Raw genomic sequence first — 72,089 nt, 5'->3', positions numbered from 1 at the left:
ACTAAGATAGCCCTCGAGAAGAGCAACCCCAAGACACATAATTGCCAGATTCTCCAAAGTTAAATTGAAGTAAAAAATATTCAGAGCAGCCAGAGAGAAAGGTTAGGCTATCTAAAAAGAGAAGCTCATCAGAATAACAGTAGATCTCTCTGTAGAAACCCTACAAGTCAGAAGAGAATGGGGCCAATATTCAACATTCTTAAAAAAAAAAGTATTTTCAACCCAGAGTTTTGTATCCAGCCAAACTAAGCTCAGTAAACAAACGAGAAATAAAATCCTTTCCTGACAGGAAAATGCTGAGGGATTTTGTCACCCCCAGTCCTGCCTTACAAGAGCTCCTGAAGGAAGCACTAAATATGGAAACAAAAAACCAGTACCAGCCACTACAAAAACACACCAAAATACAAAGACCGATGACACTATGAAGAAACTGAATCAACTAATGTGCAAAATAACCAGCTAGCATCATAAGGACAGGATCAAATTCACACATAACAATATTAACCTTAAATGTAAATGGACTAAATGCCCCAATTAAAAGACAAGGATGGGCAAATTAGATAAAGGGTCCAGACCTGTAGGTGTGCTGTATTCAGGAGACCCATCTCACGTGCAAAGGCACTTGGGCTCAAAATAAAGGGATGGAGCAATATTTACCAAGCAAATGGAAAGCAAAGAAAAAACAAAAACAAAAAAACAAAAACAAAACAAAAGAAAACAGTGGTTGCAATCCTACTCTTAATAAAACAGGCTATAAACCAACACAGAAAAAAAAGCAAAGGAGGGCATTACATAGTGCTAAAGGGATCAATGCAACAAGAAGAGCTAACTATCCTAAATATATATGCACCCAATACAGGAGCACACATATTCATAAAACAAGTTCTTACAGACCTACAAAGAGACTTAGACTCCAACATAATAATAGCAGGAGACTTTTACACCCCACTGTCAGATAGATCAACAAGACAGAAAATTAACAAGGATATTCAGGATTTGAACTCAGCTCTGGACCAAGTGAACCTAATAGACATCAAAAGAACTCTCCACTCCAAATCATAGAATACACATTCTTCTCAGTGCCACGTAGCACTTATTCTAAAATTGACCACATAATTGGAAGTAAAACACTTCTCAGCAAACTCTAAATATTGGAAATTATAAGAAACAATCTCTCTGACCACAGTGCATTGAAATTAGAACTCAGGATTAAGAAACTCCCTCAAAACCGCACAACTATATGGAAATTGACCAAGCTGCTCCTGAATGACTGCTGGGTAAATAAAAAAATGAAGGAAAAAATAAAGAAGTTCTTTGAAACCAATGAGAACAAAAAGACAACATACCAGAATCTCTGGGACACAGATAAAGCAACGTACCAGAATCTCTGGGACACAGCTAATAAAGAAGTTCTTTGAAACCAATAAGAACAAAGAGACAATGTACCAGAATCTCTGGGACACAGCTAAAGCAGTGTTAAGAGGGAAATTAATAGCACCAAATTTCCACATCAGAAAGCTGAAAAGGCTTGAAATCAACACCCTAACATCACAATTAAAGAAACTACAGAAGCAAAAGCAAGCAAATTCAAAAGCTAGCAGAAGACAAGAAATAACTAAGATCAGAGCAGAACTGAAGGAGCTAGAGACACCAAAAACCCTTCAAAAAAATCAATGAATCTAGGAGCTAGTCATGGCCATACTGTTTTTTTGAAAACATTAACAAGATAGATAGACAACTAGCTAGACTAGTAAAGAAAAACAGAGAGAAGAATCAAATAGACACAATAAAATGATAGAGGGCATATCACCACTGATCCCACAGAAATACAAACTACCATCACAGAATACTATAAACACCTCAAAGCAAATAAACTAGAAAATCTAGAAGAAATGGAAACATTCTTGGACACATACACCCTCCCAAGACTAAACCAGGAAGAAGTTGAATCCCTGAATAGACCAATAACAAGTTTGGAAATTGAGGCAGTAATTAATAGCATATCAATGACCAAAAGCCCAAGACCAGATAGATTGACAGACAAATTCTACCAGAGGTACAAAAGGAGCTGGTACTCTTCCTTCTGAAACTATTCCAAACAATAGAAAATGAGGGACTCCTCCTTAATTCGTTTTATAAGGCCAGCCTCATCCTGATACCAAAACCTGGTAGAGACACAACAAAAAAAGAAAATTGCAGGCCAATATCCTTGAGGAACATCAGTGCAAAAATCCTCAATAAAATAATGGCAAACCGAATCCAGAAGCACGTCAAAAAGCTTATCCATCATGACCAAGTCGGCTTCATCCCTGTGATGCAAGACTGGTTCAACATACACAAATCAACAAGTGTACTCCATCACATAAACAGAACCGATAACAAACACCACGTGATTATCTCAATAGATGCAGAAAAGGCCTTTGATAAAATTCAACATACCTTCATGTTAAAAACTCTCAATCAACTAGGTATTGATGGAATATATCTCAAATTAATAAGAAGCATTTATGACAAACACATAGCCAATATGATACTGAATGGGCAAAAACTGGAAGCACTTCCTTTAAAAACTGGAAAAAAGACAAAAATGCCCTGTCTCACTGCTCATATTCAACATAGCATTGGAAGTTCTGGCCAGGGAAATCAGGCAAGAGAAACAAATGAAGCGTATTCCAATAGGAAGAGAGGAAGTCAAATTTTCTCTGTTTGCAGATGACATGATTCTATATTTAGAAAACCCCATTGTCTCAGCCCCAAACTCCTTAAGCTGATAAGCAACTTCAGCAGTCTCAGGATACAAAATCAATGTGTAAAAATTACAAGAATTTGTATACACCAATAATAGACAAGCAGAGAGCCAAGTCATGAGTAAACTGCCACTCACAATTGCTACAAAGAGAATAAAAGGCCTAGGAATACAATGTACAAGGGATGTGAATGACCTCTTCAAGGAGAACCACAAACCACTGCTCAAGGAAATAAGAAAGGACACAAACAAATGGAAAAAAATTCCATTCTCATGGATACGAAGAATCAGTATCGTGAAAATGGCCATACTACCCAAAGTAATTTATAGTTTCAGGCTATTCCCATCAAGCTACTCTTGACTTTCTACACAGAATTAGAAAAAACTACTTTAAATTTCATTTAAAACCACAAAAGAGCCCATATAGCCAAGACAATCCTAAGCAAAAGGAACAAAGCTGGAGGCATCATGCTACCTGACTTCAAACTATATCACAAGGCTACAGTAACCAAAACAGCATGGTACTGTTACCAAAACAGATATATAGAGCAGTGGAACAGAACAGAGACCTCAGAAATAACACCACACATCTACAACCATCTGATCTTCGACAAACCTGACAAAAATAAGCAATGGTGAAAGGATTCCCTATTTAATAAGTGGTGCTGGGATAACTGGCTAGCTATATCCAGAAAACAGAAACTAGATGCCTTCCTTACACCATATACAAAAATTAACTGAAGATGGATTAAACACTTAAATGTAAAGGCCAAAACCATAAAAACCCTAGAAGAAAATCTAGGCAATACCATTCAGGACATAGGCATGGGCAATGACTTCATGATGAAAACACCAAGAGGAACTGCAACAAAAGCCAAAAATGACAAATGGGATCTAATTAACCTAAAGAGCTTCTGCACAGCAAAAGAAACTATCATTGGAGTGAACAGGCAACCTACAGAATGGTAGAAAATTTTTGCAATGTCATCATTTGACAAAGGTCTAATATCCAGAATTTACAAGGAAGTTAGACGCATTTAAAAGAGGAAAACAATCAACCCCATCAAAAAGTGGGTGAAGGATATGAACAGACACTTCTCAAAAGAAGACATTTATGCAGCCAACAAATGTATGAAAACAAGCTCATCATCACTGGTCATTAGAGAAATGCAAATCAAAACCACAATGAGACACCATCTCATGTCAGTCAGAATGGTAATTTAAATTAGGAAACAACAGATGCTGGTGAGGCTGTGGAGAAATAGGAACGCTTTCACACTGTTGGTAGGGGTGTAAATTAGTTCAACCATTGTGGAAGACAGTGAGGAGATTTCTTTTTTTTTCTTTTTTTATTAATTTTTTTTGCACACAAAACAATAAACATTTTCTAAAGATACATACAAACAAAAAGATGCATATCAAACATATTAGGAAGGTTGCACATGGGAAGACGGGGAATAGAAATGGGGGGTGGGAATTAAAGAAAATAAATGAGAGAGGGACTTTGTATGGATCAATGATAATAACTCAATCCTCTATTTGACAAAGAAGAAGGAGAAGGAAGAGGAAGAAAAAGAAAGTGGGATAAAGGATCAGAAAGGGAGGAAAATAGAAAAAATTAGAGTATGACTCCAGGGTAGACCTGTTTTGTTGTCACTGGGTTGGTTGGTTGGTTTGTCTGTTGTATTTTTCATATGTTTCGCCATGTTGGCCAGGCTGGTGTCGAACTCCTAGCCTCAAGTGATCAACCTGCCTCGGCCTCCCATAGTGCTGGGACCACAGGCGTGAGCCACCACGTCCAGCCCCCACATTGTGTCTGGCCTCCGTGATAGACCTCCCAGACAGGGCGGCCAGGCAGAGGCGCTCCCCACATCCCAGATGGGGTGGCCGGGCAGAGGCGCTCCTCACTTCCCAGACAGGGCGGCCAGGCAGAGGGGCTCCTCACTTCCTGGACGGGGCAGCTGGGCAGAGGTGCTCCTCACTTCCCAGACGATGGGTGGCTGGGCAGAGGCGCCCCCCACTTCCCAGATGGGGTGGCCGGGCAGATGCACCCCCCACTTCCCAGATGGGGTGGCCAGGCAGATGCGCCCCCCACTTCCCAGACAGAGCGACCAGGCAGAGACGCTCCTCACTTCCTAGACGGGGTGGCAGCCGGGCAGAGGCGCTCCTCACTTCCCAGGCGGGGCGGCTGGGCAGAGGTGCGCCTCACTTCCCAGATGGGGAGGCTGGGTAGAGACGCTCCGACAGTGAGGAGATTTCTCAAGGATGTAGAACCAGAAATACCACTTGACCCAGCAATCCCATTACTGGGTATATATCCAAAGGATTATAAATCATTCTAGTATATAGACACATGCATACGTATGTTTATTGCAGCACTATTTATAATAGTGAGTTAGGTTGGAACCAACCCAAATGCCCATCAATGATAGACTGGATAAAGAAAATGTAGTACATATACACTATGGAATACTATGCAGTCATAAAAAAGAATGAGTTCACGTCCTTAGCAGGGACATGGATGAAGCTAGAGGCCATCATTCTCAGCAAACTAACACAGGAATAGAAAACCAAACAACACATGTTCTCAATCATAATTGGGAGTAGAAAAATGAGAACCGTTGAACACAGGGAGGGGAACATTACACACAGGGGCCTGTCAGGAGGTGGGCAGGAAGGGGAGGGACAGTATTATGACAAATACCTAATGCACGTGGGGATTAAAACCTAGGTGATGTGTTGATAGGTGCAGCAAACCACCATGGCAGATGTATATCTATATTACAAACCTGCAGATTATATACATGTATCCCAGAACTTAAAGTAAAATAAAAAAGTCTGTACACATATGTGTATAGCTGCTTTATTTATAAATGCCGCGTTAGAAAAAACAGCAATGTCTTTCCACTTGTAAATAGTGAAACAAAGCATAGTACATCCATACAATGGAACGCTACTCAGAAGTATAAAAAAAAGTCAGCAATAAGCTTTGGATACCTGCAAAAAGTTGGGTGGATCCTGAGGACATTATGCTGAATGAAAAAAGCCAAAGTCAAAAGATTAGATACTATATGATTCCATTTATGTAACACTTTTGAAATGATGAAATTATAGAGATGAAGAATAGATCAGTCATTAGAGGAATTTGGGAAGAAACATACTGTGGGTGTGACAGTAGGAGGAGCCCAGGGGAAATCTTTGTGGTAAAGAAACACTTTTATATTTAATGCGATTGTGGTTATGAATCTACACCTGTGACAAAATGTTATGGAATGAAACATAGAGGAATATCTCACTCTCAAAACGAGTGCATGCTAACAGTGGTAAAATTTGGTAAGATGGTACTATAGATATTTGGTGAAATTTGATAAGGTTTGTAGTGTAGATAATTAGATGGTATCAATGTCAATTTCCTGGTTTTGATAATACATTTATTTACCATGTAAATATTGCTGTAGATTGGGTGATGGGCATACAGGAACTCTTTGTACTGTTTTCGTAACTTCTTCATAGTCTACAATTAATTCACAATGAAAACTTAAAAAACAAAGACCTGTTCGTTCTATGGAATTACCTCCACGGATATTGAAGTCACCAAGAATGAGGACATGGGGTATGCTGGAAGGAAGTTTGTAAACCAGGCACATAGGCTAGAAGATAATATAGTGAGCACTAACAGACACCTTCCACAAAATTAAGCACATATTAATTTTTTATCATATTTGTTTCCAATAACTCTTAAAATGAATACATACACTTTTACAGATACAACTTTTGTCTGAGTCATGCATCTCTACTCTCAGCAATAATTGTACATGTCTTTGATAAGAAGGCAAGTGTGCCTGCACACCTGGAATGGGAATAACAATTTTCTTCAACTTCAGAATGTCTGAAGTTGATATGTATTATTCTCTCACATGTGTACCAGGATGTTAAAACAGGAGTATTAAACTCAATGTCAAGTCACTATAGATATTACATTACAAAGAGGTGCTAGGTGACACAGAATTTGAATAGAAATTTTTGGGCATCCGTATCAAGGCTATGCAGAGTTTAGGTTTGAATTTTTATGTGACAATTACAATGTTGAATTTCCAGAGAAGGGGCTGTGTTCCGTTGCTTTTCTCTTCTCCCTTAAACCCCACACTTTTTCTTGTTTTTTCTTAATCGATGCCTTCTGACCCTGGAGGGCTAGACATATCACTGTGAGGAGGGTAAGGAGAGCAGGGCATTGACTTTGTGATTTGTCCTGTTGGGCTGCCCTGCCTGGCCCTCTCTGGACTTTACATTATTATAGAGCTCACCCCTATGAATATCACAAAACGAACACCAACCCCTATCACTTCAAGGCCACAAAAGTTAATGCTCATTATTCTGAGTACTCCAGTCTTGTGACTCTGTTTAAGATGGATCTTGCCACCATGACCAAATACATGGGGTGACACAAGGAATAAAACACATGTATGAATTATTCACCATTCCCCAAAAAACTCTATGCTTTTATTAACAGTGCCACTGTAAATTATCTCTCATCCGATTTTCATCTGTCCAGATTCTATTTATCTCTCCTTGCCCAATACAAAAATTTAGGTGGCTGGCAAAATTTACTAGGGTATAATTATAATAATAATGCTGGGTTAATTGTAGTCATCAGTTAAAATTCTACCTATTGCACAAAGCCTTCCATGATCCACTCACTTCTACATACACACTCAGGAATGAGATCTGCTCTGTCTCTGCTCTCCTTTCTTGTGTTTGCATCCTGCAAGGTTTCAGAACAATTGGACCAACATGATGGGCATGAGCATTGAGATTTCTTTTTCTATACTCTGCTGTAACTACTAGATAAGAGCAAACAAATGCCATCTATATCTATAGTGAGCATTGGTACATTGACAATAATAGTGCCCAACTGATACCACACCATCATACAGAACAAGCATCAGATCAGTCTCTTTGGATTCTAGGTCGCTTCCACATAGGTGAGAAGAACATATGCTTACTGTGATTATAGTCACTGTGTAGAGACGTAAATTTCTCAGGTGGTCTGGATCACAACACTAGTTATCTTCAGTCCATGGTTATGGTAAAGTCACACTTTACCCACATATTCTGAAAAGAGATACCTGGGCACAAATGCACAAATGGCACAGTTTCAGACTGGGGCAATCCCATAACCTCACTATCTGCTCGACTTGCCTAGAATGAGCATGTGATCCATGTTGACCATGCAGTCAGCTTGAGAATCCCAAATCCCTTAAACTAGGTGAGTGTTCTTCCCATTCTAGCACTTGCACATCTTGCTTCCCTACGTATCCTAGGATTTCCAGATGGTGAATTGGGTTTGCCTGGAGGCAAGGGCTTCTTCTGCTGGAACACAGGTAATGGTAGTAGGTAGTTCTGCAATGCCTATTGCCTAAGCAACTGCAAGGCTTCTTGAAAATCTTTTCAGGAATTGTGCATTGGTATGCTGTTAGATTATAGACCGAGGGCTGCTGTAAGATTCAGCCTATTAGTTTTGTGATGTCATTAATTACAAAACTGTTGCAGAGATTGTTGTCGCGCATGAGCAGTCACCTGGTGAATATTCTCTAATTTATTCAAATCATGTTGTCTTGCTTCAGCTGGGTGCTTGGGAGTGACATTCCTCTTCAGGATGGCAGCAAGATAACTTGGGATTTATAGATACCCTCTCTTCTGAGCACCCTTGAGCCACAGACACAATGCTTAGATAGCATGTGTCACATTGGGAGGCAGTCTTTCCTGCACTAGTGTCCTTCCTTCACAGGCTGCGAGCTCTGGAAATGTGGGTATGTTTACTTTGACTCCCAAGCATCTAGCATGCAAGCCAGAGAGTAGAAGATGCTCAGTATGTATTTAAACAATAACTAGTGGAATAAGTGGAGATACTGCTATGAAAAGCCCAGTCATAATATAATCAGGAATGGAAGTGGATAGGTTAATTGGAAATGTCTGTTAATCAGTATTTATAAAAAAAGATACATTTGTAACATGAATATTTCATTTTTACCTATAATTTGTTCAGTATAATAGAAATAGACTAAAGAACATTCCTTTGTGTAGGTTTCAGCAAATAGAATTCTATTCTGTCTTGCTGAAAGCATATCTATCAATCATTCTCTGTGATTTGCAGTTTGGATTAGTTTAAGTGTAGAATTTAGCATCAGATGCATAGCATTCTATCTAAAAATGTTGTTCAATATTTTTCATTTTTGTTTAATCTTGTAGAGTTGAAAGACTCACAGCTACTAAACTAACAATAATTTTGGAACCTGCTTTTATTTTCCATTTAAGCATTCACATTAGTTTTATGGAAACCGCAATTCTTCTTTCATACTCTTGTTTCATTAACTTGTGCTGTATTTTGATAAATTAGGAAATTATTGACAAGCCTAATTGGCAAAAGCAGGACAAGAAACAGATCCAACTGGTTCTTCTGAGGCTGATGACTCGGCGTCCTTGACCCCAGGTGTACGAGAGCATCAGTGAATTGCCATGAAGGCTCAGCATTTGCTCAGAATCAATCAGTATATTTTCTTCATGAAGGTGAAAGGTTTGGTTATAGACATAGAATGTATTAGTGAGAGGCTTATTTGAAAGATGTTTGCTTTTATGTAGAATTAGCACAGTGCCTGATGAATTAGGTTTGAATGTTTGTTGAATTCATGCCTAAAAAATAGTCATGAATGGCAGCTCCCAAAAGGTGCCGTGAGAGATTTTCATATCATTTCTCACTTCCTGGAGAACACTCCTGGATGTCCTGCATGCTCTTTCTTGACATGTACCTGAGAGGAAATGATATCATTGACCTTGGAAAGAAGGCAGCTCATGAGCAGACTCCCACATCCCCTCCATTCTTCTTCCCAGAGGCAGTGAGCAGACCTGCAATAAAAGAGAATAGCTGTTCTCAGAACGACCAACTGCAGAGGACACTCTATTAAGTGGGAGGTGCCTGTAGGAGTTCCAGTGAGACTTGGTGACTGAGCCAGCCTTTGCCAGATGCTGGACAACCCTGTGACTCCCAGGTGTGAGCTGCTTGAGAAAAATAGTTACTGAGCTTCTTCTAAATTCCACACCTAGTCTGTTGCACTAGAAATTCAAAGACATGTTCTCTGCTCTTAAAGAACTGAGGGTGTGGTAGAAGAGAAAGAGGTGAGGACAAATAATTCAATACACTGTTATAAGTGCTGTAGTAGAGCAACGTGTGAGGTCAGGTGAATTCAGAATGGGCTTCAACGATATAATCTAAGCCTTCTCGAAGTTGAAGTTTTCTTCCGTCAAAAGAAAAGAAATGTCACTGACATCAAGATAAGCAGTTTCCCAGGTGAAGACAAACATTATTTGATTCAATTGCCAGGTGAAAATTTTCTACAGAACTCCTCATGATAGAAAACATCTTTAGCCAAAACAGTACAATTGATATCACAGACTCCCAGAGTGGACTCTCCCGATAACCCTCAGTCTGAACTAAAGACGTCACATCAAAGCTCCTTGCCTGGAGCATTGGCTGCAAACACTGGCTTCCTGCTTCCTCCAACCTGTAGGAAACCCTCACCTACAGCCATGTCCTACTACAGCATTTGGAAATTGAGGGTGGACAGATGGGATTCCGCATCAGCAGAGTGCTGGGCCTGGAAGAGCAGTGGATCTGGACTCAGGGGACCTGAATTCAACATTGTGAACAGTGTTATAAGTGCCACCAATAAATTTGGTTGGACAAATTGAAAACTATATACCTCTTTATTGCTTTCATAGCTACTTTGTACAGTCTCCTGCATACTAAAATTGCAATTGTCAGCTCCCCTCAGTGAGAGTTAATTGCTGTGCTGTCACATTTTCTCTTGATAATCTCTTCTGCCTGCTTGAGTTATCTGTGGAAGGTATAACCACTGATGGAGAATAGTCCTGAATTTTTACTGATCCCATTTCTATAATTAACTGTTTTTAATTGTGGTAAAATTTACATAACATACATTTTACAACTTTAACCATTTTAAGTGTACAATCAGCGTCAGTAAGTACATTCAAAATAAGTTGTAACTGTTACTACTGTCCCTTTTAAGAACTTTTCATTATTCCACACAGAAATTCTGTGCTCATTTGATAATGGCTACATATTCTCCCCATCATCTAGCACCAGGATCCTCCTAATTTAATTTCTGTGTTCACGAATTTCCTAGTTTGGATACCCGGTAGAATTTGAACTTACTGTTCTTTGGTATCTGGCTTATTTTCCTTAGCACAATGTTTCCGGGTTCATCTATGTCAAGCATGTATCGGAATTCTATACCAACTGTAAGTTATTATCAAGATACCATAACTGACATTAGCATGGAAAGGTCAGATGTTATCAGTCTTGCCTCTCATGTTAATGGCCATTTAACTAACTGAAAGTTACAGCCAGAACAATTTGTACAAAACCTTGAAGTATGAAGAATTCTTCTACAACTGAAAGAGTCTGTAAGCAAATAATAAATGGTTTTCAAGATAATTTCCACTTTGAAACCAATATTGAGGTTTCCAATGGCCAAAATGGAACTGGGGCACATTTATGGGCTCCTCACTGGTCCATTAGTCCAGGAAGAGCTAAATAAGCACTTAAAAGTTCTCAAGGGGAAGGGGCCATAGTTGTCTTTACTAGAAACCAAGGCCAATATATCACCATGCTGTGGACAAATGACAGGAGAGGACTTTTCATAAAACCAATTGGTGAGAGTGTTTTTATGAAGACAGAGTCTGTCTCTAAGGACATTATTTTGCTCTGTATCTGAGAATTCAATGGAATGTAGAGATAGCCGAACTCACTTATTAAGAATTGAGCTTCTAACTGCAGTAATGCCTCCAGTCATAGAAGGGAACATGATTTTCAGGGCAACATAGTCTGAGAGATTAATAAGGAATCTTCCTTTTTGATACTATCAGGTAGGAAACAAGTATAAAGAGTGTTTTAGGGTTTTGGACAGGAACTCCTTTTATTACAAAGAAAACTGCAGAAAAAGTGTTCAGTAGGAAAGATTCAGTGTAAGATAACAGGGAAAATGTGTTGGTAATATCAAGAAGAATCTAAACACTGTACTGTCAGACTAATGCTTTCTATGGGTGAAAACCACAACTGTCAGGTTAGATAAACATCTATTCGAAGACCTTGAGGAACCACTGAGACATTTCTGAGGCAGAAGGCTAAGAAAAACGCATATAATTGTCAAGGGTGGCAGGGCAGCGTTGCTCTCAAAGTCCTGTCTGACAGGGCAGAGGCTCTTCCTCACGGCCCCAATCTGCTTACTGACAGCTCCAGGGTTTCCTCAGGCAGCCGCCCTCCACCTTCATCCACCTCAGACGTGTCCTGCAGAGCCCTCTGGAGAACCAGCTTCAGGTTCTGCCTATTTTGACGCTGCCTAAAGGAGCCCACGAAGAAGTAAATGATGGGGTTTGCACTGCAGTTAAAAGCGGACAGGAAAATAGAAACTAGACGAACATGACAAAATACTTCCCCGTCCACGTGGATCCATAAAAATAGGAAAAACTGAATGCCGAAGGGCAGGCCGCAGAGGAGGAAGACCAGCACTGTGAGCAGGATGGTCACGTACAGCCTGGTCAGCGGCATCTTCCGGGATCCACAGAGAATCCTGATCAGCAGGACCAGGCTGGACCCACAGAGAACCACACATAAAAAGATCAGCCACGCGACTGTGATGAAATCTGATGTTTGACACCAAGCAGAATCAGCACCACTAAACAGGAGGCCACAGATCACCCACTCCAGGATGCTCCGCAGCAGGGACAGGGCCCAGAGCAGGACACACACCATCGCTGACAGGTGTCTGGGGCGGTGGCAGCGGTACCAGATGGGCCACAGGACGGACAGGCAGCGCTCGGTGCTGATGGCGCTCAGAAAGCTCAGGCCTGCAAAGTAGGAAAACATCGTCACAGGATAGAGGATTTTAGAGATGATATGGGTGATACCGATGAAGCTTAACAGGGAATATATAATGCGGCCGCTGAGGAAGAGGAAGTCTGCTGCGGCCAAGTTGAGGATGTAGATGGAGAAGGGGTTCCTGCGCATGCGGAAGCCCAGGAGCCAGAGCACAACCGCATTTCCTGTCAGCCCGACAAGGGAAATGATGCACGTCAGCACCGTGAGGCTCAAGGTCTGCTTGTAGCAAAGAGTCTGCTCAGTTCCGTTGATTGGTGTCAGTTCTGTATCCAAGGTTGGGATGGTTGGATCCATGCTCAGAAACCCTAGTCTGGTAACCCTGGAAACAGAAACCAGTTGTGATCACCAGCTGTATGATCTCTGATTCTCCCCACCACCCTGCCATGTGGGATTTACTTCCTCATTTAAAGAGGAGAGATCAGAGACTCACAGAGAATAAGTTACCTATCAAAAGGTGGGGGTCCTCAAATCCAGTTTGAAATCCAGTTCTTGTTGACTCTGATGCCTGACCTCTCTCTACTGCCACACAAGTTCTGTGCTAACATGGGAATAACATTAGGATCAAAACACTCCCACTCAAGTGGCCAGGGCTGTGGACCTGATGATTACTCTATCCTGGGCCTGAAATTTTCTCTCAGGGGGAGGAATTCAGATATGTAAAGAGGTGGTTGTGACACCCTCATGACCAGGACTGATCATCCATGGACAGGAAAGGCGACCATGCATTATGAAGCAGAGGAAAATGTGAACTTTGTTAGGATAAGTGTGAAAATGGCTGGGCCTGGTGGGTGAGAAATAACGCAGTGTGTCAGTCATTGCAGAGAGGACCACATTTTACATTTTATAATCCTAGTGCCTATTTGCCTGAGCAGCACACTGTGTTCTTCATAAACATTCATTCAATGAAAGAATGCATGCATGAGAAACCTAATGGTAATGGTAGATTTTGGTGAAATGGAAAATAAAAATGAAAGCACAATGTAAGTTATTAGAACACACATGTTTAATTAGCTATAGAAAATTTCATTCATCAGAATTCTATTTGTGGACAGCTTGATATGTGTAAAAAAGAATTATTGATGTGTGCCCAAAACCTGAAATGGACCACGGATGTGCCTTTAAAATAAGGACTCAGTATGGCTTTGCTGAACACCTAGAAGCATTTTTGTACACAGTGTTTGGGTAGGGTGTGGGTCTGAGCTGAATTGCTCAGTAATAGAGCAGAGGAAAAAGTAAGTGAGGGTGAGCCTGAGTGCCACTGAAGCAGATAATTGAAGTGTGGGAATATGTACGGGGGACTACTAAGTGTTCTGCTGAGTATACACAATGTAAACCTGTTTCATTCTCTCTTTCAGTAGATCTTTGGTTCGTTTCTTTGTTGATGCAAACATTTGTATGTGAGGAGTCCATGAGGGGAAATAGGAGATATGTAGGGCTTGGAGTATAAAGAGAGAGATTCATGCAGATTTCAGCTGGAGAATGAGGACTGGGTCTAATCTGTGAGAATAAGAGCAGCTGATGGAGAGTTTATTAGGTATTGTCTCTTTTAATTAACTGAAGAGCCTAGGAGGTAAGAATGAGTATTATTTTCATATGGCAGATAATGCATTGGAGCACAAAAAGAGTGAATTATTCATTCTGGGACTTATATAGTATGAATTTGAGCCCAGCAGGGCTGACTCATGATCCAGTCTTTGAGCAGCCCTTTACACCCAGCACCACTCTGTGTGAATTGTACATGTTAGAGTGGGTAAAGGAGAGGGGGGATTCTCAAGATTAAATCCAAGTTGGCAGGAAAATTGTGGGTTGAAAAAGAAAAAACTAACCTAAACCAACTCCAGATAGAGAAAGAGAAACAGGTCAAATAGGGAAAAAAATAGAGAAGAGTGAAAGGCCATTTAGTGATAAATTCAGGAGTTCCTTTTTGCCTATCAGAGACCACCTTTGCTCTGGAATCCTGAGAATGCACAGCGGCAGGAGGTCTCCAGGTGGAAAGAAGACGCACCCTCCTCTGGGAGTACAGAGGAGCATCAGGGGTGAGTGCGTCCATCATGAGCTCTCTTAGAGAGACAAGCTGCCACAGCCTTGCTTGGCCCAAAAAGGAAATAGGAGGAAAAGGAGAACCTCTGTTATCCACACTCAGGGCACTAAACACATTGTCCCTCTATATTTAGGGTAATGGTGTGTTTGTCTTCCTCATGAAACCTGAAGCTTCATAACGACTAGTCATGCTTGTCTTTTTGACTGTGGTATCACCAACATTTAGCATGTGTTCCTTAAAGATCATCTATGGTATTATCTTAATATAAGATGAAGCCGAGGCCTAGAGAATTGAAGTGTTCTCGTGAGTTCACAACACGAAGAGCAGTCCCAATGCCAGCCCTTGGTCCCTGGAGCCCTGCATGAAACTTCTGTATGGTTCTCTGCCCCATGATTCATTATTTCAGAGGAGTTCCTGAAAAATCTTGATGTGAGCACAGAATCAGAGACAGTCAGAGGCAGAGGAGACTGCTAGGTTGCCCCAGTGTTCATTTTCCTGTTTGGTCACAAAAAAATTCTGAGAGTTTAAAAGCAGCACAAGGACCCACATTCCAGTTTTCCTTGATGCTGGGTGCCATTTTATGACCAGCTGCTGTTCAGTGAAAGATGCACAAAAGTGATGTAAGCAAGTCCTGGCTCACAGGACCAATAGCAGGAGCAATGCATCTCCTTTCCTTAGTTTTTTTCCATCATGCTGGAATGCTGATGTGGCTGGGAACCGTGTAGGATCACAAGGATGAGGGCAACTGTCTAGGGACTGGGGAGTAGCAGTTTTTTGAATTCTGATGTACAATGCCTTGGAGCTTCCAGCACTGATCTCAGAGAGTGTCATTTCTGGGTATTCATAGGGGCTTTCGCATATGGCAGATGTGCGTGCTGCAACCCCAGCACACACCAAAATCTGCAGATGCTCAATTTCCTTATATAAAATGATGTGATAGTTGTACAAAACCTATGCACTTTCTCCCAGATATATTAAATCACTTCTAAGTTACTTAGAATAACTGACAAAATGCAAATGCCATGTAAGTTCTTGTTTTACTGTGTTATTTCGGAAGTAATGACAAGGAAAAACAAGTTTGTACTTGTTCAGTACATGCACACCTCTGCCATACCCTTATTTTTGGAATAGTTTTCACCTGTGGTTTGTTGAATCTGCAGATTCAGGACCTAGTGACCCAGAGGCACCACTGTACATTCTTATTTAAGAAATTTCTACTTCGTGTCTTTATAAGAGGGGTCAAACTTATATTCTAAACAAAAGAAATATGTTCTCTTTTTAAAATTACGTTTTATTTTCTATGCATTTTTGATGAATGCAAACATTTCTGCATAGAAGTGACAGTAGAGAAAGACATGCCGAACATTAAAGTAGTCTGAAAGAGCTGAAATGGGACAGGAATCAGTCACCTGTAGACAGAGACTGTCCCAGAAATTAGGAGGATATAAGAAGGAGAGAGGGATAGTCTCATTTGCTATGATGATTTGCTTTCCATTCTTCTCTATCCTGTTTGACATCCCAAGAGAGTGGCTTCTATGCAACACATCAGTGGGATTCTTTTTAATTCCAGTTTCTGGTGGAATTGAGACACTGGGAGACACCTGGATGAGACTGGAAGGCAGCAGGAGAGCCACTTGGGATTTCCACCTCCTGGCTCTCTGCCTGTGTATTAGTTCATTCTTGAATTGCTATAAAGAAATACCTGAGACTGGGAAATTTATGAAGAAAACAGGTTTAATTGGCTCATGGTTCTGCGGGCTATACAGGAAGCATAGCAGCTTCTGCTTCTAAGGAGGCCTCAGGAGGCTTCCATTCATGGTGAAAGGCAAATGGGGAGCAAGTCATCTCACATGGTGAGAGCAGGAGAAAGAGAGACAGGGAAGAGGTGCTACATGCTTTTAAACAACTAGATTTCATGAGAACTCACTATCACTAAGGCAATACCAAAGGGGGATGGTGTTAAGCCATTCATGAGAAACCATCCCCATGATCTAATCACCTCCCACCAGGCCCTCCCTCCAACACTGGGAATTACAATCAACATGAGATTTGGGTGCGGACACAGATCCAAAGCATATCAGCCTGTGTGGCTGTGTGTTGGCTGTGCAAGGCTTCTCCACCTGCTTGTGGTGCTCTCCCACCCCTATGGCTACAGCTATGGCTATGGCGACAATGGTAACTGCTCCTTCTCTGTCCCTTTCAGCCTAAGGGAGGACTTAGTCCTCCCCTATGTATTGCTGCTTAGGGTGCTGACCCATGCATTGTCTCTTTCCCTTAACCTTGCACATCTTTGTAAATACTTCCCTCATGAAACACTCCTCAGTCATTTCAGTTTGGACCATCTATTTCTTCCTTGAACCTTTCCAGACAGGCAAGGATTAATAATTTAGAAAAGTAAGTAAAACAACAAAACCTGCTTCTACAGCAGTTCAACTCTGTGAAGCAATGCTTGCATGTCCTCTAGCTCCTTAAATGAATGTGAGAGGCAGCATTCTCTCCATGAGGGGCAGATTCAGTGATTGGAATAAGGGAGGTGATATGGACAGATAAATCAAACGGGGGGACTCCAGTTGAAACTCACACAGTCTGGGTTGGCAGCACTGAGTTTCCAGAAGGAAACTTCATGTCCCCTGTCTTTTCCTGAAACAAGCTCATGACCCCCTGCCTGTAGCACCTAGGTGGAAACAGAAACGATCTTATAGCAAAAACCATAACTGACTGTAGAAGAGGACAGTTCTTGGTACTTACCCTTCTCTTTTTCTCTTTTGTCCGGAGGTGAAGCCTTCCCTTGTGCTGAAGGTGGAGGGCCTTTCTGGGATTCAGTGACTTCAGAGGACCCTTCTGTGTTGCTTAATTCAGGAGATGCATGCAGGAGCTGGAGTCAAAGCTGGTGAGCAATCCAGACTTATGAAGATGCTGGACAGACTTGTTATTTCCTGTATGAGGACTATGGACAAATCAGTGGCCAGAGGTATTTGAGACACAAACCCTACCTGAGATGATTCTTGGCCTGTGTCCCATATCCAGTACAGATAAGCCTCTCCCATCACATTCCATCTTGTTCCACTTGCTTGATAAAAACACTGGCGCAGTTTGAGAGAATGGACTCCCATTTTAAAAGAAGTTCTACTATGTATAAAATGCTATGCAAATAGCATTGCATGCTACATTAAAATCTTTCATAAAAGGATGAGTCAGTTGATGTGGCGGACTTCACTGTTGTCTTGTGTTAAGATATTGGCACAGCCTGTCTTACCTTCAGCAGCCACTTCAGCAGCCATCAGTATCAAGCAAGACCCTCCAGCAGCAAAACGTTTGGCTTGATAAAGGTTCTGATGGTGGTTACCATTTCCCAGTGAAAAGTATTTTTTTAAGTAATGCATGCACATTGCTTTAGACATAATGCCATTGAGACTCAATAGACTACAGTATAGTGTAAGCATAACTTTTACATGTACTGGGACACCAAAAATTCATGTGATTCACTTTATTGTAATATTTGCTTTATTGCAGTAGTGGAAGTGGACTTCTACTATCTTCAATGTGTGCCTATTATGATAAAGGTTGTATATCAAAATAGTGTGTAAAACAGGCACAATTGAATGAATGGGATTGGGACAACTGAGTTTCTGTGTGAAATAAATAAAGGTAGAAATATACTTTACATATGATTTGAGGATAAATCCAAATACACTACTTAAAATTTTATAATGAAAATACAATTACCTGGAGAAGCCATAGCCAAATAGTTTTTAAATCAAAGTGGAAAAAGACTTTCAATAATAGATACAATTCAGAAGATATTAAAGAAAATATTTATAAAGACAAAAAGAAGGCTAGCTGTGATGGCCCACTCCTGTAATCCCAGCACTTTGGGAGGCCGAGGTGAGTGGATCGCTTGAGCTCACAAGTTTGAGACCATCCTGGGCAACATAGTGAAACCCCGTCTCTAAAAAAATGTAAAAACTAGCCAGGTGTGGTGGTGCATGTCTGTAGTCTCAGCTACTCGGGACGTTGTGGTGGGAGGATGGCTTGAGCCCAGGCCGCGGAGCTTACAGTGAGCCGACATCACACCACTGCACTCCCCTGGCTGATAGAGCCAGACTTTGTCTCAAAAAAAAAAAAAAAAAAAACAAAAAACCAATTTTTTTTTAGCATAACATTAACCATCATAATCAAGATATAAATAAACTGTGGCCAGGCATGGTGGCTCACCCCTGTAATCCCAGCACTTTGGGAGGCCAAGGCGGGCAGATCACCTGAGGTCAGGAGTATGAGACCAGCCTGGCCACCATGGTGAAACCTGGTCTCTACTAAAAATACAAAAATTAATTGGTTGTGGTGGGACACGCTTGTAATCCCAGCTGCTCGAGAGGCTGAGCCAGAGAATGGATTGAACCTAGTAGACGAAAGTTGCAGTGAGCCAAGATTGTGCCTCTGCACTCCAGTTTTGGTGACAGAACGAGACTCCATCTCAAAAAATAAATTAGTAAGTTAATAAAATTAAATAAATAAATAAACTGGGAGATGTTTGGTAATGTATGTTATAGCCAAAGTATAAATTTTCTCTATTGATACAAATTTTTCTAAATGATGTTAATAATTCAAAATTGAAAAAGGTAATAAGAAAATAAATTTAAGTCATGATTCACAATTTCTAAAAAATAAAAATGGCTCCTAAACATATGGAAAGAGGAGAAATTCAACTCATAATGAAAGACATGCCAATTGAAATTACAGTTCTATTTTATTTACCAAAATATAAAAAACCATTAAGTTTTATAGCATACAGTGTGGGGATGGAGTGGGATCAGGTACCCTCACTCATTTCTGCTGAGGATGCAGATGGATACAACTTCCAGTGAAGGCTATTTTCAACATATGTAAGCATGTATAAAGTATCATCCTTTTCTCTCTGTAATTCCTCATCTAGGAATTTATCTTAGAGATATATTTGTGCGTGTTCAAAAGATCTATGTACTAAGTTAATAAATACAGTGTTATTTACAGTCAAAAACTGGTAACAGCCAAAATGGCCATCAATACTGTATAAATTACTGTCTATCTATGCAATAGAATACTCTGTAGCTACCCAGAAAGAGCAACATACCTAATACAAAAGGCCCTCCAGAATTTGTTAGATTTTTTAAAAAGAATGCAGACCAATGTATATATTGTATGACAAAAAATATATATTGTTTTATTATTAAATATTTGTGAATTAATATACACTTATTAGTATAATAGGATATGTCTTTGTTAACAAGGCAAGGATGCCTGAGGACCTAAAATGGGAATGACAGTTTTCAGTGCATGCATTTAAAGATTATTTTTGAAAGCTTTGACTTTATTACGATGTCACAAATAAATTTTCAAACAAAAAACATAAATTTAATGATCTAGCTAAGAGAGGGAGTTAGAGATATGAGAAGATACGAGGAAGGGTGAGGAAATGAAGATAATGAGTACAGAAAACTCTTTGGAAGATATTTTTTTCTAAAAGAAAGAAGATAAATCAGGCTGTGGATAGAGAAAAATGGTTGCTTAGACGGTGTTTTATGCCACAAATAGGATGGGGTGTTTCAACGCAGTGGAAGGATCCATTAGAGAAGGAAACATTGAAGATGTAGAAGGAGAGGCAATAATGCTATAAAATGTTTCTGGGGAGGGAACAGGGGAAACTGCACAAATGGAAAGGGTGGTTTCAAACAGGAATTTGCAGAGCCCATTTCCTGGCATGAGAGAAAATACAGAGAGATGTGCTCAGAGGCAGATGGGGAGGTAGATTCGCTCTGGGGAGATTGAGTAATTCGCAGAAGAGCATCATCTGACAGTGATTAAAAAAATAAATAAAGAGTAGGTGGTTTCAGGAGAGAGACGATGGCTGAAGGTTTTCCTTTGGAGAGTGAGAGGCAATTATGGAAATGTCACGTGACTGTTCAGGAGATATAAGTGAACATTTCAGGTTCAAAGTCATAAATGTACAGTGAAACCGCTAGGCATGGTTGTGTGTTGTGCTCCAGCCACCCTCAGTTCTATGGGAACAGGCATGGAGTTAGTGGAGAGCTGGATTCAATCAGGGCAAAAGACAAACAGATGCTTCAGCAAGAACATATATGCATGACAAATAAACACATAAAAAGATGCTCAACATCACTAATGTTTAGAACAATAAATAAAAGTCACGAGATACCACTCTACCCTCTCAATATGGCTAAAATATAAAATATTGATAGTTTCAAATATTGGCTGAGATTTGAAGGAAGTGGAGGGCTCATACACTGCCAATGAGAAAGTAAAATAGTAGAGCTACTCTGGGAAATCTTGCATTTTCATACAATCCAGCAATCCAGAGTATCCTAGAACCTGGAAAATTTATCCTAGAAACTGGGAAACTATGTTCACTTAATCTGTACAGGAGACGGGCCAAGATGGCCAAATAAAAACAGTTCTGGTCTGCAGCTCCCAGCGGGACCAATGCAGAAGACTGGTGATTTCTGCATTTCCAGCTGAGGTACCCAGTTCATCTCACTGAGGCTAGTTAGGCAGTGTGTACAACCCACGGAGAGCAAGGAGAAGCAGGGTGGGGCGTCGCTTCATCTGCGAAGTGCAAGGAGCCAGGGGACACCTTTCCCCCAATCGAGGGAAGCTGTGAGGAACCCTGCTACCAGCCCGGTACTACGCTTTTCAAATGGTTTTTGCGATCCGCAGATCAGGAGATTCCCTCGTTTGCCTACACCACCAGGGCTCTGGGTTTCAAGTACAATATTGGGCAGCTGTTTGGGCAGAGACCGACCTAGCTGTGGAAGTTTTTCTCATACCCCAGTGGTGCCTGGAACCCCAGTGAGACAGATCTGTTCACTCCCCTGGAAAGGGGGCTGAAGCCAGGGAGACAAGTGATCCCCTCCCTCAATGGGTCCCACTCCCACAGAGCCCAGCAAGCTAACTACTGGCTTGAAATTCTCACCGCCAGCACAGCAGTCTGAAGTCGACCTGGGACGATGGAGCTTCGTGGAGGGAGGGTTATCTGCCATTCCTGAGGCTTTAGTAGGCGGTTTTCCCCTGACAGTGCTAAGAAGGCTGGGAGGTTTGAACTGGGCAGAATTCACCACAGCGTGGCTAAGCAGCTGTGGCCAGACTACTTCTCTAGATTCCTCCTCACTGGGCAGGACATCTCTGAAGGAAAGGCAGCAGGCCCAGTCAAGGGTTTACAGATAAAATTCCTATCTCCCTGGGATGGAGCACGTGGGGGAAGGGGAGGCTGGGGGCGCAACCTCAGCAGATTTAATCTTTCCTGCCTGCTGCCTCTGAAGATAGCAGCTGATCCTGATAAGGGGGGTTCTCCCAGCACAGTGCACCAGCTCTGCTAAGGGACAGATTGCCTCCTCAAGTGGGTCCCTGACCCCTGTGCCTCCCAACTGGGAGAGACCTCCTAACAGGGGTAGACAGACACCTTATACAGGAGAGCTCTGATTGGCATCAGGCCAGTGCCCCTCTGGAATGAAGTTTCCAGAGAAAGGATCAGGCAGCCATCTTTGCTGTTCGGCAGCCTCCGCTGGTGATACCCAAGTGAACAGGGTCTGGATTGGACCTCCAGCAAACTGCAGCTGACCTGCAGAAGAGAGGCCTGACTGTTAGAAGACAAACTAGCAAACAGAAAGCAATAACATCAATATCAACTAAAAAGACCCCCACACAAAAACCCCATCCAAAAGTCATCAACCTCAAAGATCTAAGGTAGATAAATCCAGAAATATGAGGAAAGCAGTGCAAAAATACTGAAAATTCCAAAAACCAGAAAGCTTCTTCTCCTCCAAACTATCGCAGCTCTTCTCAAGCAACAGTGCAAAACTGCATGGAGAATGAGACTGATGAATTGACAGAAGTAGGCTTCAAAAGGTGGGTAATAACAAACTCCTCTGAGCTAAAGGAACATATTCTAACCCAATGCAAGAAAGCTAAGAACCTTGATAAAAGGTTACAGGAACTGCTAACTAGAATAACCAGTACAGAGAGGAACATAAGTGACCTGATGGAGCTGAAAAACACAACACGAGGACTTTGTGAAGCATACACAAGTATCAATAGCCAAATTGATCAAGCAGAAGAAAGAACATCAGAGATTGAAGATCAACTTACTGAAATAAGGTGTGAAGACTAGATTAGAGAAAAAAGAATGAAAAGGAATGAACAAAACCTCCAAGAAATATGGGACTATGTGAATACACAAACCCACAATTGATTGGTGCAACTGAAAGTGATGGGGAGAATGGAACCAAGTTCGAAAATACACTTCAGGGTATTATCCAGGAGAACTTCACCATCCTAGCAAGACAGGCCAACATTCAAATTTAGGAAACAGAGAGAACAACACTAAGATATTCCTCAAGAAGAGCAACCCCAAGACACATAATTGTTAGATTTTCCAAAGTTGAAATGAAGGAACAAATGTTAAACGCAGCAAGAGAGAAAGGTCAGGCTACCTAAAAGGGAAGCCCATCAGAATAACAGCAGATCTCTGCAGAAACCCCACGAGGCAGAAGAGAGTGGGGGCCAATATTCAACATTCTTAAAGAAAGGAATTTTCAACCCAGAGTTTCATATCCAGCCAAACTAAGCTCCATAAGGAAAGAAGAAAAAAAATCCTTTTGCAACAGGCAAATTATAAGGGATTTTGTCATCACCAGGCCTACCTTACAGGCGCTCCTGAAGGAAGCACTAAATATAGAAAGGAAAAACTGGTACCAGCCACTGCAAAAACACACTAAAATATAAAGACCAATGACACTATGAAGAAACTGCATTAACTAATGTGCAAAATACCCAGCTATCATCAGGCAAATTGGATAAACAGTCAAGACCGATAGGTGTGCTATATTCAGGAGACTCATCTCACGTGCAAAGACACACATAGGCTCAAAATAAGGGGATGGAAAAATATTTGCCAAGCAAATGGAAAGCAAGAAAAAGCAGCGGTTGCAATCTTAGTCTCTGATAAAACAGTCTTTAACTAACGAAGATCAAAAAAGACAAAGGAGGGCATTACATAATGGTAAAGGAATCAAGGCAACAAGAAGAGCTAACTATCCTAAATATATATGCACCCAATACAGGAGCACCCACATTCATAAAACCTACAAAGAGACTTAGACTCCCACATAATAATAGCAGGAGACTTTTACACCCCACTGTCAATATTAGATCAAAGAGACAGAAAATTAACAAGGATATTCAGGACTTGAACTCAGCTCTGGACCAAGTGAACCTAATAGAAATCGACAGAACTCTCCACCCCAAATCAACAGAATATACATTCTTCTCAGTGCCACATAACACTTATTCTAAAAATCGACCACATATTTGGAAGTAAAATACTCCTCAGCAAATACAAAAGATTGGAATCAATCACAAACAATCTCTCTGACTGCAGTGCAATCAAATTAGAACTCAGGGTTAAGAAACTCACTCAAAACCGCACAACTACATGGAAATTGAACAACCTGCTCCTGAATGACTACTGGGTAAATAACAAAATTAAAGCAGAAATAAAGATGTTCTTTGAAATCAATGAGAACAAAGAGATAATGTACCAATCTATAGGACACAGCTAAAGCAGTGTTAAGAGAGAAATTTATAGTACCAAATGCCCATATCAGAGAGCTGAAAAGTCTTGAAATCAACACCCTAACATCACAATTTAAAAAACTAGAGAAGCAAGAGCAAGCAACTTCAAAAGCTAGCAGAAGACAAGAAATAACTAAGATCAGAGCAGACTGAAGGAGCTAGAAACACGAAAAACCCTTCAAAAAAATCAATGAATCCAGAAGCTGGCTTTTTCAAAACATTAACAAGATAGATAGACCACCAGCTAGACTAGTAAAGAAGAAGAGAGAAGAATCAAATAGACACAATAAAAAATGAAAGAGGGGATATCACCACTGATTCCACAGAAATACAACTACCATCAGAGAATACTACAAACACCTCTAAGCAAATCAACTAGAAAATCTAGAAGAAATGGATAAATTCCTGGACACATACACCCTCCTCTAATGAAACCAGGAAGAAGCCAAATCCCTGAATAGACCAATAACAAGTTCTGAAATTGAAGCAATAATTAATAGCCTATCAATGAAAAAAAGTTCAAGACCAGATGGATTGACAGACAAATTCTACCAGAGGTACAAAGAGGAACTGTTACCACTCCTTCTGAAAGTATTCCAAACAACAGAAAAAAAAGGACTCCTTCCTAACTCATTTTATGAGGCCAGCTTCATCCTGATACCAAAACCTGGCAGAGACACAACAAAAAAAGAAAATTTCAGGCCAATAACCCTGATGAACATCTATGCAAATATCCTCAATAAAATAATGGCAAACCAAATCCAGCAGCAGACCACGATCAAGTCAGCTTCATCCCTGGGATGCAAGGCTGGTTCAACATACGCAAATCAATAAGTGTAATCCATCACATAAACAGAACCAATAACAAACACCAAGTGATTGTCTCAATAGATGCAGAAAAGGCCTTTGATAAAATTCAACATCCCTTCATGTTAAAAACTCTCAATCAACTAGGTATTGATGGAACATATCTCAAAATAATAAGAGCTATTTGTGATAAACCCATAGCCAATATGATACTGAATGGACAAAAACTGGAAATACTTCCTTTAAAAACTGGAAACAAGACAGAAACGCCCTCTCACCACTCCTATTCAACACAGTATTGAAAGTTCTGGCCAGAGAAATCAGGTAAGAGAGATAAATGAAAGGTATTCAAGTAGGAAGACAAGAAGTCAAATAGCCTCTATTTGCAGATGACACGATTGTATATTTAGAAAACCCCATCTTCTCAGCCCCAGAGCCCCTTAAGCTGATAAGCAACTTCAGCAAAGCCTCAGGATACAAAATCGATGTGCAAAAATTACAAGCATTCCTATACACCAATAATAGAAAAGCAAAGCGCCAAATCATGAGTGAACTCCCTCTCACAATTGTTGCAAAGAGAATAAAAGACCTAGGAATACAACATACAAGGGATGTGATGACCTCTTCAAGGAAAAATTACAAACCACTATTCAAGGAAATCAGAGAGGATACAAACAAATGGAAAAAAATTCCATTCTCATGGATATGAAGAATCAGTATCATGAAAATGGCCATACTACCCAAAGTAATTTATAGTTTCAGTGCTGTTCCCATCAAGCTACCCTTGACTTTCTACACAGAATTAGAAGAAACTACTTTACATTTCACTTAAAACCAAAAAGAGCCCATATTGCCAAGACAATCCTAAGGAAAAGAAACAAAGCTGGAGGCATCACACTACTTGACTTCAAACTGTACTACAAGAGTACGGTAACCAAAACATCATGGTACTGCTACCAAAACAGATACATAGACCAGTGAAACAGAACAGAGACCTCAGAAATAACACCACACATCTACAACCATCTGATCTTCAACAAACCTGACAAAAATAAGCAATGGTGAAAGGATTCCCTATTTAATAAGTGGTGCTGGGATAACTAGCCATATGCTAGCCATATGCAGAAAACAAAAATTGGACCCCTTCCTTACACTGTGTACAAAAATAAACTCAAGATGGATTAAACACTTAAATGTAAAACCCAAAACCATAAAAAAAACCCCAGAAGAAAATCCAGGCAATAGCATTCAGGACATAGGCATAGGCAATGACTTCATGATGAAAACACCAAGAGCAATTGCAACAAAAGCCAAAATTGACAAATGTGATCTAATTAACCTAAAGAGCTTCTGCATAGCAAAAGAAACTATCATCAGAGGGAACAGGCAACCTACAGAATGGTAGAAAATTTTTGCAATCTCACCATCTCATAAAGGCCTAATATCCAGAATCTTAAAGGGAGTTAAATAAATTTAAAAGAGGACAAAGGTCCTTTTTGCCCATCAAAAAGTGGCTAAGGGATATGAACAGACACCTCTCAAAAGAAGACATTTATGCGGCCAACAAATATATGAAAAAAATCTCATCATCACTGGTCATTAGAGAAATGCAAATAAAAACCACAATGAGATACCATCTCACAAGAGTCAGAATGGTAATTATTAAAAAGTTAGGAGGCCAGGCGTGGTGGCTCAAGCCTGTAATCCTAGCACTTTGGGAGGCTGAGCGGGTGGATCATGAGGTCAGGAGATCTAGACCATCCTGGCTAACATGGTGAAACCCTGTCTCTACTAAAAATACAAAAAATTAGCCAAAAAAAAAAAAGTTAGGAAAGAACAGATGCTGATGAGGCTGGAGAAACAGGAAAGCTTTTATACTGTAGGTAGGAGTGTAAATTAGTTCAACCATTGTGGAAGACAGTGAGAAGATTTCTCAAGGATGTAGAACCAGAAATATCATTTGGCCCAGCAATCCCATTACTGGGTATATACCCAAAGGATTATAAATCATTCTAGTATAAAGACACATGCACATGTATGTTTATTGCAGCACTATTTACAATAGCAAAGACTTGGAACCAACCCAAATGCCTATCAATGATAGACTGGATGAAGAAAATGTAGCACATATACACTATGGAATACTATGCAGTCATAAAGAAGAATGAGTTCATGTCCTTAGCAGGGACATGGATGAAGCTGGAGGCCATTATTTTCAGCAAACTAACACAGGAACAGAAAACCAGCAACACACGTTCTCACTCATAATTGGGAGTTGAAAAATGAGAACCGTTGAACACAGGGAGGGTAACATTACACACCACGTCCTGTTGGGTGGTGGGGATCAAGGGGAGGGAGATCATTATGACATATACCTAATGCATGCAGGGCTTAAAACCTAGATGATGGGTTGATAGGTGCAGCAAACCACCATGGCAGATGTATACCTATGTTAGAAACCTGCAGATTATGCACATGTATCCCAGAACTTAAAATGAAATAAAAAAGTTTGTACACATATGTGTATAGCTGCTTTATTTATAAATGCCACGTTAGAAAAAACAGCAATGTCTTTCCACTTGTGAATAGTGAAACAAAGCATAGTACATCCATACAATTGAACACTACTCAGTAGTATAAGAAAGTCAGCAATAAGCTATTGATAGCTGGAAAATGTTGGGTGGATTTTGAGGACATTATGCTGAATAAAAAAAGCCAAAGTCAAAAGATTAGATACTGTATGATTCCATTTATATAACACTTTTGAAATGATGAAATTACAGACATGAATAATAGATCAGTGATTAGAGGGATTTGGAAAGAAGCACACTGTGTGTGTGACAGTAGGAGAAGCCCAGGGGAATTCTTCTATGGTAAAGAAACACTTCTATATTCAATGTGATTGTGTTTATGAATCTACACCCGTGACAAAATGTTATGGAATGAAACATAGAGGAATATCTCACTCCAAAAATGAGTGCATGCAAACACTGGTAAGATTTGGTAAGATTGTGCTATAGCTATTTGGAGAAGCCTGATAAAATTTGCAGTGTAGATAATTAGGTGGTATCAATGTCGATTTCCTGGTTTTGACAATATATTTATTTAACTTGTAAGTATTGCTGTAGGTCAGGTGATGGGCATACAGGAACTCTCTGTACTGCTTTCATAACTTCTTCGTAGTCTACAATTAATTCACAGTAAAAACTTAAAAACCACCTGAAAGGCCATTTCATTGTATGGACTTGTCTCTATGGATATTGAAGTCACCAAAAATGAGGACATGGGGTATGCTGGAAGGAAGTTTGTAAACCAGGCACATAGGCTAGAAGATAATGTAGTAAGCATTAACAGACACCTTCCACAAAGTTAAGCACATATTAACTTGTTATCATATTTGTTTCCAATAACTCTTAAAATGAATACATACACTGTTACAGATACAACTTAAGTCTGAGTCATGCATCTCTACTCTCAGCAATAATTGTACATGTCTTTGTTAATAAGGCAAGGGTGACTGCATACCTGGAATGGAAATGACAATTGTCTTCAACTTCAGAATGTCTGAGGTTGATATGTAATATTCTCTCACATGTGTACCAAGATGTTAAAACAGGAGTATTAAACCAAATGTCAAGACACTATAGATATTATGTTACAAAGAGATGCTAGGTGACACAGAATTTGAATAGGAATTTTTGATTATCCATATCAAGCTATGCAGAATTTAGGTTTGAATTTTTATGTGACAATTACAATGTTGATTTAATTCACAGATTAACTGTCTCCCTTACTCCCAATGTGGGCCTTTTGCAGGTAAAAATGCTGCTACAGAGAAGGGCCTGCATTCCATTGCTTCTCTCTTCTCCCCTAACCCCCACATTTATTTTTGGTTTTTTATCCATGCCTTCTGGCCCTGGAGGTCTGGATATATCACTGTGAGGAGGGTAAGGAGAGCAGGGCATTGATTTTGGTTTGTCCTGTTGGCCTGACCTGCCTGGCCCTCTCTGGGCTTACATTATTATAGAGCTCACTCCTATGAATATCACAAAACTAACAGCAAGCTCTATCACTTCAAGGCCACAAAAGATAATGCTCATTATTTAGAGCATTCCAGCCTTGTGATTCTATTTAAGAGGGATCTTGCCACCATGACCAAATACATGATGTGGCACAAGGAATAAAACTCATGTATGAATTATTCGCCATTCCCTAAAAAACTCTATGCTTTTATTAACAGTGCCACTGTAAATTATCTTTTCTCCCATTTCCATCTGTTAGATCCTATTTACCTCTCTTTGCCCAATACAAAAATCTACGTGACTGGCAAAATTTACAGAGGGTATAATTATAATAATAATGCTGAGTCAATTGTAGTCATCAGTTAAAATTCTACCTATTACACGAAGCCTTCCATGATCCACTCACTTCTATATACACACTCAGGAATGAGATCTGCTCTGTCTCTGCTCTCCTTCCTTGTGTTTGCATCCTGCAAAGCTCCAGAACAATTGGACCAATATGATGGGCGTGAGCATTGAGATTTCTTTTTCTATACTCTGCTGTCACTGCTAGATAATAGAAAACACATGCCATCTATATCTATATCCAGCATTGATACATTGACAATAATGGTGCTCAACTGATACCACACAGTCATACAGAGCAAGCATCTCAGCAGACTTTTCAGACTCTGGGTCACCGCCTCATAGTTGAGAAGAACATTCGCTTACTGTGATTACAGTCACTGTGTAGAGACGTAAATTTCTCAGGCTGTCAGGATCATAAGAATAGTTATCTTCAGTCCATGGTTATGGTAAAATCACACCTTACCCACATATTCTGAAAAGGGATATATAAGCACAAATGCACAAATGACACAGTTTCAGGCTGGGGCAATCCCATAACCTCACTTCTGCTTGATTTGCCGCGAATGAGCATCTGACCCATCTTGGCCATGCAGTCAGCTTGAGAATCCCAAATTCCTGAAACCAGGTCCAGTGTTCTTCCCATTCTGGCACTTGCATATCCTGCTTCCCTATATATCTTAGGATTTCTAGATATTAGTTGGGTTTGCCTGGTGGCAAGGGCTTCTTCTGCTGGAACACAGGGTAATGGTAGTAGGTAGTCCTGCAATGCCTGTGACCTAAGCACCTGCAGGGTCTCTAGAAAATGCTTTCAGGAATTGTGCATTTGTGTGATGTTAGACTATAGACTGAGCGCTGTTGTAACATTTAGCCTATTAATCTTATAATGTCATCAGTTATAGAACTGTTGCTGAGATTGTTGTCTTGCATGAGCAGTCATCTGGTGCACATTCTCTCATTTGTTGGAATCATATTGTCCTGCTTCATCTGGGTGCTTGGATGTGGCATTCCTCTTCAGGATGGCAGCAAGACAACTGGGAATTTTTAGATACCTTCTCCTCTGAGCACCCTTAAGCCACAAACACAATGCTTGGATAGCATGTGTCACATTGGGAGGCAGTCTTTCCTGCACTAGTGTCCTTCCTTCACAGGCTGTGAGCTCTGTGAATGTGGGTATGTTTACTTTGACTCCCAAGTGTCCAGCATGCAAGCCAGAGAGTAGAAGGTGCTCAGTATATATTTATACAACAAACAGTAGAAAAAGTGAGAGATATTGCTGTGAAAAGCCCACTTAATGATATATTCAGGAATGTAAGTAGATAGATTAATTGAAAATGTCTGTTAATCAGTATTTATAAAAAAGGATACATTTGTAACATGAGTATTTCAATTTTACCTAGAATTAATTCACTATAATAGAACTAGGCTGTAGAACAATCCTTTGTGTAGTGTTCAGCAAATAGAATTCTACTCTGTCTGACTGAAAGCGTATCTATCAATCATTGTCTATGTTTTGCAGTTTGGATTAGTTTATGTGTAGATCTTAGCATCAGATACACAGCATTCTGTCCTAGCAAATCGTTCTATATTTCTCATTTTTGTTTAATCTTATAGAGTTGAAAGACTCACACCTACTAAACTAACAATAATTTTGGAACCTGCTTTTATTTTCCATTTGAGCATTCACATTAGTTTTTATGGAAACTGCGATTTTTCTTTCATACTCTTTTTTCATTGATCTGTGCTGTATTTTGATAAATTAGGTAACTACACTGAGAAGTTTAATTGGCAAAAGCAGGACAGGAAGCAGATCCAATTGGTTCTTGCGAGTGTGATGACTCAGTGCTCTTGTGCCCAGGTGTACTAGAGCATCAGTGAATGGCCACGAAGGCTCAGCATTTGCTCGGCATCAATCAATATATTTTCTTCATGAAGTGAAAAGGATTGGTTATAGACATAGAACGTATTAGTGAGAGACTCATTTAAAAGCTGTTGCTTTTATGTAGAATTAGCGCAGTGCCTGATGAATTAGAATTCAATGTTTGTTGAATTCATACCTAAAATATAGTTATAAATGGCAGCTCCCAAAAGTGCCCACAGACTTTCATGTATTTTCTCACTTTCTGGAGAACACTCCTGGATGTTCTGCATGCTCCTTCTTGATATGAAACTAAGTGGAAATGATATCATTGACCTTTGAACGAAGGCAGCTCATGAGCAGACTCCCGCATCCCCTCCATTCTTCTTCCCAAAGGCAGTGAACAGACCTGCTTCCTCCAACCTGTAGGAAACCCTCCCCTACAGCCATGTCCTCCTACAGCATTTGGAAATTGAGGGTGGACAGATGGGATTCAGCATCAGCAGAGCGCTGGGCCTGGAAGAGCAATGGATCTGGACTGAGGGGACCTGAGTTCAACATTGTGAATAGTGTGATAAGAGCCACTGATAAATTTGGTTGGACAAATTGAAAACTATATACCTCTTTATTGCATTCATAGCTACTTTGTACTGTCTCCTGCATACTCAAATTGCACTTGTCAGCTCCCCTCAGTGAGGGCCAATCTGAGGGGCAGCCTCACTGTCTGTGAGCAGGACAGAGCCTGCTGTGATGTCACATCTTCTCTTGGTGGTCTCTTCTGTCTGCTTGAGTTATCTATAGAAGGGATAACCACTGGTGGAGAATAGTCCTGAATTTTGTACTGATCCCATTTCTATAATTAACTGTTTTTAATTGTGTTAAAATATACATAACATACACTTTCTAACTATAATGATTTAAAGTGTACAATTCAGTGTCATTAAGTACATTCAAAATAAGTTGTAACCATTACCACTGTCAGTTTTAAGAACTTGGCATTATTCCACACAGAAAGTCTGTGCTCATTCAATAATGGCTACACATTCTCTCCATCATCTAGCACCAGGATCCTTCTAATTTATTTTCTGTATTCACAAATTTCCTGGTTTCGATACCTCGTAAAATTTGAACTTACAATATCGTTCTTTGGTCTGGCTTATTTCCCTTAGCACAGTGTTTCCAGGTTCATCTATGTCACAACATGTATTAGAATCTATACCAACTGTAAGTTATTATCCAGAAACTATAATTGACATTAGCATGGAAAGGTCAGATGTTTTCAGTTTTGCTTCTCTTGTTAACAGCCATAAAACTAACTGAAAGTTACACCCAGAACAATTTGTACAAAACCTGGAAAAATGAAGAATTCTACAACTAAAAGTATCTGTAAGTAAATAACAAATGGTTTTCAAGATAATTTACACTTTGAAACTAATATTGAGGTTTTCAGTGGCCTAAATGGAACTGGTGGGGCATATTTATTAGCTCCTCACTGGTCTATTAGTCCAGGAAGAGCTAAATAAAAACTTACCAGTTCTCAAAGTCTTAAAGGGAAGGGGCATCGTTGTCTTTACTAGAAACCAAGGCCACGTGTCACCATGCTGTGGACAATTACAGCAGAGGACTTTTCATAAAACCAATTTTCTAGACTGTTTTTATGAAGAGAGAGTTTGTCTCTAAGTACATTATTTTGCTCTGTATATGAGAATTCAATGGAACATAGAGATAGCAGAACTCATTTATTAAGAATCGAGCTTCTAACTGTGGTAATGCCTCCAGTCATAGAAGGGAACATGATTTTCAGGGGAATATAGTCTGAGAGATTAATAAGGAATCTTCCCTTTTGATATAATCAGGTAGGAAACAAGTATAAAGAAGAGTTTTAAGGTTTTGGTTAGGAACTCCTTTCAATACCAGGTAATTGCAGAAAAAGTGTTCAGCAAGAAAGATTCAATATAACAGGAAAAATAGATTGGCAATATCAAGGAGAATCTAAACATTGTATTATCAGACTAATGCTTTCTATGGTTGACAACTGCAACTGTCAGGATGGATAAAAATCCATTTGAAGACCTTGAGGAACCCCTGAGACATTCCTGAGGTGCAACGCTAAGAAAAACACATGCAATTGTCAAGGGTGGCAGGGCAGCGTTGCTCTCAAAGTCCAGTCTGACAGGACAGAGGCTCTTCCTCACGGCCCGAATCTGCTTCCCGACAGCTCCAGGGTTTCCTCAGGAAGCCGCTGTCCACCTTCATCCACCTCAGGCATGTACTGCAGAGCCCTCTGGAGAACCAGCTTCAGGTTCTGCCTATTTTGACGCTGCCTAAAGGAGCCCATGAAGAAGTAAATGATGGGGTTGGCCGTTAAGAGAGGAAAGGAAAATGGAAACTAGATGAACGTGACAATACAAGACTTCCAAATCCACGTGGTTCCATGAAAATAGGAAAAACTGAATGCCAAAGGGCAGGCCACAGAGGCGGAAGACCAGCACTGTGAGCACGATGGTCACATACAGCCTGGGCAGTGGCATCTTCCGGGACTCACAAAGGATCCTGATCAGCAGGACCAGGCTGGACCCACGGAGAACCACACATAAAAAAATCAGCCACACGACTGTGATGAAATCTGATGTTTAACACCAAACAGAATCAGCATCACTAAACAGGAAGTCACAGAACATCCACTCCAGGATGCTCCGCAGCAGGGACAGGGCCCACAGCATGACACACACGACCGCTGACAGGTGTGTGGGGCGGCGGCAGCGCTACCAGATGGGCCACAGGACAGACAGGCAGCGCTCTGTGCTGATGGCGCTTAGAAAGCTCAGGCCTGCAAGATAGGAAAACATCATGACAGGGCTGAGGATTTTGAAGATGGGATGGAGGATATTGATGAGGCTTAACGGAAAATGTATAATGTGGCCTCTGAGAAAGAGGAAGTCGGCCATGGACAGGTTGAAGATGTAGATGGAGAAGGCATTCCTGTGCATGCGGAAGCCCAGGAGCCAGAGCACGACTGCATTTCCTGTCATCCCGACAAGGGAAATGATGCACGTCAGCCCTGTGAGGCTCAGGGTCTGCTTGTAGCAAGGAGTCTCCTCACATCCATTGATTGGTGTCAGTTCTGTACCCAAGGCTGGGATGGTTGGATCCAGGCTCAGAAACCGTAGTCTGATGTCCCTGGGAACATAAACCAGGTGTGATCACCGGCTGTATCATCTCTGATTCTCCACACCACCCTGCCATGTGGGATTTACTGTCCTCATTTTAAGAGGAGATATCAGAGACATGCAGAGAATAAGTCACCTATCAAAAGGTGGGGGTCCTCAAATCCAGTTTGAAATCCAGTTCTTGCTGACTTTAAAGCCTGACCCTCTCTCTATTGCCACACAAGTTCTATACTGACATGGGAATAGCATTATGGTCAAAACACCCCCACTCAAATGGCCAGGGCTGTGGACCCGATCATTGCTTTATCCTCGGCCTGAAATTTTCTCTCAGGTGGAGGAATTCAGATACACAAAGAGGTGATTGTGACAACTTCATGACCAGGACTGGTCATCGATGGACAGGAAAGAAGACCATGCATTATGAACCAGAGGAAAACGTGACCTTCGCTAGGGTAAGTGTGAAAATGGCTGGGCCTGGTGGGTGAGAAATAACTCAGTGTGTCAGTCATTGCAGACAGGACCACATTTTACATTTTATACTCCCAGTGCCTATTTCCATGAGCAGCACACTGTGCTCTTCATAAATATTCATTCAATGAAGGAATGCATGCATGAGGAATCTAATGGTAATGGTAGATTTTGGTGAAATGGAAAACAAAAATGAAAGCACAATATAAGGCATTAGAACACACATGTTTAATTAGGTACAGAAAATTTCATTCATCAGAATTCTATTTGTGGCAGCTCTATCTGTGTTAAAAAAGAATTACTGATGTGTGCCCCAAACTTGAAATTGACCACTGATGTGCCTTTGAAATGAGGACTCACTGTGGCTTTGCTGAACACCTAGAAGCATTTTTGTACAGAATATTTGTGTAGGTTGTGGGTCTGAGCTGAAATGCTCAGCAATAGAGCAGAGGAAAGAGTGAGGGTGAGGTCTGAGTGCCACTGAAGCAGGTAATTGAAGTGTGGGAATATGTATGGAGGACTACTAAGTGTTCTGCTGGGTGTACACAATGTAAACCTGTTTCATTCTCTCTTTCAGAAGATCTTTGGTTCATTTATTTGTTGATGTAAACATTTGTATGAGAGAAGTGCATGAGGGGAAATAGGAAATACATAGGGCTTGGAGTATAAAGAGAGATAATCATGCAGATTTCAGCTGGAGAATGAGGACTGGGTCTAATCTGGGAGAATAACAGCAGCTGATGGAGAGTTTTTAAGATATGAAGAGCCTAGGAGGTAAGAATGAGTGTTATTCCCATATGGACAATAATACATTGGAACACAAAAAGAGTGAATTATTCATTCTGGGACTTATATAGTATGATTTGAGCCCAGCAGGGCTGACTAACAATCCAGTCTTGGAGCAGCCCTTTACACCCAGCACCACTCTGTGTCGATTATACATGTTAGAGCGGGTAAAGCAGAGGAGTGATTCTTAAGATTAAATCCAAGTTGGCAGGCAAAATTGTGGGTTGAAAAAAAAATAATAACATAAACTAATTTCAGACAGAGAAGGAGAAGCAAATCAAGGAGGGAACAATTCAGAGGAGAGTGAAGGCATTTAGGAATAAATTCAGGTGTTTCTTTTTGCCTATCAGAGGCCACCTTTGCTCTGGAATCCCAAGAATGCACATGGGCAGAAACTCTTCAGGTGGAAAGGAGACACACCCTCCTTTGGGAGTAGAGAGGAGCATCAGGAGTGAGTGCATCCATCATGAGCTCTCTTAGAGAGACAAGCTGCCACCACCCTAACTGACCGGAAAAGGAAATGGGAGGAAAAGGAGAACTTCTGTAATCCACACTCAGGGCACTAAACACTTTGTCCATCTATATTTATGGTTTGATATGTTTGTCTTTCTTATGAAACTTGAAGCTCCATTAAGGAGTAAGTCATGCCTGTCCTTTTCACTGTGGTATCACCAACATTTAGCATGTCTTCCTTAAAGACCATCTGCGGTATTATCCTCATATAACATAAGACGAAGCCATGGCCTAGACTATTAAAGTGTTTTCCTGTGATCGCAACATGAGGAGCAGGTCCAGTACCCGCCCCTGGTCCCTGGAGCCCTGCATGAAACTTCTGTACTGTTCTCTGCCACATCGTTCATCATTTCAGAGGAGCTCCTGAAAAAATCTTGGTGTGAGCACAGAATCAGAGACAGTGAGGGGCTGAAGGGACTGCTAGGTTGCTCCAATATTGATTTTCCTCTTTGGTCACATAACAATTCTCTGAGTCTAAAGGCAGCACGAGGACCCACATTCCAGTTTTCCTTGATGCTGGGTGCCATCGTATGACCAGGTGCTGTTCAGCGAAAGGTGCACAAAAGTGAAGTAAGCAAGTTCTGGCTCATAGAATCAATCAAAAGAGCAAAGCCCCTCCTTTCCTTCATCTTTTTTCATCACGCTGGAATGCTGATGTGGCTGTGAACCATGTAGGATCACAAGGATGAGGGCACCTCCCTGGGAACTGGGGAGTTGTAGTTTTGGAATTCTGATGTATGCTGCCTTGGAGTTTCCAGCTCAGATCTCACAGATGGTCATCTCTGGGCATTCACTGGTGCTTGCTGCGGAACCCCAGCACACACCAAAATATGCAGATACTCAATTTCCTTATATAAAAAGATGCGATATTTGTACACACCCTATGCTCTTTCTCCCAGATACATTAAATCATTTCCAAGTAATTTAGAATAACTGACAAAATACAACTGCCATGTAAATTCTTGTTTTACTATACTTTTTTTTGGAAGTAATGACAAGGAAAAACAAGTTTGTACTTGTTCAGTACATACACACCTCGGCCACACACTTATTTTTAAAATAGTTTCCACCTGTGGTTTGTTGAATCTGCAGATTCAGAACCTAGAGACCCAGAGGCACAATTGTACCTTCTTTTTTAAGATATTTCTACTTCATTCTTTATTAGAGCCACCAAACTTATATTCTAAACCAAAGAAATATGTTTCCTCTTTTTTAAATTATATTTTATTTTCTATGCATTTTTGATGAATGCAAACATTTCTGCATAGAAGTGACACTAGAGAAAGACATGCCAAACATTAAAGTAGTCTGATAGAGCTAAAACGAGAAAGAAATGAATCACCTTTAGACAGAGAATGCCCAGTAATTAGGATACAAGAAGGTGAGAGTGATAGTCTCATTTGCTACGAGGTTTTGCTTTCCATTCTTCTCTATCCTGTTTGACAACCCATGAGAGTGGCTTTTATGTCCCACATCAGTGGGATTCATTTTAATTCTAGCTTCTGGTGGAATTGTGACACTGGGACACACCAGTAGGAGACTGGAGGACAGCAGGAGAGCAACTTCGGATTTCCACCTCCTGGCTTTCTGCCTGCGTATTAGTTCATTCTCACATTGCTATAAAGAAATACCTGAGACTGGCAAGTTTATGAAGAAACCAGGTTTAATTGGCTCATTGCTCTATAAGCTATACAGGAAGCATAGCAGCTTCTGCTTCTGGGGAGGCCACAGGAAGCTTCCAATCATGGTGAAAGGCCAAGGGAGAGAGAGGCATCTCACACGGTGAGAGCAAGAGAAATACAGAGAGAGAGGGAGGCGCTACATGCTTTTAAACAACTAGATTTCATGAGAACTCACTCACTATCACTACAGCAATACCAAAGGGGGATGGTGTTTATACCATTCATGTGAAACTGTCCCCACAATCTAATCACCTCCCACCAGGCCCTCCCTCCAATATTGGGAGTTACAATCAACATGAGATTTGGTTGGGGACACATATCCAAATCTTATCAGGCTGTGTGGCTGTGTGTTGGCTGTGTGTTGGCCGTGCAAGGTTTGTCCACCTGCCCACTGGTGCTCTCCCACCCCTATGGCTACAGCTATGGCTACGGTGACAATGGTAACTGCTCCTTCCCTGTCCCTTTCAGCCTAGGGGAGGACTTAGTGCTCCCCTATGTATTGCTGCTTAGGGTGCTGACCCATGCATTGTCTCTTTCCCTTAACCTTGCATATCTTTGTAAATACTTCCCTCATGAAACACTCCTCAGTCATTTCAGTTGGGACCGTCTGTTTCTTCCTTGAACCTTTCCAGGCAGGCAAGGAAGAAAAATTTAGAAAACTAAGTAAAACAACAAAACCTGCTTCTACAGCAGTTCAACTCTGCGAAGCAATGCCTGCATGTCCTCTAGCTCCTTAAATGAATGTGAGAGGCAGCATTCTCTCCATGAGGGGCAGGTTCAGTGATTGGAATAAAAGAGGTGATATGGGGAGATAAATCAGAAGCAGGGATCCCAGTTGATCCTCGGACTGCCAACACAGTCTGAGTTGGCAGCACTCAGTTTCCAGAAGGAAACATCATGTCTCCTGTCTTTTCCTGAAATAAGCTCATGATCCCCTGCCTGTAGCACCTAGGTGGAAACACAGAAACATCTTATAGCAAAAGCCATAACTGACTATGGAAGAGGAGAGTTCTTGATACTTACCCTTATCTTTTTCTCTTTTGTCCAGAGGTGAAGCCTTCCCTTGTGCTAAAGGTGGAGGGCCTTTCTGGGATTCAGTGACTTCAGAGGACCCTTCTGTGTTGCTTAATTCGGAAGATGCATACAGGAGCTGGAGTCAAAGCTGGTGAGCAATCCAGGGTTATGAAGATGCTGGACAGACTTGTTATTGCCTGTATGAGGACTATGGACAAATCAGAGGCCAGAGGTATTTGAGACACAAACCCTACCTGAGATGATTCTTGGCCTCTGTCCCATATCCAATATATATAAGCCTCTCCTATCACATTCCATCTTGTTCAACTTCCTTGAAAAAACAGTGGCAGGTTTGAGAGAACTGACTTCCATTTTAAAAGAAGTTCTACTGTATATAAAATGCTATCAAACAGCATTGTATGCTACATTAAAATCTTTCATAAAAGGATGAGTCAATTGACATGGCAAACTTCACTGTTGTCTTGTTTTAAGATATTGGCATGGCCTGTCTTACCTTCAGCAGCCACCTCAGCAGCCATCAATATCAAGCAAGACCCTCCAGCAACAAAATGTTTGGCTTGATAAAGGTTCTGATGATGGTTACCATTTCCTAGTAAAAAAGGATTTTTTAAGTAATGCGTGTAGATTGCTTTAGACATAATGCCATTGTGCACTCAATAGACTACAATATAGTATAAGCATAATTTGTACATGTACTGGGACACCAAAATTCATGTGATTCACCTTATTGTAATATTTGCTGTATTACAGTGATGGAAGAAGATCTTCAATTTATGCCTATTATGCCTGTATCTTCAATGTATGCCTATTATGATAAAGGTTGTATATCAAAGTAGTGTGTAAAACAGGCACCATTCAATGAATGCAATTAGGGCAACTGAGTTGCAGTGAGAAATGAAATAAAGGTGGAAACATACTTTATATATGATTTGAGGATAAATCCAAATACACTACTTATAATTTTATGAAGAAAATACAATTACCTGGAGGAGCCATAGCCAAATAGTTTTTTTTTTTTTTTTTGAGACGGAGTCTCGCTCTGTCGCCCAGGCTAGAGTGCAGTGGCGCAATCTCGGCTCATTGCAAGCTCCACCTCCCGGGTTCACGCCATTCTCCTGCCTCAGCCTCTCTGAGTAGCTGGGACTACAGGTGCCCGCCACCATGCCCGGCTAATTTTTTGTATTTTTAGTAGAGACGGGGTTTCACCGTGGTCTTGATCTCCTGACCTCGGGATCCGCCCGCCTTGGCCTCCCAAAGTGCTGGGATTACAAGCATGAGCCACCGCGTCCGGCTAGCCAAATAGTTTTTAAATCAAAGTGGAAAAAGACTTTCAATTATAGGATACAATTCAGAAGACATTAAATAAAATATTAAAAAAGACAAAAAGAATGCCAGCTGATGGCCCACTTCTATAATCCCAGCACTTTGGGAGGCTGAGGTGAGTGGATCGCTTGAGCTCACAAGTTTGAGACCATCCTGGGCAACATGGTGAAAACCTGTCTCTACAAAAAATACAAAAACTAGCCAGGTGTGGTGGTGCATATCTGTAGTCCCAGCTACTTGGGACGTTGGGGTGGGAGGACGGCTTGAGCCCAGGCTGCGGAGGTCACAGTGAGCTGACATCGCATCACTGCACTCCAGCCTGGCTGATAGCGCTAGACCTTTTCACAAGACAAACAAAACAACAACAACAACAACAACAACAAACCCCGAAAAACCAAAAGCTATTTTTAGCATGACACGAACCATCATAATCAAAATATAAATAAACCATGGCCAGTCATGGTGGCTCACCCCTGTAATCCCAGCACTTTGGCAGGCCGAGGCGGTCAGATCACCTGAGGTCAGGAGTATGAAACCAACCTGGCCAACATAGTGAAACCTGGTCTCTACTAAAAATACAAAAATGAGCCGAGTGTGGTGGCGCATGCCTGTAATCCCAGCTACTCGAGAGGCTGAGCAAGAGAATGGATTGAACCTGATAGGTGAAAGTTGCAGTGAGCCAAGATCACGCCTCTCTGCACTCCAGCCTGGGTGACAGAGCGAGACTCCATCCAAAAAGATAAATTAATAAATTAATAAAATTAAATAAATGAATAAACTGGGAGATTTTTTGGTAATGTAAGTTATAGCCAAAGTATAAATTTCCTCTACTGATAAAAATTTTTCTAAAATGATATTAATAATTCAAAATCCAAAAAGCTAATAGGAAAATAAATTCAAGTCATGATTCACAATTTCTAGAAAATAAAAATGGCTCCTAAACATATGGAAAGAGGAGAAATGCAACTTGTAATAAAAGACATGCCAATTAAAATTACAGAGTTATATTTTACTTACCAAAATGTGAAAGGCCATAAAGTTTGATAGATTATCGTGTGGGGATGGAGTGGGATCAGGTACCCTCACTGATTTCTGCTGAGGATGCAGATGGATACAACTTCCAGTGAAGGCAATTTTCAACATATGTAAGCATGTATAAAGTATCATCGTTTTCTCTCTGTAATTCCTCATCTAGGAATTTATCTTAGAGATATATTTGTGCATGTTCAAAAGATCTATGTTCTAAGTTAATGAATGCAGTATTATTTACAGTAAAAGACTGGTGACAGCCAAAATGGCCATCAATACTGTATAAATTATTGTCTATCTGTGCAGTAGAATACTCTGTAGCTGCATAGAAAGAGCAACAAACCTAATATAAAAGGCCCTCCAGAATTTGTTAAATCTTTTAAAAAGTATACATGCCAATGTATATATTGCATGACAAAAAATATATATTGTTTTATTATTAATATTTGTGAATTAATATAAACTTATTAATAAGTATAATAGGATATGTCTTTGTTAACAAGGCAAAGATGCCTGAGGACCTCAAATGGGAATGACAGTTTTCAGTGCATGAATTTAAAGATTGTTTTTGAAAACTTTGACTTTATTACCATGTCACAAATTTTCAAACAAAAAACATAAATTTAATGATCTAGCTAAGAGAGGGAGATAGAGATATGAGAAGATATGAGGAAGGATGAAAAAATGAAGACATGAGTACAGAAAACTCTTTGGAAATTTTTTTTTTTCTAAAGGAAAGAGGACAAATCAGGCTGTGGATAGAGGGGAATGGGGGCTTGGATGGTGTTTTAGGTCAAGAATAAGATGGGGTGTTTCAATTGCCGTGGAAGGATCCATTAGAGAAGGAAACATTGAAGATGCAGGAGGGAGAAGCAATAATGCTATAAAATGTTTCTGGGGAGGGAAAGGGGAAACTGCACAAATGGAAAGGGTGGTTTCAAACAGGAATTTGCAGAGCCCATTTCCTGGCATGAGAGAAAATGCAGAGAGATGTGCTCAGAGGCAGATGGGGAGGTAAGTTTGCTCTGGGGAGATTGAGTAATTCTCAGAAGAGCATCACCTGACAGAGATTTTAAAAAAATAAAAAGTAGGAGGTTTCAGGAGAGAGAAGATGGCGTGAAGATTTTCCTTTGGAGAGTGAGAGGCAATTACGGAAATGTTACATGACTGTTCAGGAGATATAAGTGAACATTTCAGGTTCAAGGTCATAAATGTACAGTGAAACCACTAGGCATGGTTGTGTGTTGAGCTTCAGCCACACTCAGTTCTATGGGAACAGGCATGAAGTTAGTGGAGAGCTGGATTCAACCAGGGCAAAAGATGAACATATGCTTCAGCAAAGACATATATGCATGACAAATAAACACATAAAAAGATGCTCAACATCACTAATGTTTAGGGCAATAAATAAAAACTACAATGAGCTACCACTCTACCCTCTTAATATAGCTAAAATATAAAATACTGATAGTTTCAAATATTGGCTGAGATTTGAAGGAATTGGAGGTCTCATACACTGCCAGTGAAAAAGCAAAATAGTATAGCTACTCTGGAATATCCTTTTGCATCTTCATACAATCCAGCAATTCAGCCATTAAATTTATCCAATAAACTGGAAAACTTTGTTCACTTAAGTATCTGTACACATATGTTTATAGTTGTTTTATTTATAAATGCCACAATAGAAAAACAGCAATGTCCTTTCACTTATGATTAGTGAAACAAAGCATAGTACATCCATACAATGGAACTCAGTAGTTTAAAAATAAATCAGCTATAAAGTATTGATACCTGCAAAAAGTTGGGTGGATCTTGAGGACATTATGCTGAATTTTAAAAAGTCAAAAGATTATATACTGTATGATTCCATTTATGTAACACTTTTGAAATGAGAAAATTATAGAGATGAAGAATAGATCAGTGATTAGAGGGGTTTGGGAAGAAACATACTTTGGGTGTGACAGTAGGAGGAGCCCAAGGGAATTCTTCTGTGGTGAAGAAACACTTCTATATTCAATGTGATTGTGTTTATGAATCTACACCTGTGATGAAATATTGTGGAATGAAACATAGAAGGAATATCTGACTCCAAAAATGAGTGCGTGCAAACACTGGTAAAATTTGGTAACATTGTACTGTAGCTATTTGGTGAAATCTCATAAGATTTGTAGTGTAGATAATTAGATGGTACCAATGTCAATTTCCTGCTTTTGGTGCTACATTTACTTAACATGTCAGTATTGCTGTAGGTTGGGTGATGGGCATACAGGAACTCTCTGTACTGCTTTAGTAACTTCTTCATAGTCTACACTGAATGAACAACTGAAATGCCTCTTCATTGTATGGACTACCTTTATGGATATTGAAGTCACCAAGAATGAGAAAATTGGGTATGCTGGAAGGAAGTTTGTAAACCAGGCACATAGGCTAGAAGGTAATATAATTAGCATTCACACACCCAACACAAAACTAAGCACATATTAAATTTTTATCATATTTGTTTCCAATAACTCTTAAAAATAAATACATACATTTTACACATACAATTTAAGGCTGAATCTTACATCTTTACTCTCTCCAATAATTACACACGTCTTTGATAAGAAGGCAAGGGTGCCTGCACACTTGGAATGGGAATGACAATTTTCTTCAACTTCAGAATGTCTGAGTTTGGTATGTATTATTCTGTCACATGTGTAGCAGCATGTTAAAACAGGAATATTAAATTTCAAGTCACTATAAATATTACATTACAAAAGAGTTGCAAAGTGACACAGAATTTGAATAGGAATTTTTGGACATCCACTTCAAGGCTATGCAGAGTTTAGATTTGAATTTTTATGTGACAAACAAAATGTTGAATTTAATTCAAAGATTAACTATCTCCCCTACTCCCAATGTTGGCCTTTTGCAGGTAAAAATGCTGCTCCAGAGAAGGGGCTGCATTCCATTGCTTCTCTCTTCTCCCCTAACCCCCATGTGTTTTGTAATTATTATTATTATTTTAATTTTTTAATCTATGCCTTCTGACCCTGGAGGGCTGGACATATCCCAGTGAGGAGGGTAAGGAGAGCAGGGCATTGACTTTGTGGCATGTCCTGTTGGCCTGACTTGCCTGGCCCTCTCTGGACTTTATTATAGAGTTCACTCCTACGAATATCACAAAACTAACATCAAGCTCTATCACTTCAAGGCCACAAAAGATAATGCTCATTATTCAGAGCACTCCAGTCTTGTGATTCTATTTAAGAGGGATCTTGCCATCATGACCAAATACACAGGGTGACACAAGGAATAAAACTCCGGTATGAATTATTCACCATTCCCTAAAAAAACTCTATGCTTTTATCAACAGAGCCACTGTAAATTATCTCTTCAGTCATTTCCATCAGTTCAGCTCCTATTTACCAATCCTTGCCCAATACAAAAATTTAAGTGACTGGCAAAATTTATAGAGGGTACAATTATAATAATAATGCTGGGTCAATTGTAGTCATCAGTTAAAATTCTACCTATCACACAAAGCCTTCCATGATCCACTCACTTCTACATACACACTCAGGAGTGAGATCTGCTCTGTCTCTGCTCTCCTTCCTTGTGTTTTCGTCCTGCAAGGTTTCAGAAAAATCTGGACCAATATGATGGGCATGAGCATTGAGATTTCTTCTTCTATACTCTGCTGTCACTGCTAGATAACAGCAAACAAATGTCGTCTATATCTATAGCCAGCATTGATACATTGACACTAATTGTGCCCAACTGATACCACACCTTCATACAGAATAAGCATCAGAGCAGTCTCTTTGGAGTCTAGGTCGCTTCCTCATAGGTGGGAAGAACATACCCTTACTGGTCACTGTGTAGTGACATGAATTTCTCAGGCAACCTGGATCACAACACTAGTTATCTTCAGTCCATGGTTATGGTAAAGTCACACTTTACCCACATGTTCTGAAGAGAGACACCTGAGCACAAATGCACAAATGACTGGGGCAATCCCATAACCTCACTTCTGCTTAGTTTGCCTGGAATGAGCATGCGACCCACGTTGGCCATGCAGTCAGCTTGAGAATCCCAAATCCCTGAAACCTGGTCAGGTGTTCTTCCCATTCTAGCACTTGCACATTCTTCTTCCCTCCGTATCCTGGGATTTGTAGATGCTGAATTAGGTTTGCCTGGAGGCAAGGGTTTCTTCTGCAGGAATGCAAGGTAGTGGTAGTAGGTGGTTCTGCAATGCCTGTGACCTAAGCATCTGCAGGGTCTCTAGAAAATTCTTTCAGGAATTGTGCATTGGTGTGATGTTAGACTATAGACTGAGCGCTATTGTAAGATTTAGCCTATTAGTCTTGTAATGTCATCAATTATAGAACTGTTGCTGGATTGTTGTCTTGCATGAGCAGTCACCTGGTGCACATTCTCTCATTTGTTGGCATCATATTGTCCTGCTTCAGCTGGGTGCTTGGATGTGGCATTCCTCTTCAGGATGGCAGCAAGATAACTGGGAATTTTTAGATACCCTCTCCTCTGAGCACCCTTAAGCCACAAACACAACGCTTGGATAGCATGTGTCACATTGGGAGGCAGTCTTTCCTGCACTAGTGTCCTTCCTTCACAGGCTGTGAGCTCTGTGAATGTGGGCATGTTTACTTTGACTCCCAAGTGTGTAGCATGCAAGCTAGAGAATAGAAGATGCTCAGTATATATTTATACAACAAACAGTAGAAAAAGTGAGAGATATTGCTGTGAAAAGCCCACTTAATGATATATTCAGGAGTGTAAGTAGATAGATTAATTGAAAATGTCTGTTAATCAGTATTCATAAAAAAGGATACATTTGTAACATGAGTATTTCAATTTTACCTAGAATTAATTCACTATAATAGAACTAGGCTGTAGAACAATCCTTTGTGTAGTGTTCAGCATATAGAATTCTACTCTGTCTGAAAGCATATCTATCAATCATTGTCTATGATTTGCAGTTTGGATTAGTTTAGGTGCAGATCTTAGCATCAGATGCATAGCATTCTGTCTGAGGATACTGTTCAATATTGTTCATTTTCGTTTAATCTTGTAGAGTTGGCAGACTCACACCTACTAAACTAACAATAATTTTGGAACCTGCTTTTATTGTCCATTTACACATTCACATTAGTTTTTATGGAAACCGCAATTCTTTTTTTTTTTTTTTTTGAGATGGAGTCTTGCTCTGTTGCCCAGGCTGGAGTGCAGTGTGGCACAATCTTGGCTCACTGCAAGCTCCGCCTCCTGGGTTCACGCCATTCTCCTGCCTCAGCCTCCCCAGTAGCTGGGACTACAGGCGCCCATCACAATGCCTGGCTAATTTTTTGTATTTTTAGTAGAGACAGGGTTTCACCATGTTAGCCAGGATGGTCTCGATCTCCTGACCTCGTACTCGTATTTCATTGACTTGTGCTATATTTTGAAAAATTAGGTAATTATATTGACAAGCCTAATTGGCAAAAGCAGGACAAGAAACAGATCCAGTTGGTTCTTGTGAGTGTGATGGCCCAGTGCCCTTGAGCCCAGGTGTACTAGAGCATCAGTGAATGGCCATGAAGGCTCAGCATTTGCTCAGCATCAATCAGTATATTTTCTTCATGAAGTGGAAAGGATTGGTTATAGATATAGGATGTATTAGTGACAGACTGATTTGAAAGGTGTTTGCTTTTATGTAGAATTAGCACAGTGCTTGACGAATTATGTTTGAATGTTTGTTGAATTCATGCCTAAAATATAGTCATGAATGACAGCTCCCAAAAAGTGCCATGAGAGATTTTCGTATCATTTCTCACTTTCCTGGATGACACTCCTGGATGTCTTGCATGCTCTTCCTTGACATAGAACTGAGAGGAAATGATATCATTGACCTTGGAAAGAAGGCAGCTCATGAGCAGACTCCCGCATCCCCTCTATTCTTCCCAGAGGCAGTGAGCAGACCTGCAATAAAAGGTAACAGCTGTTCTCAGAATGACCAACTGCAGAGGACACTCTGTTAAGTGGGAAGTGCCTGTAGGAGTTCCAGTGAGACTTGGTGACTGAGCCAGCCTTTGCCAGATGCTGGACAACCCTGTGATTTTCAGGTGGGAGCTACTTGAGAAAAATATTTACCGAGCATCTTCTAAATTCCACACCTAGTCTGTTGCACTAGAAATTCAAGGACATGTTCTTTGCCTCTTAAAGACTTCAGAATGCAGTTGAAGAGAAAGATGCGAGGAAAAGTATTTCAACTACACTGTTATAAGTTTTATCATAGAGCAATGTGTGAGGCCAAGTAAGTTCAGAATGGGCTTCGTGGACTGAATCTAAGCTTCATGAAGAAGTTTTCTTCTGCCAAAAGAAAAAGAATGTTTCTAATATGAAACCAGGCAATTCCCAGGTGAGGACCAACATTATTTGATTCAACTGTCAGGTGAATGTTCTCTACAAAATTCCTCATGTAGACAACATCTTAGGCCAAAACTGTACAATTGACGTCAGAGACTTCCAGAGTGGACTCTCCCAATAACCCTCAGTCTGAACTGAAGATGTGACATCAAAGCTCCTTGCCGGGAGCATTGGCTGCAAACACTGGCTTCCTGCTTCCTCCAACCTGTAGGAAACTCTCACCAACAGCCATGTCCTACTACAGCATTTGGAAATTGAGGGTGGACAGACAGGATTCAGCATCAGTGGAGCGCTGGGCCTGGAAGAGCAATGGATCTGGACTGAGGAGACCTGAGTTCAACATTGTGAACAGTGTGATAAGAGCCACTAATAAATTTGGTTGGACAAATGGAAAACTATATACCTCTTTATTGTTTTCATAGCTACTTTATACTGTCTCCTGCATACTCAAATTGCATGTGTCAGCTCCCCTTAGTGAGGGTCAATCTGAGGGGCAGCCTCACTGTCTAAGAGCAGCATAGAACCTACTGTGATGTCACATCTCTTGGTGGTCTCTTCTGTCTGCTTGAGTTATCTGTGGAAGGGATAATCATTGGTGGAGAATAGTTCTGAATTTTGTACTGATCCTGTGTTTATAGTTAAATGTTTTTAATTGTAAAATTTACATAACATACATTTTACAACTTTAACTATTTTAGTTGTAAAATTCTGTTTCATTACATATATTCCAATAAGTTGTAACCGTTACCACTGTCCCCTTTAAGAACTTTGCATTATTCCACACAGAAATTCTGTGCTCATTAAATAATGGCTACACATTCCCTCCATCATCCAGCACCAGGCTCCTCCTAACTTATTTTCTATGTTCACAAATTTCCTAGTTTCGATACCTCATAAAATTTGAACTTGCAATATTGTTCTTTGGTATCTGGCTTATTTTCCTTAGCACAATGTTTTCAGGTTTATCTATGTCACAGCATGTATTAGAATTCTGTACCAACTGTAAGTTATTATCCAGATACTATAATTGACATTAGCATGGAAAGGTCAGATATTTTCAGTTTTGCTTCTCACGTGAATGACCATAAAACTAACTGAAAGTTACAGCCAGAAAAATTTGTGCAAAACCTGGAAGTAAGAAGAATTCTCCTACAACTGAAAGAATCTGTAAGTGAATAATGATTTTTCAAGATAGTTTCCACTTTATAATCAATACTGACATTTCCAATGGGCAAAATGGAACTGGTGGGGCATATTCATAGGCTCCTCACTGGTCTATTAGTCCAGGAAGAGCTAAATAAGAACTTACCAGTTCTTAAGGGGAAGGGGCCATGGTTGTCTTTACTAGAAACCAAGGCCAGTGTGTCACCATGCTGTGGACAAATGACAGGAGAGGACTTTTCATAAAACCAATTTGTGAGAGTGTTTTTATGAAGAGAGAGTCTGTCTCTAAGGACATTAGTTTGCTTTATATCTGAGAATTCAATGGAATGTGGAGATAACGGAACTGCCTTATTCAGAATTGAGCTCCCAACTTTAGTAATGCCTCCAGTCATAGAAGGGAATATGGTTTCAGGGGAACATAGTCTGAGAGATTAATAAGGAAACTTTCTTTTTGATACAATCAGGTAGGAAATGTATAAAGATGAGTTTAGGGTTGTGGAGAGGAACTCCTTTTATTACAATGAAAATTGCAGAAAAAGTTTTCAGTGTAAGATAACAGGAAAAATGTGTTGGTAATATCAAGGAGAATCTAAACATTGTACTGTCAGACTAATGCTTTCTGTGGGTGAAAACTGGAACTGTCAGGTTAACCGTCTATTCGACGACCTTGAGTTACCACTGAGACATTTCTGAGGCACAACACTAAGAAAACGCATGTAATTGTCAAGGGTGGCAGGGCAGTGTTGCTCTCAAAGTCCCATCTGACTGACAGGGCAGAGGCTCTTCCTCACGGCCCGAATCTGCTTCCCGACAGCTCCAGGGTTCCCTCAGGAAGCCGCCCTCCACCTTCATTCACCTCAGGCATGTCCTGCAGAGCCCTCTGGAGAACCAGCTTCAGGTTCTGCCTATTTTGACGCTGCCTAAAGGAGCCCACGAAGAAGTAAATGACAGGGTTGGCACTACTGTTTAGAGGGGACAGGAAAATGGAAACTAGATGGACACGACAGAAAATGACTTCCAAATCCAGGTGGATCCCAGTAGACAGGGCCCAGTGAACGCCGAAGGAAAGGCCGCGGAGTAGGAAGACCAGCACTGTGAGCAGGATCGTCACGTACAGCCCGGTCAGCGGCGTCTTCCAGGATCCACAGAGAATCCTAACGAGCAGGACCAGGCTGGACCCACAGAGGACCACACATAAAAAAATCAGCCACGCGACTGTGATGAAATCTGATGTTTGACACCAAACAGAATCAGCATCACAAAACAGGAAGTCACAGAGCCTCCACTCCAGGATGCTCCGCAGTAGGGACAGGGCCCAGAGCAAGACGCACACGACCCCTGAAAGGTGTGTGTGGGGCCGCGGCAGCGGTACCAGGTGGGCCACAGGACGCACAGGCAGCGCTCGGTACTCATGGCACTCAGAAAGCTCAGGCCTGTAAAGTATAGAAAGGTCATCACAGGAATGAGGATTTTGGAGATGGGATGACAGATATTGATGAGGAGTGAGGCGGAACGTATAACGTGGCCGCTGAGGAAGAGGAAGTCGGCCGCGGCCAGGTTGAGGATGTAGATGGAGACGGCGTTCCTCCTCATGCCGCAGCCCAGGAGCCAGAGCACAACCGCGTTTCCTGTCAGCCCGGCAAGAGAAATGATGCAGGTCAGCACCGTGAGGCTCAGGGTCTGCTTGTAACAAGGAGTCTCCTCAGTTCCGTTAATTGGTGTCAGTTCTGTATCCAAGGCTGGGATGCTTGGATCCATGCTCAGAAATCGTAGTCTGGTGTCCCTGGGAACACAAACCAGATGTGATCACCAGCTATTTGATCTCTGATTCTCACCACCACCCTGCCATGTGGGATTTACTGTTCTCCTTTTAAAGAGGAGAGAAACAGAGGCTCACAGAGAATAAGTCGCCTATCAAAAGGTGGGGGTCCTCAAATCCAGTTCCTGCTGACTCTGAAGCCTGACCTCTCTTTATTGCCACACAAGTTCTGTACTGACATGGGAATAACATTAGGATCAAAACACCCCCATTCAAGTGGCCAGGGCTGTGGACCCGATGATTACTCTATCCTGGGCCTGAAATTTCTCTCAGGTGGAGGAATTCAGATACACAAAGAGGTGGTTGTGACACCCTCATGACTAGGACTGGTCATCCATGGATAGGAAAGAAGACCATGCATTATGAAGCAGAGGAAAATGGGATCTTCGCTAGGATAAGTGTGGAAATGGCTGGGCTTCGTGGGTGAGAAATAACTTAGTGTGTCAGTCATTGCAGACAGGACCACATTTTACATTTTATACTCCCAGTGCCTATTTCCATGAGCAGCACACAGTGCTCTTCATAAATATTCATTCAATGAATGAATGAATGCATGAGGAGCCTAATGGTAATGGTAGATTTTGGTGAAATGGAAAATAAAAATGAAAGCACAATGTAAGGCATTAGAACACACAGTTTTAATTATATGAAGAGAATTTCATTAATCAGAAATCTATTTGTCGACAGCTCTGTGTTGAGAAGAATGATTGATGTGTGCCCAACACCAGAAAATGACCACTGATGTGCCTTTGAAATGAGGTCTCAGTGTAGCTTTGCTGAACACCTAGAAGCATTTTTGTACACAACGTTTGGTTAGGGTGTGGGTCTGAGCTGAACTGTTCAGCAGTAGAGCAGAGGAAAGAGTAAGTGCGGGTGAGGTCTGAGTGCAACTGAAGGAAGTAATTGAATTGTTGGAATATCTATGGGGGACTAATAAGTGTTCTGCTCCATATACAAAATGTAACCCTATTTCCTTCTCTCTTTCAGTAGATCTGTGGTTTATTTCTCTGTTGATGAAAATATTTGTATTACCAGAGTCAATGAGGGAAAAAGGGCTGGTATAGGGTTTGGAGTATAAAGAGAGAGATTCACGCAGACTTCAACTGGAGAATGAGGACTGGGTCTAATCTGGGAGAATAACAGCAGCTGATTGAGAGTTTATTAGGTATTGTCTCTTTTAATTATCTGAAGAGCCTAGGAAGTAAGAATGAGTATTATTCCCATATGGCCAATAATGCATTGGAGCACAGAAAGAGTGAATTATTTGTCCTGGGGCTTATATAGTATGAATTTGAGCCCAGCAGGGCTGACTCATGATCCAGTCTTTGACCAGCCCTTTCCAACCAGCACGACTTTGTGTCGATTATACATGTTAGAGGGAGTAAAGCAACAGAGTGATTCTCAAGTGAAATCCAAGTTGGCAGTCAAAATTGTGGTGTGAAAAAAAAAAACTAACCTAAACAAACTCCAGATAGAGAATGAGAAGCTAATCAAATAGGGAACAAAATAGAGGAGAGTGAAAGCCATTTAGGAACAAATTAAGGAGTTCCTTTTTGCCTATCTGAGGCCACCTTTGCTCTGGAATCCCAAGAATGCACATGGGCAGGAGGCTTCCATGTGGAAAGAAGATTCACCCTCTGCTGGGAGTACAGAGAAACATCAAGAATTAATGTATCCATCCTGACCTTTAGTAGAAAGACAAGCTGCCACATCCCTGATTGGCCCGAAAAGGAAATGGGAGGAAAAGGAGAACATCTGTTATCCACATTCAGGGCACTAAACACTTTGTCCGTCTATATTTAGGGTATGATATATTTGTCTTCCTCATGAAACCTGAAGCTCCATAAGCTGTCTTTTTCACTGTAGTATCACCTGTCTTTTTCACTGTAGTATCATCAACATTTAGCATGTCTTTCTTAAAGACCATCTATGGTATTATCCTCATATAACATAAGATGAAGCCAAGGCCTATAGAATTAAAGGGTTTTCCTGAGATCATAACATGGAAAACGGGTCCAATACCAGTTCCTGGTCCCTGAAGCCCTGTATGAGACTTCTGAACTGTTCTCTGCCCCATCATTTTATTTCTGAGGAGTTCCTGAAAAATCTTGATTTGAGCGCAGAATCAGAGACAGTGCGGGGCTGAAGAGACTGCTGGGTTGCCCCAATAATCATTTTCCTCTTTGGTCACATAACAATTCTGAGAGTGTAAAAACAGCACAAGGACCCACATCCCAGTGTTCCTTGATGATGGTGCCATCATATGAGCAGGTGTTGTTCAATGTAAGATGCACAAAAGTGATCCCTGGCTCATGGGTAGAACGAGCAAGGCCTCTCCGTCCTTTCATCCTTTTCCATCATACTGGAATGCTGATGTGACTGGGAATCATGCAGGATCACAAAAATGAGGGCAACTCTCTAGGCACTGGGGAGTTGCAATTTTGGAATTCTGATGTATGATGCCTTGGAGCTTCCAGCTGGGATCTAGAAGATGGTCATCTCTGGGTATTCATTGGGGCTTGCTTCCGGAACCTCAGCACACACCAAAATCTGCAGATGCTCATTTCTTTATACAAAATGATGTGATATTTGTATACAACATATGCACTTTCTCCTAGATACATTAAATCATTTCTAAGTTACTTAGAATAACTGACACAATGCAATTGCTATGTAAATTCTTTTTTTTTACAGTATCAATTCAGAAGTAATGACAAGAAGAAACAAGTTTATACCTGCTCAATATATACACAACTCTGCCATACTCTTATTTTTAAAATAGTTTCCACCTGTGGTTTGTTGAATCTGCAGATTCAGAATGTAGTGACCCAGAGGCACAACTGTACTTTCTTGTTAAGATATTTCTACTTTGTGTCTTTATGAGAGCAACCAAACTTATATTCTAAACAAAAGAAACATGTCCTCTCTTTAAAAAATTATTTAATTTTCTATGCATTTTTTATGAATGCAAACATGTCTGCATAGAAGGGACAGTAGAGAAGGACATGCCAAACATTAGTCTGATAGAGTTGAAATGAGACAGGAATCAATTACCTTTAGACAGAAAAAACCACAGGAAGTAGGAGGATATAAGAAGGTGTGAGGGATAGTCTTAGTTGCCAGGAAGATTTGCTTTCCATTCTTCTCTATCCTGCTTAACATCCCAAGAGAGTGGCTTCTATGTACCACATCAGTGGGATTCTTTTAAATTCTTGTTTCTGGTGGAATTGAGACACTGGGAGACACCAGGGGGAGACTGGAAGACAGCAGGAGAGCCACTTGGGATTTCCACCTCCTGGCTCTCTGCCGGTGTATTAGTTCATTCTTGAATTGCTATAAAGAAATACCTGAGTCTGGGAAATTTATGAAGAAAACAGGTTTAATTGGCTCATGGCTCTGCAGGCTATACAGGAAGCATAGCAGCTTCTGCTTCTAAGGAGGCCTCAGGAGGCTTCCATTCATGGTGAAAGGCCAAGGGGGAGACAGGCCTCTCACATGGTGAGAGCAGGAGCAAGAGAGAGAGGGAAGAGGTGCTACACACTTTTAAACAACTAGATTTCATGAGAACTCATCAGTATCACAACAACAATACCAAAGGGGGATGGTGTTAAAACATTCATGCGAAACCATCCCCGTGATCTAATAATCATCTGCCATCAGGCCCTCCTTCCAAAATGGGGAATTACAATCAACATGAGATTTGGGTAGGGACACAGATCCAAAGCATATCAGCCTGTGTGGCTGTGTGTTGGCCATGCAGGGCTTCTCCACCTGCCTGCTCATGTTCTCCCACCCCTATGGATACAGCTATGGCTATGGTGACAATAATAACTGCTCCTTCCCTGTCCCTTTCAGCCTAGGGGAGGACTTAGGAAGAAAAATTTTGAAAAGTAAGTAAAACAACAAAACTGGCTTCTACAGCAGTTCAGCTCTAGGAAGCAATGCCTGCATGTCCCCTCGCTCATTAAATGAATGTTAGAGGTAGCATTCTTTCCATGAGGGCAGATTGAATGATTGGAATAAAGGAAGTGATATGGGGAGATAAGTCAGAAGCAGAGACCCTATTTGGAACTCACACAGACTGGGTTGGTAGCAATTGGTTTCCAGAAGGAAGCTCCATGTCTTCTGTCTTTTCATGAAACAAGCTCATGATACCCTGCATGTAGCACTGAGGTGGAAACACAGGGACGTGATCTTGTAGCTAAAACTGTAACTGACTATAAAAGAAGACAGTTCTTGGTACTTACCCTTATCTTCCCTTTTTCTTTTGTCCAGAGGTGAAGATCTCCCTTGTGGTAAAGGTGGTGGGCCTTTCTGGGATTCAGTAACTTCAGAGGACCCTTTTGTGTTGCTTAATTCAGGGGATGCCTATGGGAGCTAGAGTGAACACTGGTTAGCAACCCAGGCTTATGAAGATGCTGGACAGACTTGTTATTTCCTGTATGAGGACTGTGGACAAATCAGAGGCCAGAGGTATTCAAGACACAAATCCCAACTGAGATGATTCTTGGCCTCTGTCCCATATCCAGTACATATAAGCCTCTCTCATCACATCCCATCTTGTTCACCTTCCTGTAAATAATTGCTGTCCTGATTTTAAAAATCAATTATGGGCCTAGGTATCACATCAAGTAATGTGAACTTTCATTATGAGGCTTTATAAATAATGAAAAAAGTGGATCATAGGATCATTCAAGGCTGACAATGTCCTGACACCATTTTTTTGGTGTTTTCTTTATTATAGTGGTAATCTATTCATGTGTATACTTTCTTTCCAAATGCTAAATTGTATGCAAAGTGAAAGTCTAGAATCCCATTGTCTAGAGGCTACCACTTGCCACACTGTTCATTCTTACTTCTTTTATCAACTCTGAACAGTGAACTTTTTTTAAGTTCTGTGAAATCAAATCATTTATTATTATTTGTATTTCAATGGGTTTTTGGGGAACAGGCGGTGTTTGGTTACATGCATAAGTTCTTTAGTGGTGATTTCTGAGATTTTGGTGCACCCATCACCCAAGCAGTGTATACTGTACCCAGTGTGTAGTCTTTTGTCTCTCATCCCTCTTTCATCCTTCCTCCCAAGTCCTCAAAGTTCATTATATTATTCTATGCCTTTGTGTCCTCACAGCTTAGCTCCCACTTATAAGTGAGAACATATGATGTTTGGTTTTCCATTGCTGAGTTACTTCACTTAGAATAATGGTCTCCAATTCCATCTAGGCTGCTGAGAATGCCATTATTTCGTTCCTTTTTATGACTGAGTAGTGTTCCATGGTATGTGTGTGTGTGTGTATATACATACACACACATATACATATATATATACCCACACATATACGTACACACACACTATATATATATATATATATATAATTTTCTTTATCCACTTGGTGATTGATGGGCATTTGAGCTGGTTCCATATTTTTGTAATTGCAATTGTGCTGCTATAAACATGCAAGTGCAAGTGTCTTTTTCGTAAAATGACTTCTTTTCCTCTGGGTAGATACCCAGGAGTGGGATTGCTGGATCAAGTTGTAGATCTACTTCTAGTTCTTTAAGGAATTTCCACACTGTTTTCCATAGTGGTTGTGCTAGTTCACATTCCCACCAGCAGTGTAAAAGTGTATTTTTTTTACCACATCCCTGCTGACATCTATTATTTTTAGATTTTTAAATTATGGCCATTCTCGCAGGTGTAAGGTGGTATTGCATTATGGTTTTGATTTGCGTTTCCCTGATCATTACTGGTGTTAAGCATTTTTTCCTATGTTTGTTGGCCATTTGTATATCTTCTTTTCAGAACTGTCTATTCATGCCCTTAGCCCACTTTTTGATGGGACTGTTTGTTTTCTTCTTGCTAATTTGTTTGAGTTCCTTGTAGATTCTGGATATTTGTCCTTTGTCAGATGCATAGTTTGTGAAGATTTTCTCCCACTCGGTGGGTTGTCTGTTTGCTCTGCTGATGATTTCCTTTGCTGTGCAGAAGCTTTTTAGTTTAATTAAGTCCCACATATTTATGTTTTTCTTGCATTTATCTTTGGGTTCTTGGTCGTGAAGTTTTACCTAAGCGGATGTCTAGAAGGGTTTTTCTGGTGTCATCTTCTAGAATGTTTATGGTTTTAGGTCTTATATTGAAGTCTTTGATCCATCTTGAGTTGATTTTTGTATGAGGTGAGAGATGAGGATCCAGTTTCATTCTTCTACATGTGGCTTGCCAATGATCTCAGCACTATTTGTTAAATAGGGTGTCCTTTCCCCACTTTATGTTTTTGTTTGCTTTGTCAAAAATCAGTCGGCTGTAAGTATTTGGCTTCATTTCTGGATTCTCTATTCTTTTCCATTAGTCTATGTGCCTAATTTTATGCCAGTGCCATGCTGTTTTGGTGACTTTAGCTTTGTAGTATAGTTTGAAGACCCGTAAAGTGATGCCTCCAGATTTGTTCTTTTTGCTTAGTGTTGCTTTGGCTATGCAGGTTTTTTTTTTTTTGGTATGAATTTTAGAATTGTTTTTTCTAGTTTTGTGAAGAATGATTATGATATTTTTGTAGGAATTGCATTGAATTTGTAGATTGTTTTTGGCAGTATGGTCATTTTCACAATATTGATTTTACCCATCCATGAGCATGGGGTGGATTTCCATTTGTTTGTGTCATCTACGATTTCAGCAGTTTCATAGTTTTCTTGTAGAGGTCTTTCACCTCCCTGGGTAGGTATATTCCTAAGTTGTTTTTGTTGTTGTTGTTTTGTTTGTTTTGGTTTTTTGTTTTTTACAACTATTGTAAAAGGGTTTGAGTTCTTGATTTGATTCTCAGCATGATCACTATTGGTATATAGCAATGCTACTGATTTGTGTACTTAATTTGTATCCTGAAACTTTACTGAATTTATGTATCAATTCTAGGAGCTTTCTGGATGAGTCTTTAGGGTTTTCTAGGTATACATTCATATCATTGGTGAACAGGGACAGTTTGACTTCCTCTTTACTGATTTGGATGCCCTTGATTTCTTTCTCTTGTCTGATTGCTCTGGTTAAAACTTCCACTACTATGTTGAATAGAAGTGGTGAAAGTAGGCATCTTTGTCTTGGGAGCATGTTTTCAACTCTGGGAGAATGTTTTCAACTTTTCCCCATTTAGTATAATGTTGGCTATAGGTTTGTCATAGGTGGCTTTTATTATGTTAAGATATGTACCTTCTATGCCGATTTTGCTGAAGGTTTTAATCATACACGGATGCTAGATTTTGTCAAATGCTTTTTCAGTGTCTATTGAGATGATCAGGTAATTTTTGTTTTCAATTCTGTTTATCTGATGTATCACATTTATTGACTTGTGTATGTTAACCCATCCCTGCATCCCTGGTATGAAACCCACTTGATAATGGTGGATTATCTTTTTGATATGCTCTTGGATTGGGTTAGCTAGTATTTTGTTGGGGATTTTTGCATCCACATTCATCAGGGATACTGGTCTGTAGTTTTCTTTATTTGTTACATCATTTCCTGTTTTTTGTATTAGGGTGACACAGGCTTCATAGAATGCTTTTGGCAGGATTTCCTGTTTCCCTATATTTTGGAATAGTTTCAGTAAGATTTGTACCAATTCTTCTTTGGTACAAAGAAGAAAATTGGAATTCTGATAGAATTCAGCTGTGGATCCATCTGGTCCTGTACTTTTTATGTTGGCAATTTTTAAAATTTTTATTTCAATCTCACTGCTTTTTTGTTGGTCTGTTCAGAGTTTCTATTTCTTCTTGGTTTAATCTAGGAGGTTTGTATATTTCCAGGAATTTATGAATATCCTCTAGGCTTTCTGGTTTTTGTATGTAAAGGTGTTCACAATAGCCTTGAATGATCTTTTGTATTTCTGTGGTATTGGTTGTTATATCTCCTGTTTCATTTCTAATTGAGCTTAGTTGGACACTCTCTGTTCTTTTATTGGCTACGCTCATCAATGGTCTGTCAATTTCGTTTATGTTTTCAAAGAACCAGCTTTCTGTTTCACTTATCTTTTGTTTGTTTGTTTGTTTCAGCATCATTTAATTCTGCTCTGATCTTTGTTATTTCTTTTCTTCTGCTGGGTTTGGGTTTAGTTTGGTCTTGCTTCTCTGGCTCCTTGAGGTGTGACCTTAGATTGTCTGTTTGTGCTTTTTCAGACATTTTGATATGTGCATTTAATGCTATAAACTTTCCCTTTAGCACCACTTGTGCTGTATCCCAGAGCTTTTAATAGCTTTTGTCACTATTATGGTTCAGTTCATAGAATTTTTAAATTTCCATCTTGATTTAATTATTGATCCAATGATCATTCAGGAGCAGTTTAATTTCCATTTATTTGCATGGTTTTGGATGTTCCTTTTGGAGTTGATTTCCAATTTTATTCCACCACAGTCTGAGAGAGTACTTGCTATAATTTTGATTTTCTTAAATTTGAGACTTGTTTTGCGGCCTATCATATGGTCTATCTTGGAGAATATTCCATGTGCTGATGAATAAAATGTACATTCTGCAGTTGTTGGGTAGAATTTTCTGTAAATATCTGTTAATTTGTCTCAGGGTATAGTTTAAATCCATTGTTTCTTTTCTGGCTTTTTGTCTTGATGACCTGTCTAGTGCTGTCAGTGGAGTATTGAGGTCCCACACTACTATTGTGTTACCATCTATCTCATTTCTTAAGTCTAGTGGTAACTGCTTTTGTAAACTTGGGAGCTGCAGTGTTAGGTGCATATATATTTAGGATTCTAATATTTTCCTGTTGGACTAGACCTTTTATCATTATATAATGTTGGAGGCTGCATAAATGTTTCTTATGACTAGGCAAAATTGAAGCCTGTCAGTAACAATATGAACCTGTGATCAATTAAGCAGCTGACCAATTGTTGCCTCCTCCTTGGTCTTGTTACCCAATAAATATGAAGGGCTGAGAAGCTCGGGCAGTGGCCTTTGCTCACTAGAAGCAGGGAGCTCTTTTCTTTTTCTATCCTCTCTTCTTCTCATGTTGCCTTTCATTAAAACAGTTTCTTTTTTTTTTTTTTGGTTATCATTTCTACATTTATCCCTTCGTTCAGTCATAATGACGGTCTCAAGCAGTAATAGTAATTGCTGAATGATGGTCTCAAGCCATAACAGTAGTAACTGCTGTACTGAGAGTCTCAAGTAGTAGTTGTGGCAGTCAGCCACAAGTGGCACACTAACAGGGACTATCAGGGACAAACAGATCTGAAGAGACCTGAAGGGACCTGAAGAGGCCTGCAGGGATAAATAGAGATAAACAGAAAGAGATAAATAGAAACAAATAGAGATAAGTAAGTAGAGATAAGTAAGTAGAGATAGGTAGGGAAAGACAGGGACTTGCAGGAACTAACAGGTACCATAGGGACAGATAGGGATAGATAAAGACTAGCAAAGACTAGCAATATAAGGTCAATGTCCTAAAGAGGTACACAAGTAGAGACGAGCAAAGACTAGCAGAGATTTGCAGGGACAGGCACGGACAGATAGGGATAGATAGGGTCCTATAGGGACTTGAATGAGGAAGATCTGCTGGAGCAGAAAAAACTAAAGCCCAGAAAAATTTAAAACCAACTAGACAAATGAGAAACCCTGTTACAAGTCTGCCAGGAGCAACGTAAGGTCAGCACTCTAAAAAGGTACTGGTCAGTGCCCTAGAGGTACAAAGAACGGGAAGTTTTTGAATCAGGGTAACATGAGGAAGAATTTGATTGTTTCTGTTTATTTTCTCTTTTTTGTTTGGCGTTTGGTATGTACCATCTTTTTGTTATTTCAGGGTTTGAGAGAATTTTTTGCTACACCTACAGCACCTATCAAAAGTGCTGTAGGATGATCAGGAGAGGGAGGATGAAAATTGGCTTGCACCGTCTTCTTTTGTGGCTACCGAAAGGCTGACTTTAGCTTTGGCTTTCATGGATTGTAACGTGCACTGGCACCTGTGAGATGTGCAGAGGACTTGGGAGGTTTTTTCGGAGCCTGTCAAGATGTGAGAATTGAGCTTCATTGCTCTGCAGTATTGACTCAGGCAGTGGCTAATTTGGTAGCTGACAGATATAAAGGAAGCCAAGGGTCAAGCCCTAAAGTGGGAAAGTGTTATAAGTGTAGAAAAATTGGATGTTTCAAAAAAGAACACTACCAGACCACTGGGCAAGAGGGATCTTGTAACACAGTTCCCCTCTCAACAGAAAAAAATGCCAGGACCTTGCCCTCATTGCAATAAAATAAATCATTGGGCTAATCAGTGTCACTCAAAATTTCACCAAAACGGCACCCCCCTGTTGGGAAGTGAGAAGGTGGCCTGGACCTGGGCACCTCAAACTATGAAGGCATTTCCCCGTCCAGGCCCTAACTCTGTCTCGGGGTGGGTTTCTGGAGGCACATTGATTCCCTTTCCCCAGGAACATCTGGAAATGCAGGATTAGGTCCCCTAGAGAACAAATTATATTAACTGAAAGAAACAAACTCACTAAGATTCACATTGATACTTGGGGATCTTTGCCAACAAAATACGTGGGATTGATTTTGGTAAAAGTTGTCTTAACTTACAGGCCCAGGAGTTGTTGATTTTGATTGTGAAGGAGAAATTCAGGTAATGGTAGTGTCACAAGATCTTTAGGTTTTTGAACCGGGAGAATATGTTGCTCAACTGTTGCTTATTCCCTTTAAGTTGTACCCTTCTCCACATAAGAAGAAGCAAGGAGGTCAGGGATTCGGAAGTGCAACTAGGAGAGAGATATATCTACACAATCCATAGCTTCTCATAGACCCACTTGTGCAGTTAAGTTTTGTGGGCTTATGGATACAGGAGCAAGAGACTGGTCTCTCATGGTAATAGATCTTGAGGATTGTTTACAAGAAGGATAAGCCTCAGTTTGCTTTTTCTGTGTCTTCTTTAATCAGAAAGAGCCTGTCTCTCATTATGAATGGAAAGTTTTACCCCACAGTAGTTAACCAAAGAGGCAGAAGCTGAGTTACTGCCAGTAGAACAAATGCTTCAGCAGCGGCATGCCTCCCGGCTACAGCCACAAAAGGCTTTGCTTCTGTTTCAGTAGATTTACTAACGTGGGGATGAGGGTAGGCTTGTGTTTTTGCAGGAGATGAACAAGCCATGCGGGTGCCCTCAAGATGTGTGTGACCATGGAATGGGAGACTGGAGGGACCCATGAATTCCCTGGTTCCCCCAGTACGAGCCATAAGCCAGTTGAATTTGGACGCGAAGACGGAACTAGGACTGACCGGAGTCACGTTGACATCAACCACCATAATATGGGGACAGATCAGGAAAACCACACAGGAAGCTGAGAAATTGCTGGAGCACCAGGGATTCGCCTTTTGCTGGAACTCAGAGGTGCAATCTATGCTTAACGGACCAATGCTTTCTGACTGGGCTCCTCTGTACCCTGAATACAAGAGGCCCTAATAGTTAAGTAGGAATATCATCTCCCCTATTCAGCAAGAAGTTGTAGAAGATGGACCTTCATCCTTCTGCAACTCTTAGGATTAAGGGTCCTCTTGCAAAAGGGAAGGGGGAAATATGTAAGAAGCATTCAAACCAGAGTGACTCCATTTTGAATAAGGGTTAAGAAAAATTAAGCTGGATCACCAGCTGGCAATTAAGGGCTGCACAGCCTGCAATTGCCTTGATCAATTAATTTAAAAACAAAAAGGAGATGTTGGAGGCTGCACAAGTATTTCTTATGATTAGGCACAATTGAAGCCTGTCAGTAATAATATGAACCTGTGATCAATTAAGCAGCTGAACAATCATTACCTCCTCCTTGCTCTTGTTACCCAATAAATATGAAGCTCTGAGAAGCTCGGGCGGTGGCCTTTGCTCATTAGGAGCAGGGAGATCTTCTCTCTTCTCTCTTCTCTCCGTGTTGTCTTTCCCTAAAAGTTTGTTGTTGTTGTTGTTGTCATTTCTACATTTGTCCCTTCGTTTAGTCATGAGGATGCTCTCAAGCAGTAACAGTAGTAACTGCCGTAATGACGGTCTCAAGTAGTGACAGTAGTAACTGTCGTAGTGACCGTCTCAAGTAGTGGTTGTGGCAGTCAGCCACAACATAATATCTGTCTTTGTTTTTAACTGTTGTTGCTTTAAAGTCTTTTTTCTGATATAAGAATAAGAATATAAGATATAAGAACAGCTCCTCCTGCTCACGTTTAGTGTCGATTTGAGCGGACTTTTTCCACCCCTTTACAGTGTTAGTATTGAGATGTGAGGTGTTATTCTATTCATAATGCTAGTTGTTGTCTGAATACCTTATTTTTTCATCGTGTTACTGTTTTATAGGTCCTGTGAGATTTAATCTCTGACAAGGTTCTATTTTGGTCTATTTTAAGGTTTTATTTCAAGATTTAGAGCTCCTTTCAGGAGTTCCTGTAGTGCTGGCTTGGTAGTGGCGAAATCTCTCAGCATTTGTTTGTCTAAAAAAAACTGTAACTTTCCTTCATTTATGAAGCTTAGTTTCATTGGATACAATATTCTTGCCTGGTAATTGTTTTGTTTAAGGGGGCTAAAGATGGGGCCCCAATCCCTTCTAGCTTGTAGGGTTTCTGCTGAGAAATCTGCTGTTAATTTCATATGTTTTCCTTTACAGATTACCTCATGCTTTTGCCTCACCACTCTTAAGGTTCTTTCCTTCATCTTGACTTTCTGTAATGTGATGACTGTGTGCCTAGGTGGTGGTCTTTCTGTGATGAATTTTATGGGATGTTTTTCGAGCTTCTTGTATTTGGGTGTCTAGATCTCTAGCAAGGCCAGGGAAATTTTCCTTGATCATTCCCTCAAATATCTTTTCCCAACTTTTAGATTTTTCTTCTTCCTCAGGAACACCAATTAGTCTTATGTTTGGTTTAACATATTGGGAACTCCAATTATTCTTAGATTTGGTCATTTAACATCCCCAGTTTCTTGGAGGATTTGTTCATTTTTTTTTTTAAGTTATTTTTTAGTTGCCTTTGTCATGTTGGGTTAATTTGAAACCTTGTTTTCCAACTCTGAAGTTCTTTCTTCTGCTTGTTTGATTCTATTCAGATTTTCCAGTGTATTTTGCATTTTTCTGTGTCCTTCATTTTCAGAAGATGTAATTTTCTAAATTTATGCTATTTCTCTGGGGAATTTTTTCTGTCCATATCCTGTAACATTTAAAATATTTCTTTGAGTTGGTATTCACCTGTCTCTGGTGCCTCCTTGAGTAGCTTAATAATCGACCTTCTGAATTCTTTTTATTTATTTTTTTTTGTGTGTGGCAATTCAGAGATCTTTTCTTGGTTTGGATCCATTGCTGGTGAGCTAGTGTGATTTTTGGAGGGTGTGAATGAAACTTGTTTTGTCATATCAATTGTTTTTCTGGTTCCTTCTCATTTGGGTAGACTATGTCAGAGGGAAGATCTGGGGCTCAAGGGCTGCTGTTCAGATTCTTCTGTCCCATGGGGTGATCCCTTGAAGTGGCTCTCCCTTTTCTCCTAGGGATGGGACTTGCTGAGAGCCAGACTTCAGTGACTGTTATTTCTCTTTTGAGTCTAGCCACCTAGGGGAGCTCTTAGGCTCTGGGCTGGTACTGGGGAGTGTCTGCAAAGGGTCCTGGGATGTGATCTGTGTTCAGGTCTGTCAGTCATGAATACCAGGACCTGCTCTGGTGGAGGTAGTAGGGGAGTGAGGTGGACTCTATGTGGGACCTTGATGGTAGTTTTGTTTAGTGTATTGGTTTTTTCAAATGCTGGTTGTGCTGGCAGTAAAGTTGTCACATGGACAGATTCAGGACCTCTGGTTAGCCAGGATGTTGCAGACTGTGGAGTTATCTGATATTTTCTCCTTTCTTCAGGCAGGGTTGTTTTGTGAGTTGCTGTAATGGTTGTGTGGTTGGCCTCCAGCCAGGAGATGAGGCTTTCAACAGCATCAGCTGCAGTAGTTTAGGGAGGATACAAGTTTTCCCTGTAGTCACCTGGATAAGTATTCAGGTTTCTCAGGTGCTGGGGGGTGGGGGTTGGGTGGGCTGTAGAGCTCCCAAGAGATTATATCTTTTGTCTTTGGCTTCCAGGGCAGGCAGAGAAAGACCATCAGTTGGGGGTAGGGTTAGGTATGTCTGAGCTCAGACTATCCTTGGGATGGGCTTGCTGTGGGAGATGGGGGTGTGTTTCTCAGCTTGATGGAGTTACATTCCCAGGGCTATTAGGGCTGCTTCTGCTGCATCATACAGGACTTCAGGGAAGTGGGGGGAAAGCTGGCAGTGACAGGCCTCACCCAGCTCCCATGCAGCCAGAAAGCCCAGTCTCACTCCTGCTGTGCTCCCCCAACAGCACCAACTTTATATCCAGGGGCTGAGAACTTGCCAGAGGAAAGCCCGCCTGCTGAGAAAGCAAGCAGGGCTTTCAGGCACTGCCCCCTCCCTGTCCCAGCTTCTGTGCTTTTATTGGCACTTCGTGTTTGCCTCCCACCCCCAAATTATGTCCTGGAAAATTCACGCTCCGTGGAAATTATCACGAAGTTCAGCTGGAAGTTTCCTTCTCCCTGTGGTCCTTCCCCAATTTTACTGGCATCCCTCTGTTATAAATAAAGTTTCAGTGCCACAAAAGAAATAGCACTCGAATATAAAATTTTCTTTTTAATTCTCAGTCAGGCAAGTCACTTCTATAGTAGGGTGCACCCTTACAGATGGAGCAATGGTGAGCACACACTTGGACAAGGGAGGGAAACAGGTTCTTATCCCTGATGCATGTGGCCCCTGCTGCTGTGTTGTTCCCCTATTGGCTAGGATTAGACCGCACAGGCTAAACTAATTCTGACTGGCTAATTTAAAGAGTGATGGGGTGAGTGGTTTGGCGGGAAAAATGGTTATGACAGAGCAGGTAATTGGAATGAGTCAGGGTGGAGTAGGTAATCAGAATGAGTCAGGGTAGAGCAGGTAATCGAAAAAGGTTGCTTTACAATAAAGTTAAGTTTAAAAGTCAAAAGCAAAGAATTGAACATACTGACACTGATTCTTTGAAAAGAAATTTAGAACTGATATCTAACATTGGCAAAACATGAAAAGGAGAAACGGGCTGGGGGAAGAAGAAAACAAGGAGATATGATGTTCCAGAATTCCAAGCCATGGATTCATTGATGAGTAAGTAGTGTCAGTAGCGGCTACATGGTTGCAAGATTAACCTTTGGCTGAGCAATGAGGAGTCATTGCCAATGTTGTCAAAGTCGTTGCAGAGAAAGAGTGGCCTGAAGATGAAGCAGAGCAGGTGTGCGAGAGAATGGCAAATGGTGTGATGGATTTCCTGGACACCCCTGATGTGAACTGAAACACCACAGACAAGACAGTTCAGGTAGGTGGCTGCATGCCATGTTATTGTATAACAACCAATAGTGTTTCTATATACAAAACAAGCAGTAGGAAGAAATAAGAGAAAATGAACCCAACCACATCTTCTGAAAAAGAAGGGTAATGGGGATGGATGATTAAAACATAGTGTAAAGCCTGAATAAGCACAATACTGTAGTAGTCATTCATATATAGAAAAGCTAATCAATGGAAAAGTTGTAAAACTAACACATGCATATGGAAACATAGTACGGTCATATCTCTTATTTTTATAATTTTTTATTTTTGTAAATTTTTGTGGATACATGGTAGATGTATATATTTATGGGGTACATGAAATGTTTTGATAGAGGCATGCCATGTGAAATAAGCATATCATGGAGAATGGTGTATCCATCCCTCAATAATTTATCCTTTGAGTTACAAACAATCCCATTATATTCTTTAAGTTACTTAAAAATATACAATTCAGTTATTATTGACTACAGTAGCACTATTGTGCTATCAATGGTAGGTCTTATTCACTTTTTCTTTTAGTTTTTTTTTTTAAGTTCTAGGGTACATTTGCACAACGTGAAGGTTTGGTAAATAGGTATACATATGTCATGTTGGTTTGTTTCACCCATCAACTCATCATTTACATTAGATATTTCTCCTAATGCTATCCCTCCCCCAGTGCCCCCACCCCCCACAGGCCCCTGTGTGTGATGTTCCCCACCCTGTGTCTAAGTGATCTCATTGTTCAGTTCCCACCTATGAGTGAGAACATGCAGTGTTTGGTTTTCTGTCCTTGTGATAGTTTGCTGAGAATGATGGTTTCCAGCTTCATCCATGTCCCTGCAAAGGACATAAACTCATCCTTTTTTATGGCTGCATAGTATTCCATGGTGTGTATGTGCCACATTTTCTTAATCCAGTCTATCATTGATGGACATTCAGCTTGGTTCCAAGTCTTTGCTATTGTGAATAGTGCCACAAGAAACATACGTGTCCATGTGTCTTTATAGTAGCATGATTTATAATCCTTTGGGTATATACCCAGTAATGGGATGGCTGGGTCAAATGGTATTTCTAGTTCTAGATCCTTGAGGGATTGCCACACTGTCTTCCACAATGGTTGAACTAATTTGCACTCCCACCAGCATTGTAAAAGTGTTCCTATTTCTCCACATCCTCTCCAGCATCTGTTGTTTCCTGACTTTTTAATGATTGCCATTCTAACTGGTGTGAGATGGTATCTCACTGTGGTTTTGATGTGCATTTATCTGATGACCAGTGATGATGAGCATTTTTTCATGTGTCTGTTGGCTGCATAAATGTCTTCTTTTGAGAAGTGTCTGTTCATATCCTTTGCCCACTTTTTGATGAGGTTGTTTTTTTCTTGTAAATTTGCTTAAGTTCTTTGTAGATTCTGGATATTAGTCCTTTGTCAGATGTATAGACTGTGAAGATTGACTGAGGATTGTCTGTTTACTCTGCTTACTGTTCTTTTGCTGTGCAGAAGCTCTTCAGTTTAATTAGGCCCCAGCAATTTATCTTTGTTTTTATTGCATTTTCTTTTGGGTTCTTGATCATGAAGTCCTTGCCTAAGCCAGTGTCTGGAAGGGTTTTTCCAATGTTATCTTTTAGAATTTTCATAGTTTCAGGTCTTAAGTTTGAGTCCTTAATCCATCTTGAGTTGATTTTTGTATAAGGTGAGAGACGGGGATCTAGTTTTTCTCCTACATGTGGCTAGCCAATTATCCCAGCACCATTTGTTGGAAAGGGTGTCTTTTCCTCACTTTATGTTTTTGCTTCGTCAAATATCAGTTGGCTGTAAGTATTTGGGTTTATTTCTGGGTTCTCTATTCTGTTCCGTTGGTCTATATGCCTATTTTTATACCAGTACCACAATGTTTTGGTGACTATGGCCATACAGTTTGAAATCAGATATTGTGATACCTCCAGATTTGTTCTTTTTGCTCAGTCTTGCTTTGGCCATGTGGGCTCTTTTTTGGTTCCATGTGAATTTTATAATTGTTTTTTCTAATTCTGTGAGGAATGATGGTGGTATTTTGATGGGAATTGCATTGAATTTGTGGATTGCCTTTGGCAGTATAGTCATTTTCACAATATTGATTCTACACATCCCTGAGCATGCGATGTATTTCCATTTGTTCATGTCATCTATGATTACTTTCAGCAATGTTTTGTAGTTTTCCTTGCAGAGGTCTTTTAACTCCTTGGTTAGGTATATTCCTAAGCTTGCTTTTTTTTTTTTTTTTTTTTTTTTGCAGCTATTGTAATAGGAGTTGAGATCTTGATTTGATTCTCCACTTGGTCGCTGTCAGTGTATAGCAGAGCTACTAATTTGTGTACATTAATCTTGTATCGAGGAACTTTGCTGAATTCTTTTATCAGTTTTATGAGCTTTCTGGAGGAGTCCTTAGAGTTTTCAGGGACTGAAGTTTTCTTCTGTAAACAGTGACAGTTTGACTTCCACTTTACTGATTTGGATGCCCTTTTCTTTTTCTTGTCTGATTGCTCTGGCTAGAACTTCCAGTACTATGTTGAAGAGGAGTGGTGAGAGTGGACATCTTTGTCTTGTTCCCATTCTCAGAGGGAATGCATTAAACTTTTCCTCATTCAGTATAATGTTGGCTGTGGGTTTGTCATAGATGGCTTTTATTACATTAAGGTATGTCCCTTGTATGCAAATTTTGCCGAGAGTTTTATTCATAAAGGGATGCTGGATTTTGTCAAATGCTTTTTCTGCGTCTATTGAGATGATCATGTGACTTTTGTTTTTAATTCTGTTTAGATGATGTATTACATTTATTGACATATATGTTGAACCATCCCTGCATCCCTGGTATGAAACCCACTTGATCATGGTGGATTATCTTTTTGATATATTGTTGGATTCAGTTAGCTAGTATTTTGTTAAGGATTTTAGCATCTATGTTTATCAAGGATATCAGTCTGTAGTTTTCTTTTTTGGTTGTGTCCTTTCCTGGTTTTGGTATTAGGGTGATGCTGGCTTCATAGAATGAATTAGGGAGGGTTCCTTTCTTTCTTTATCTTGTGAAATGCTGTCAAAAGGATTGATGCCAATTCTTCTTTGAATGTCTGGTAGAATTCTGCTTGAATCTGTCTGGTCCTGGACTTTTTTTGTTGATAATTTTTAGATTACCATTTCAATCTTGCTGCTTGTTATTGGTCTGTTCAGGGTATCTAATTCTTCCTGATTTAAGCTAGGAGGGTTGTATTTTTTCAGGAATTTATCCATCTCTTCTAGGTTTTCTAGTTTATGTGTGTAAAGGTGTTCATAGTAGCCTGAATGATCTTTTGTATTTCAGTGGTGTCAGTTGTAATGTCTCCTGTTTCATTTCTTAGTGAGTTTATTTGAATTTTCTCTCTTCTTTTCTTGGTTCATCTTGCTAATGGTCTATCAATTTTATTTATCTTTTTAAGGCACCAGTTTTTTGTTTCATTTGTCTTTTGTATTTTTTATTGTTTCAATTTCATTTAGTTCTGCTCTGATCTTGGTTATTTCCTTTCTTCTGCTGGGTTTGGGTTTGGTTTGTTCTTGTTTCTCTAGTTCCTTGAGGTATGACCTCAGAATGTCAGTTTGTGCTCCTTCAGTCTTTCTGATGCAGGCGTTTAGGACTGTGAACTTTCCTCTTAGCACTGCCTTTGCTCTATCCCAGATGTTTTGATAGGTTGTGTCATTGTCTTTCAGTTTGAAGAATTTTTAAATTTCCATCTTGATTTCGTTTTTTACCCAATGCTCATTTGGGAGCAGATTATTTAATTTCCATGTATTTTCATGGTTTTGAAGGTTCCTCTTGGTGTTGATTTCCAGTTTTATTCCACTATGGTCTGAGAGAGTGCTTGATATAATTTCAGTTTTCTTAAATTTATTGAGGCTCATTTTATGGCCTATCATATGGGCTATCTTGGAGAAAATTCCATGCCCTGTTGAAGAGAATGTATATTCTGTGGTTGTCAGATGAAATATTTCTATATATCTGTTAAGTCCATTTGTTTCAAGGTATAGTTTAAATCCATTGTTTCTTTATTGACTTTCTGTCTTGATGACATGTCTAGTCAGTGCTGTCAGTGGAGTATTGAAGTCCCCCACTATTCTTGCATTGCTGTCTGTCTCATTTCTTAGGTCTACTAGAAATTGTTTCATAAATTTGGGAGCTCCAGTGTTAGGTGCATATATGTTTAGGATTATGATATTTTCCTGTTGGACAAGGCCTTTTACCATTATATAATGTCCCTCTTTTTCTCTTTTAACCATTTTAAAGTGTGTTTTGTCTGATATAAGAATAGCTACACCTGCTCACTTTTGATGTCCATTTGCATGAAATGCCTTTTTCCATCCTTTTACTTTAAGTTTATATGAGTCCTTATGTGTTAGGTGAGTCCCCTGAAGGGAGCACATTGTTGATTGGTGAGCTCTTATCCATTCTGTGGTTTTGTACCTTTTAAGTGGAATGTTTAGGCCATTTACATTCAATGTTAGTATTGAAATGTGAGATACAGTTGCATTCTTCATGCTCTTTGTTGCCTGTATACTTTGTTTTTTTTCTTTTTTGTTTTTGCTTTTTAACTTGTATTTTAGTTTTATAGGTCCTGTGTGATTTATTCTTTAAAGAGATTCTGTTTTGTTGTGTTTCTGGGATTTGTTTCAAGATTTAGTGCTCCTTTCAGCAGTTAGTAGTGGTGGTGGCTTGGTAATGGTGAATTTTGTCAGCATTTGTTTGTCTGAAAAAGACTATCTTTCCTTCATATATGATTCTTAGTTTGCTGAATACAAAATTCTTGGCTGATGATTGTTTTGTTTGAAGAGGCTGAAGATATGGCCCCAACCCCAAACCCTTCTAGCTTGTAGGGTTTCTGCTGAGAAATGTGCTGTTAATCTGATAGGTTTTCCTTTATAGGTTACCTGGTGCTTTTGTCTCACAGCTCTTAGGATTCTTTCCTTCATCTTAACTTTGGATAACCTGATGACAGTGTGCCTAGTGAAGATCTTTTTGTGATGAATTTCCCAGCTGTTCTTTGTGCTTCTTGGATTTGGATGTCTAGGTCTCTAGCAAGGCCAGGGAAGTTTTCCTCAATTAGTTCCCCAAATATGTTTTCCAAGCTTTTAGAATTGTCTTATTTCTCAGGAACATCAATTATTCTTAGGTTTGGTTGTTTAACATAACCCAGAATTCTTGGAGGCTTTGTTTCTGTTTTCTTTGTCTTTGTTGGATTGGGGTAATTCAAAGACCTTGTTTTCCATCTCTAAATTTCTTTCTTCTACTTGTTCAATTCTATTGGTAAGACTTTCCAGAGCATTTCACTTTTTTTTTTTTTTTTTTTTTTTTTTTTTGAGATGGAGTCTTGCTCTGTCGCCAGGCTGGAGTGCAGTGCCGCGATCTCGGTTCACTGCAACCTCCGCCTCCTGCGTTCAAGCAATTCTTCTGCCTCAGCCTCCCAAGTAGCTGGGACTACAGGTGTGTACCACCACGCCCAGCTAATTTTTGTATTTTTAATAGAGACGGGGTTTCACCATGTTGGTCAGGATTGTCTCAATCTCTTGAACTTGTGATCCACCCACCTAGGCCTCCCAAAGTTCTGGGATTACAGGCATGAGACACCATGCCCAGCCTAGCATTTCACATTCCTAAAAGTGTGTTAAAGTTTCCTGAATTTTTTTTTCTTTCAGCTATCTATTTCCTTGAATACTTCTCTCTTTACTTCTTGTATCATTCTTTGGATTTCCTTGCATTTGGCTTTGCCTCTCTCTGGTTCCTCCCTGATTAGCTTAATAACTAACCTCCTGGATTCTTTTTCAGGTAATAACTAACCTCCTGAATTCTTTTTCAGGAATTTCTTCTTGGTTTGGATCCATTGCTGGTGAACTAGTGTGATTTTCTGAGGGTGTTGAAGAGCCTCACTTTGTCATATAACCAGCATTGGTCTTCTGATTCCTTC

The 72,089-nt window shown here is 40.3% G+C and overlaps 2 protein-coding genes and 1 pseudogene across 2 annotated transcripts; all 3 read right to left on the bottom strand.

Moving 5' to 3' along the window:
* Positions 1-11,712: 11,712 nt before the first annotated feature.
* On the bottom strand, positions 11,713-17,625 carry LOC116477290 (mas-related G-protein coupled receptor member X1). The gene is made up of 2 exons (XM_032168010.2): positions 17,491-17,625; positions 11,713-13,020 (listed from the first exon to the last, which is right to left on the bottom strand). The coding sequence occupies exon 2, from the start codon at positions 12,993-12,995 to the stop codon at positions 12,030-12,032; it is 966 nt and encodes a 321-aa protein (XP_032023901.1). The 5' UTR covers positions 12,996-13,020; positions 17,491-17,625; the 3' UTR covers positions 11,713-12,029.
* A 15,964-nt stretch (positions 17,626-33,589) lies between these two features.
* On the bottom strand, positions 33,590-36,862 carry LOC116477236 (mas-related G-protein coupled receptor member X1-like; annotated as a pseudogene).
* Positions 36,863-49,760: 12,898 nt separating this feature from the next.
* LOC116477289 (mas-related G-protein coupled receptor member X3-like) lies at positions 49,761-55,114 on the bottom strand. Its single transcript, XM_032168009.2, is given in 3 exon segments — positions 49,761-50,324; positions 50,327-50,756; positions 55,040-55,114. Coding segments are annotated over 2 exon segments (969 nt in total). The 5' UTR covers positions 50,732-50,756; positions 55,040-55,114.
* Between the last annotated feature and the right edge of the window lie 16,975 nt (positions 55,115-72,089).

The sequence above is a fragment of the Hylobates moloch genome, unplaced genomic scaffold (genome assembly GCF_009828535.3).
Source record: "Hylobates moloch isolate HMO894 unplaced genomic scaffold, HMol_V3 SCAFFOLD_11, whole genome shotgun sequence".
Taxonomy (NCBI): domain Eukaryota; kingdom Metazoa; phylum Chordata; class Mammalia; order Primates; family Hylobatidae; genus Hylobates; species Hylobates moloch.
This window is presented reverse-complemented; position numbering and strand designations above follow the sequence as displayed.

Excerpts from the sequence above, each read along its gene's own strand:
- LOC116477290 (XM_032168010.2), bottom strand. The coding sequence starts at position 12,995 with ATGGATCCAACCATCCCAACCTTGGATACAGAACTGACACCAATCAAC.